Source organism: Acomys minous, assembly GCF_964271855.1.
Source record: "Acomys minous genome assembly, chromosome: 3".
Lineage (NCBI taxonomy): Eukaryota > Metazoa > Chordata > Mammalia > Rodentia > Muridae > Acomys > Acomys minous.
In genome coordinates this window covers 30917647-30989735 of record NC_140485.1, presented here as the reverse complement: position 1 = coordinate 30989735, position 72089 = coordinate 30917647, and the positions used below count along the sequence as shown (strand labels likewise).

General features: G+C 42.2%; 2 long non-coding RNA genes across 2 annotated transcripts; one reads left to right on the top strand and one right to left on the bottom strand.

Moving 5' to 3' along the window:
• The first annotated feature begins 20562 nt into the window (after nt 1-20562).
• LOC311594125 lies at nt 20563-24366 on the top strand. Its single transcript, XR_014777968.1, has 3 exons — nt 20563-20688; nt 22037-22138; nt 24102-24366. It is a non-coding gene; the product is annotated as an uncharacterized lncRNA (long non-coding RNA).
• An 8874-nt stretch (nt 24367-33240) lies between these two features.
• Nucleotides 33241-38924, bottom strand: LOC311594123. Its single transcript, XR_014777966.1, has 3 exons — nt 38800-38924; nt 38241-38343; nt 33241-33347 (listed from the first exon to the last, which is right to left on the bottom strand). It is a non-coding gene; the product is annotated as an uncharacterized lncRNA (long non-coding RNA).
• Between the last annotated feature and the right edge of the window lie 33165 nt (nt 38925-72089).

Below are 72089 nucleotides of genomic sequence, written 5' to 3'. Positions count from 1 at the left end.
AGTAGAACGTGAGTTTCACAGGGTGTAGAATCATCTCTCCCAAGGGCTCTCCTACCCAGCAGCCCCCACGCTGACTAACCAAAGATGCAGAGCACTGTGTACTCGACGAAGTGTTGGTCAGCTTCACAGCTCTCAATAAAAAATGTTAGGAGCCAGCATAAGAGGATTTAGAAGCAGGAAGCCGGCATCCAGCCCTGTTTCTGTCTGTGGCCCCTGACTCCTGTCTGGAGGGATGGTATATGTTTCTAACTGGTGTTCCGATCTCTGCTCTTCCTGGCTTCGGTGCCTTGCAGGAAAACTAACATCTGAGGGGTGCCAAGCACTAACGAAGAGCATTCCACGTGCATTCCAGGCCACCAAGAGGTTCAAGGTCACTGAGTCAGACTGAATTTGAACAGCTGATGACTTTTGCAGGGCCTGGGTGAACAAAGAGAAACTCGGAGCTATACAAAGGTGGGAAACCGGCTTTTGTTTTTTTGAGTTATTTAACATGCCTTGCTTTGATGGCTCTGAGCTGCAGGCCCTCCAGTAGGGTGAAATTAAGCTTAGCTTTGTAACTCTCCTAGAAGTGGGTGTTTGCTTAATATTTATTTATAAGGCACCAGGCCAAAAACTCAGTTTACTGGCAGGATATTTTTCTTGTTTCTATTGTGAGTAAGGGCAGGCACTTGATACTCTTTAGGAAATAGAACCACCAGTCCAATGTTTCCTGCTTGTATTTATCTTATTTTTATTCTTCTCTTTTATTTATTTATCATCCTACATACTGGTGGCGGTCCTCTCCCTCCTCTCCCACCAGTCCCACCCTCCCACCATTTTCCTCCATTCCCCTCCTCCCACTTGTCATCCTGCCCCCTCCTCTTCATATAGCACCAGGTCAAGTGCATCCTCTTCCGCTGAGGCCAGACAAGGCTGCCCAGTGAGGGGAAGTGATCCAACAGCAACTGCATCCATGCCAGTGACAGCCTCCGCTCCAGTTGCTAAGGGACCTGCTTTTAAATTAGTGTGTGTGTGTGTGTGTGTGTGTGTGTGTGTGTGTGTTGTGTGTATGTGTGTAGTGTGTGTATATGCATATATATTCATACAATGTATATATATGGTGTGTGTTTGTGATGTAAGTGTGTGGAGATAACTATGCATATTATATACATATGTGGTATATGTTTTGTGTGTGTGCGTGAGTGTGTGTGTGTGTGTGTGTGTGTGTGTGTGAATGTGTGTGCGCGGTTACATATCTATGTGTCTAGAAATATCTATAAAGGAGTGTACATTTTGTGATGGCCACGGACGGCCATCAGGTGTTTTCCTCAGTTGCTCACTACATTACCAGTACTCTTTATTGAAGATCGTGTCCTCACTGAACCTGGCACTCCTCACTTGCCCTAAGCCGGCTGGTGAGCTCTGACAAGTCTCCAATTTCTACAGCTTTAGTGGAAGTTCTGGTTTCTTTAAAAAGACCATATGTTACATAAACAGGTTTTTGTTTTATTGCAAGTGTGTGACATGGGATTGCCTGCCTTAGTTTATCCACAACTGATAGCAGCCTGAGAGGGGCATGGTCTTTGCCAGCTAAAGATAGTTTAATTCTGAGGACTCTGAGAGGGAACAAATATGAGAACACAGGGAGGAGAAAGAGGGCACTTCCTAGTACAGAGAGAGAGAGAGAGAGTGACAGAGAGAGACAGAGAGACAGAGAGAGACACAGAGACAGAGACACAGAGACAGAGACACAGAGACAGACAGACAGACAGACACACACACACACACACACACAGAGAGAGAGAGAGAGAGAGAGAGAGAGAGAGAGAGAATCACTTGGAGGAGCAGGACTGAGGAAGGAAAAGGCTGCTGGTTCTGCTGGCCTGCTGGATATCCTGACCATGAGATTGGTACTGCCCCAAAGAACTCAATGACCCTAATCAGCAGGAACTAAGTCTGAAGAGATCTACGCCCCTTTCCCTTCTAACCTTCTTTCCCTCCTACCTAGGGTGGCAGCAGGGGCTGGAGACGCATAAGATACACCAAGTTAAGAGAAATTTTTAAAGTACGTGCTACATACAGTCCTGTACTGGATTCACAAAAGCATGTAGCCATGTTGGGCTTCTTACATAGGTTCTGTGTGTACAAACTCAGGCGCTCAAGCTTGCACAGCAAGCACTCATCCATCAAGCCATTCCTCAACCCCTTACTTTAATTTGTATTCTAGCCATGGCCTAGAATTCACTAAAACACCCTCTGTGCCATGCGTTATGCCATCACTGAGAATATTAAAAATCAATGAGTCTTGGATGTGGAAGAAACTTTGACACTGAGGGAAAATTGTACCACAATTAGAAATGCTGTAGTCACCAGGGCACCTAGGAAAGGTCCAAGCAACTTACTTATAAGTGGATATTAGCCCAACATAGATGTCCTCTGAGAAACTCCACCCAGTGGAGGAACAGGACAGATGCTGAGACTTCAAACCAGACTCTGGGCGGAGTGAGAATGGTATGGAAGAGTGGGGGGCGGGGGGTGGAAGGACCCAAAGGGTTCAGGAGCCCCACAAGAAGACCATCAAGGCTGGGAGATCTGAATCCAGGGGTGACCTGTACCAACTGTTGCACCACCAAGGACCACCCATGTTCAGATCTAGCCAATGCACAGTTGTGGAGAGAGTGGGGCTGCCTCTGACATGAACTCTGGTGTCCCTGATTTGATCACTGCCTCTTGGTGCAGAGGCCTGGAGGTACATAGAGGAAGGAGATGCAGGCTATCCAGATGAGACCTGACAGGCTGTGGTCATATGGTGGGAGAGGAGGTCCCCTTCTGTCAGAGGTCTAGGGGAGGGGAATAGGGTAGTCGAGGGACAGGGAGATACAAACTAGGGGATAACAATCAGGATGTAATCTGAATAAATTATAATAAATTAATAAAAGACTTTGCAAAGATGTGGCTAGTCATAATCATAAAATAATGTGGCATATATTTTAAAATAGCTAAACACATGGTTTAAGCATCGCCACTTCCAATAAAAGATAAGCATTTAAGGTTACAGATACATTGGTTGTCCTGCTTCTATACATAGCATATGCATGTTTGAAACACCATATTGTATCCCCATAATATATGCAATTATTTATCAGATAACTTCAACAATGCATTTCTCAATTTACTGGTGAAACTTAAAGAGATTCAGTGTGCGTGAGGCATCGAGGCACCAAACATTGCCATCAACTGTTCTTTTAAATATGCTCCACCCCATCCAAGCCAAGACTTCTTACTTTTTCTACTGGACTCAACTAGAGCCCATATAGCTCCCTTCACTACTTCTCAAATCAAGGAAAAACCATGCAATGAGTAATAATACTTAATCCAGAAATGGCCATATCTTTTCGACTCAGGTTTTGGATAGTTCGTTAATGATTATATAACCCCACACACATGGGCAAAGCATCATGACAGGGGATCAATATGGTAGAAGAGAAGAAGAGGCAAGATACAACCTTCAGTGTCACAGTGAACCTCTGCCTCCAGCTAAGCCTTATCTCTCAAAGTTTCTATCACCTCCCAAAATAAGGCCACCAGCTTGGGACCAAGTGGTCAACATATGAGCCTATAAAGGACATTTCATATTCAAACCTAACAGGCATGAAACTCTAAAGGAGCTCTTTGAATTGGCATACAAAATTGAATTGGCCACTTAACCTTTTTATTTCCAAATTCTATGGAGTGAATGATGTCTCAAAACTGTATGACAAAGCTCCAATTCCTCTTGCTATGGCTACAAATTAAGACAGGCCTTTTAGGAGCTAGTAATAATTAATTAAGGTAAATATAGGAGTCTTACTCCTGAGGGATGAGTGACTTTATAAAAAAAAAAAAAGACAGTAAGGACTCAGTGAATGGGTAACTATTTTTGGAGTCAGAGTCCAGACATCCTGACTCCTTGTTCTTGGACCTGTACCCTCAAGAACCATGGGAAAATAAATTTCTATAGTTTAATCTACAGAGTCTGTGGAATATTGCTATAGAAACTCAAGCAGATTGATATGCTATATATTCTATAGACCCTGCCATATGAGATTCAAATAGGCCACTGCAGCATTCAGTGAGTAAAGTTGATTGGCTTGCTAAATCCAATGGATACCTCTAAGCACTGTGCTACACAGTCTACTTTCCCATAGAGATGCCATAGCCTATTGTACAAACGGGTTCAGAAAAATGAAGATTAAGCAAACTCAAGAGATGCCATAATCTCCTACTGGACATGGGCATGACCTCTGTGGTGGGAAAGAAACACCACCTGCTGCTGACACATCATGCTAATCCTGCTTATTCCTTGCCCCGGGAATATCCACAGATGTTTCCACAGCAGATGTGCTGCTTCCCTGCACAGCTTTCATAGACACGTTTCTTCAGTGTTCTCACTGAGTCACCTTAAGTTGAACTCAGAAAGGCACACCATTACCAGATGGTTTCCTTGGGGGTGGATGGGTGCGTACTTCACAGGGAGTGGAGAAATAGGCAAATTACCAAGCACTGGAGATATCATGTCCCTCAACCCTTTCGTGTTTGTTGAACTTGACCATTTGTTTGGTGTGTGCAGTTCTTGAGTCATAGACTCAGAAGAAAATGCTTGCTTTATTCCCACAGACAGTGCTTATTAGACTAAAGGTGGAAAGGCAAGACCACATGATGCCAATTTACATCTATTGGACCTTAAAACAAATTGTTAATTCACATATAGTACACAATTATGTTCATAACCTACCTTGCACTTCCTGCGTTACACCCAGAATTCTTAGTAACATTTTTTCTTCAGGAACCCAGTGAATTATGCTCACAATATTTCACTGTAGACTGTCATAGCTACTTTATTCTTTTTTTCATTAATTAATTTATTCATTATGAATACAGTGCTCTGTCTGCATGTACTCCCGCAAGCCAGAAGAGGGCATCAGATCACATTATAGATGGCTGTGAGCCACCATGTGGTTGCTGGGAATTGAACTCAGGACCTCTGGAAGAGCAGTCAGTGCTCTTAACCTCTGAGCCATCTCCCCAGCCCCATAGCTACTTTTCTATTGCTGTGCTAAGATACCATGACCAAGGAAACTTATAAAAAGAAGAGTTTATTGGGCTTTCATTTGAGAGGGCTAGAGTCCATGACCATTACAGTGAGGAGCATGGCAGCAGGCAGGTGGGCATTGTGCTGAGCAGTAGCCAAGGGCTTATATTATATCTGATTCATGGGGGGAGGGGGTTAAACCTCCTAGTCCATCATCAGGCCCCACCTTCACCAACTGGAGACAAGGCACCACAAATCTGGGCATTTGGGGGCCGTTCTCATTCAAATCACCATATTGACATGATTTTCATTTTCAATATGTTATTTGTCTGTGATTAATGCACAATTCAGAGGTCTTTGTCTTTTAGTTACCACACATAAAAGTACAATCTTCTATATAATCTATAAACACTGAATTTCAAATGTCCCACATGACACCACTGGGACGGCTCAGCACACAAACGCCAGTGGAAGAAGAGAACCAACTTTCACAAGTTGTCAACTAACCTCCATCCACACATTGTGGCACACACGCCCCCTTCACACAAAAATAAATATAGGCAATAAAATTTTATATTCTACATGTCCAGAACTAATTTTGAAGTGCAACATAGGATGGTAAAAGTCATATAAACTTAACAATAGGCAGGAATCCATGTAGCCATATACAAACATGGATATGCATTTTCAGAGCACCCAATATACCATGTGTGATTGGAAGAAATTGACTTTTTTCAAGGAATTGGATAGTGCTAATCAGAACAGGTGTCAATGCATAATAACAGTGCCTGAGTAGACAAATTCTGAGAGAGAAGTAAATCCAGTGGTCCTGAGAATACCAAAAGGAAAGCTAGTGAAATTGCTATGAAATTATTGAAATGGGCTTTGTGAAGGAAAAAACAAAACAAAAACAAACAAAAAACGAGATAAAAAAAACCTAGATAATTCAACAAATATAAGTCTCCTTCGCAAGGTTCCTTACCAGACAAATTTCAAAATAACAATGCAGAAACAATTGACTGTGGGGTGATACAAGCACAATATGCCTCATGCGCCTGAGCTCAGGTAACATTGGGGGAAAGGAGTGGGAAGATTATAAGACCAGAGGTCAGCTGTGAGATTGTGTCTTCTAGCTATTACAGGGAAGCTACATTCAGGAAATCTCAATAACATGGCTGTCTAAAAAAGATCTGAACTATGATAATAACTGTGATGATCCCTTGTAGGTGTGGAAATATCATGGGACCCAACCCCTAGCTAAACAGATTCTACACAAAATTCACACTGCTACAAGATGTGCAGGGATAAAGATAGAACAGAGATCAAGGGAATATACAACCAATGCCTGGCCCAACTTGAGACCACCCTATAAGAGAAAGTCAAACCCTGTTGCTACTAACTACACTCTGCTATGCATGCAGACAGGAGCCTGGAAGAGATGTCCACTGAGAGGCTCCACCCAACAGCAGACTGAAACAGATGCTGAGACTCACCGCCAGAGGTTGGGGGGAACACAGTGAGTCTTGTGGAAGAGTGTGCATGTGTTGGGGGGAATAGAAAGACCCAGGAGCACAGAAACTCCACAAGAAGTGCATGGACTGGACCTAGGAACCCTTCACAGATGTAGCCAATAGGAAGCTTGGACTTCATGTTGTAACCCCTAGTAAGGGGCAGGGCTGTCTTCAACATGGAATCAAGTGCCTACTTTTTGATCACTTCCCTTAGGATGGGGGGACTGCCTTGTCCAGGCCACAGGGGAAGAGGATGCATTCTGTCCTGATGTGACTTGATGAGCTGGGGTGGGTTAGTAGGGCATCTCCCCTTTTCTGAGGAATAGGGTAGGGGGAGGGAGGGAGGGTGGGGCAGGGAGGAGATAGGGGACTATGATTAGGATATAAAGTGAATAAATAAATATATATTTTTACAAAAGATTAACAAGTGCTGAGAGAGGAGAATTAGTCTTCCCCAAGGATGAGGCTCTGGTTGGTCATCCAATACCAAGTGGTAAACCCTGCACATTCAGGCATCACTAAGTGGATTCATCATGTTGCACATATATAGTGATTCATTTATACATATATGTACTGACAATGGTTAAAAAGGAGGAGTCCATGAATTTGGAAGGGAGTAGAGGGAAGTGGGAGGAGGAGTATGGAAGAAAGGGAAGGAAAATGATGCAATTATATTTCAATTAAAATTTTAAAATAACAATGCAGAGGAAAATACCAATATGAGAAAGAAATAAAGAAACAAACAAACAAACAAACAAACAAAGGAAAGGAAAGGAAAAAAGAAGGAAGGAAACCTTTGAAAGAAGCCAGTCAGGCCAGGGCAGCAGGGGCTTAAGCACAAAGGAAAAAGTCTGAAATGAAATGGACAGTCCTATCTCTACATCCACAGACAAGGGCTACGTACTTAGCCCCACTCAACATTTTAGAGCCTCTTGGTTCTAATATCTAATCCAAGCAAATTAGCTTCTGCTGATAGAAACACTCCGATGCCTCGGGAGAGAAGCTCTCACTCAGTGGTTGCCATGGAAGTCTCCATCCACAGTCCCTGCACTGTGGACTTCTCCTCCCTATGCCTGTGGACAGGGAGTGTGTGCTAGGTAGTGTCTGTTAGCAAATGTGCCTCCAGTCTGTTTATCTTCAATACATTCTCAGCTGAATAGAGCATTTGAAGAACACATGTTGCAAGAATGGACCGATTGTGGTCACAGTTTAGGGCCATGGATTTGACTTCTGCCCAGGACGCCCTTCCAAGCCTGTGCCATGCTGCAGTTGGATTTTTATCTTTGATGAAGGCATTGTCTTGTTCATTGCCATGTCCCCGGCACAGGCCATAGATGGCCCCTTACTGAAGGTTGTCTGCCCTGGCTTTCATTCCCATCAGTCATCTTCCATATAATTTTTTTTTTTTTGGAGAACATCTGCACTAATCTAGTGCCTGGATTGGAAATATGTACACAGTAAGCATATCCTTACTCAGAAATGTTAAAAGTTAAAATACTTCAAATTACTTAACTCTTCAGAACACTATCACTAGTACAAAGGCTCTTGTTCACCTTTCCAAATCTTTATTAAAGAGAATTTGATTAGAAATTTTCTGGATATAGGATCATTGGACTGAGAAATCTTTCCATCATGTAAGTTTTCTGACAAAACCCTTTGCTACCCACAAGTCACACACAACTCTTAATTTGTTTTCAATGATGACATTTTTATTTTTTTGCCCTCAAGCTCATCACACACTCACTCTAAAATCTGAAAACAGCCCTCACTGGTAACAAATTTTTACTTTTATTCTGTGTACCTTATATTATTTTGTTTGTCTAGGAATTGATGTGTCTGTGTTATGCTTTTCAATGACACAAGTCTGTAATAGGTTGAATTAGAAAATAAATGTCACCCTGATCTTCCTGTACAGACACTCTATGTTATAAAAATTTAAATGCAATGTGGGGGTACCATCACGTGCCCCCTCGAGAAATTATGCCATGCGAGAAATCTAGTATAACGGGGCTTTATTAGGTGAAGAGAGAGGAGTCAAGGTCTGGGAAAGGATAGAGCAGCAAATGAGCCATGAGGGCAGAAAAGAGGTAGGTACAGAGAGGGAGAGAGAGGGGCTGAGGACAGAGAGAAAGAAAACACAGGAAAAGAGAATGAGCTGGGGTGGTGGGTGGTCCTTGTAACCAGGGTTAGGGAGCCTCACCTGGTGGTGGCAGATGATGACATAAGCAATTGCTAGGTCCTTGAGGGCAGGCCAACTGAATTGCCTGCAAGCTAACAGCCTAGAGAGCATTACAGGAGTAATTAATTAATTACTGCTTCTACTTTGAACCATTTTCAAGATCCCTCCCTCTCCTGCTGCAAATCAGCATGTACAATTCCTGAACCATGCACGTTCACCCTGCCTTAACCACTTACCTTGCCTTGGGGGATACCTCCCATGAAATTAGTATGGGCTACATTCGTGACTCAATAAGGTCAACAACTGCGGTGCTGGGATGCTGGGGTGCTGGGGTGCTGGGATGCTGGGATGCTGGGATGCTGGGATGCAGGGATGCAGGGATGCTGGGGTGCTGGGATGCTGGGATGCTGGGATGCAGGGATGCTGGGATGCTGGGATGCTGGGATGCTGGGGTGCTGGGATGCTGGGATGCTGGGATGCTGGGGTGCTGGGATGCTGGGATGCTGGGATGCTGGGATGCTGGGATGCTGGGGTGCTGGGATGCTGGGATGCTGGGATGCAGGGAGATGGGATAGGAATGAAGCTGAAGTGGCATTCTGGTTACCTTTTGCCAACTTGACACAAACTAGAGACATCTGGGAAGTGGGAACCTAAGCCAAGAAATTGCTCCACTGGATTGCCCTGTAGGCATGGCTATAGGACATTTTCTTGATTAATTGGTTTGAGAGGGCCCAGACAACTGTGGGGAGCACTACCCTAGGGCAGATGGTTCTAGGCTGTATAAGAATTGAAGCTGAGCAAGCCAGTATGCAGAGTTCCTCCGTGTTCCTGCCTCTGGGCCTGCTTAAGCTACTGCCTTGATTTCCCTCAGTTGAGAGATCGAGGCCTATAAGAAAAAAACAACAACAACAACAACAAAACAAACAAATAAACAAGCAAAACAACCCTACTTCCTCCAGGTTAGTAGCAAACTAGACTAGGTGGGCTGAGCCAAAGTGGAGAGTGGGCAGCTGTCCTCAGCATCAAATCAATAGTTCCAAACAGGAGCGTGGGCAGGACTGCTGGCTCCTCAAGGCAGTTCAAGAAAAGCCCAGAATCCACCTGTTCACATGAAGATACATTCAGTTAAGAGTGTTGAAAAGTAATTAATATTTTTACAGTCCGCAAGATTAGTCCAATCAAATGTATCTGTGAACCGGGTTTCCCCTCTGGCCTTCCACTGGGAACCTCTGGGGCCAAACTGCCCCTGATAAGGGAGTTAAGACCAAGACATGAAAAGGTCCCAGTCAGATTCTGCATGAAAACAGGTTTGATTCTGTTTGGGGGCAGGAGTCCTATCAGTATTTTGTTTGTTTGTTTGTTTGTTTGTTTTTGTTCCAGAGCTAGGAAAGAGTCAGGGGCGTGATCTAAGCTTCTAGGATCACTCTGCCCACTTTAGTCAAGCAAAGGTCCAACCAAACCAGCTCACAGATACCAACATAAGCAAGAAGCAGATGCCATGCGCTGCATCTACAGGGGAAGTACTTGCCTGTGATGAAAGCAACAACAGGCTGCAGTACAGAGGGTGTGCATCTGAGGGGCGGGGGGGGGGGGGGGAGGGTGCACTCTGGTTCCTCAGGCCTAGCAGGAGACTGTTTTTCAGACAAGGGGCTTCCAGTGGAGAGGGGCCACCTACTGGCTTGGATCATGTTGAGAGGTCCCAGTGGAGCAGGGCAAACGGTGTCTGAGTGTTTCCTGCCAGATACATATAGCCTCTGTATTCATAACTGCTGGGGGCAGGGCAATCTGCTCTCCCGGGACACCCTATGACTTAGCAGTTGACAGTTATGAGAGTTTAAAGTGCTATGTAAGGACTGAATAGCCTTGTTCGCCCACAGAGCTTTTCCCCTAGTAAGACAAAGGGTAGGAGTCCCCTCTCTGCCTTCCAGGGCCTTTCCCAGCCCCTTCTCCTTTTGTCTGCTCCATCTGGGAACTATAAGGTATCTGCCCTGAGATCCTGAGATGGCCTTTCCCAGTAAGCCCCATTCCTGTCTCTCCTCTGTGAGGAGAGCTCACTGTAGGCCTGAGTCTACATGCTGTGGGAGTGTCTAATAAAACCCTGTCCAGGGAAGCACTGATCTCATTGTCTAGGGATGGGTTCCTTTAAAGAGCTGCTTTATTCACTGATGAATGTGGCAATCGGGTGGGAGGCTGCGGTTTGCATTCACTGTGGCTCTTGGTGGCTGAAACACTGAATCCTGTTTCTGCGCCAGACTCTGGCTTTTCTTCTCGAACCCAGTAGCCCCCAGGTCTGTATCCATAAGATCTCCAAAGCCAAACAATAGAGCCCTCAACTTGGAAACTGAAACTCTGGTTGCAGGGAACAAAGCAAATACCCAAGCCCTCCCTGACTTTGCCTACCCCTTAACTGCTTGTGTCATGATTTGGGCACTTGCTTATATTCAGTTTAGCCCATAATTACATTCCTGCTCTCTAATGGTTTCCTTTCATTGCTTGTGTTTGGGATTTTTTTGGTACCAATAATATTGTGAGTTTCTGAACAACAGAAATAACTGGTCACCCATTTCCAGAGATCCACATGCTTAGCCATGCTAGGCTCGGAGCAGGCAAGCAGTAAACACTGCTAACTACAGTGAACACCCAGGTTCACCTTTAACCTCATTCAGTTAACGGGAAAGAAAGGCAGAAGCCGACCAAGCTTTCCACGCTTGGTTGTATTCCTTGCTGGAATCCTGCCAAGCATCCTGTCATATTCCTTGCTGAAAAATCCTAATAAGTATCTTTTCTGGGGCTCCTGATGAGAAAGGCCTGGTACTCTGGAGGCTTTAAAGGCCCATGTCCTAAGGGACAGCCTTCTTGTGGGAAGCAAGGGTCTGGGTGGATAGCCACCATGACTCACGTCAAGTCTATGTGGGAGACTCCATGACCGTAACTCCATGTAGAAAGTATGTTCAACACATTCCACTCATTCCCACATACAACCTTCCTGGACCACAAGGTTGTCACGGCATTTGTCCCATGACTCTGACCAAGTCTCATTTCTAACTTTGATCCTTGGACCATCAGAATCAGAAAAATGGAGTATAGGCCACATCTCAGTTCTAATGAATTAGTCACAGGCACAGAGAAGTCTAAGAACCACCCTTGTCAGGTTCCTCCTAACGGAGACACTTGGTTTTCTGTACTGTCACTGGAGAGCTGCTTTGAGCTCTAAATGATGCTTTGTTCTTCTGAATAAGGAGAAGTTCCACGCACCACTGATAACATACATTATCTTTAAGCTCCACGTAGTCACGGAGCTTAAGAAGCCAAAGCAGGCATAGGGCAAGCAGAATAGTGTTAATAAAAACTTCTGTGAGGGGAGATACAGTTCTTAGAGGGTGTAGTGCTAGTCCAACACACTGGACCAGCCCCCGCAAGTTATAAGGACAATATTCTAGTGAAAGGCTAAAACCCCACAGGTCCTCAGGGCTCGAACAGTATCTCACTCCCTCAACAAATGTATGGAACTTACTGTAATGGCTCCACTTTCCTCCCATGAGTCTCAGATTTGATTCAGGCTATTGCAATCTGCTGTCGTGCAGAATTTGTGCAGCCTATCCCCAACACACAGACATACTCTGCCCAAGCCTCAAGCGTAGTTTCACTTCCACCACAGCACCTCCCACGTCACAACAAACTGTACCTATTACTATTTCCTGGAGACTCTTACTGAACAACACTATACATCTCTGGAATGAAAGAAAGAAAGTACCTTCCACTCCATTCCACATCTACTCTATTGCCCAGATTATTTCGGACACACATCATGCAGCACAGGATGAATACCTTCACACACTTCAACTGGTGTGACCCATCTTTTCAGGACATACTCTCTGATGAGCCTGTTAGCTCAAGAGCCTGCTCTTCCATCCTAAAAGCTCAGCCTCTTCCATGCCTAATCAATCCCTTCAATGGTTCTTACAGAGAACTCTAAGAATAACCCAGATTTTATTACTGTATGGGCTGGGCTAAGAAAGGATTCTCAATATGGCAGCAGTAAGAAATATTTGCACTAGGAGATCAAAGTGATTCCATCTATATTTTTCCTTTGAGAATCCAACAATTTTCTTGAGAATTCTGAGCTGTTAAGCCACAATGAAAATGACAGCAAAAATTGGAAGAAAACTACATGATAAATAATTGTACTAAAAAACCTATGCTGTAATCAAACTATAGTTCCAACTTCTACGGCTAAAATGTATTTCATAAATGACCTGGCTGTCTTCTTGTGACTAGAAGAGAATGCCTTGAGAAAGTGACCAGAGGTCAGAGCTGGACTTTGCTTTTAGTAGTATTTCACTGTGAAGGGAAAGGATGCACGCTACCAGAGCATCTTTCTAACCAGTGCAGCAACTATTATACTATTCCTCCCACGTGGTTCAGATTAAAAAATAAACTGATTACTACATTAAAACCCTAGTCACCTAGGATTATGGGCAAGTGACACAGAAGGCAGAGCCAACGAAGTGAGATTGCCCAAGCCCTTTAGAACCCAGACCGTCACGAGTGAGTCTGAGCTACTGGACACTGGTGAGAAATTGTTGGATTTGGTTTTGCTTTGATCTGATTATAACAGTGCCCTGGTTCTTCCCTTTTAGAACAACAACATGTGAGGCTTATTTTCGATTTTGCAGGAACCCACAGCCAAAGAAACTATATTTTAAAGGAGAATTTTTATTTTTAAAGTGTTAGACTTTTTAAGGAATGTGGAACTTTTAAAGTTGTACTGTTTTATATTGTGAATTTAACATGATATTTGGGAGATAAATAAACATAAAAATATGGCTTAATAGAGATGTGTTTGTGGGTCAAGTTGATAAGGGGTCAATTGATCTGGTTAGTTTTTGTCAACTTGACATAAGCTGTAGATGCCTGAGAAGGAAGAACCTCAGTCAAGGAATTGGCTCCATCAGATTGGCCTGTAGGCATGTCTGTGGAGCACAAGTCTTAATTGATCATCGATGTAGGAGGGCCCTGCCCACTATGGGTAGTGCTACCCTTGGGCAAGTGGTCCTGGGTTGTATAAGAAAGCTGACTGTGTAGAAACAGAGGAAGAGAGCCAGGAAACAGCATTGCTCAGTTCAATGCCTGCCTAGAGGTTCTTTTTTTAGAGTTCCTGCCTTGGCTTCCCTTGGTGATGGACTATAACCTTGTAGGTCTTTAGTCCCTGGGTTTCTTTTGGTCATGGTGTTTATCAAAGTACTAAAGAAGCAGGAATGGGCAGTACCAACCGTGGTTCATCACTACTACAAGTGGCCCAGGAAAGGTCCAGTCTTCATCTCTGTGATTCATGGTACTTCAGGGCAAAGCCTGCTTGATGTGCCCAGCTGGCCAAAGCCCCCTATTTCAAACAATCTGTTATTCCTTCTAAGAGTATGGAAGTGTACCTGAAGTTCTTGTATATTATGAGCAAGCTTCAAACAAGCAAAGTTGAGTACCATTCTTTTAAGTGAGTCTAAAGTTACTATTGCAAAGAAGTGCACATTAGATAGGAATTTTTCAGGAGTCATTATATCATAACAGAATAGGATGTTGCACGTCCTGAAATAGCTATGAATCTTTTCCTTAAAAAGCAAGCAATAGCTCTCCAGATGAAAAAAAAATAAGAATTCTAAAAAGGAATTGCTAAAATTCCACGGAATGACACACTCTCCTCGAAATCGCTTCCTGGAAGATAACTCCCTGACACCACCCTCTGAAAAAGCCAGAGGGAAGCATTATCTTCTGAGCATACTTAAAAATACATTTTGCCAAACAGGGAAAAAAATGCTTGTTCCAGGAGGCAAATAATATCTACAAAAACAAACAAACAAACAAACAAACAAAAAACCTTAAGGGAATCTTCCTTCAAATCATTGGTCAGGGGGGCCCAAGAGTCTCCAAAATAACGTAAGCTATTGCTGCTACTGCTCTTCGTTCCTTCCAAAGATGCCACACACTCTGGACACGAGACTAGAAGGAATCAAGTTGGAACTGTCCTGGAAGCTCCTTTCTGAGCCCTAGCCTCACAGAATCAGAGGGTGAGATGCAAGGTACCAAGAGAGAGAAGTAACCAATGGTCCTATCACCTGTAAAGCCTACAAACCACGATGACCATCCTAGAAAGATATCCCTAACTGTACAATAGTGGTGCTTATATTGTAGGGGTAACTAACAGCTGTCTAATTGGACTCAATTACTGATCAATAGGAAGAAACTCATGCATGCTTCTGTAAATCTAGCCAACTGCCCATGGTGAGAGAAGCCATAGCGCCTAAAGGAGAACCTACTGCCTCTCATTTACCTAAATCAGTATAGCTTCTAACTGTATTCTAAAATCTCGTCCTTATACACACACCCTGTTGGCTCTGTTTCTTAACAATTAAAATTTATTATGCAACCCAACTATCCTCTACAGGAGAGAAAAAAAAAGGTTAAAGGGAAACAATAAACCTTCCGGTATCTGTTCCACAGGATGGATCCCTAGGTGTCTCCGGCCTGCACAGTGGTCCGGCCTGCAAGCTGGTCCTCTCTCTAATCCACGTGCACTCCTGCTCCGAACCTACAGCCTTCTCCTCTCCACCTGCGTATATAGATTCCCCGGCCTCAATCTCTCTCCTCCTCCAGGGAAGAATCAGTCTTCGTCCAGGAACAATCCTCCTGGGCTATCCAGTCGCCCGTGGTCATCCCTAAACACATGTGCATATGGCCAAAACTAGATGGATTCAATAGGTTTTATATATGTGTGTGTATGAAGAAGAGGTCATGAGCCTTAGAGGAAGGGGGCAAGAGAGGAGCTGGGACAAAGTCAGGAGTGGAAATAATATATAAACACAGCGTACTATATAAAATTTGAAAAAATATTTTAAAATAAATTAGTTAGAGTATGAATTAAAACAAAACAAGGACGAGGGCTGGAGGGTTTGCCAGTGGTTGTGAGCACTCACTGCTTCTGCTGAAGACCCGACTTTAGTTCCCAGCACCCATCTCAAATGGCTCACAGCCACTTGAGTCTAGTCAGGAAACACCAAAGTCTCAGCAAGCATCCACCCTCCTCAGATTTCTCAGCAGCAGCTCACTGAGCACAAGGTCCTTAAATTTTTCTCCCCCTTTGTCATTTCTTACTAAAGTGAGAAAGTTCAAGTTGAGTTTCCCAGGTTGGGGATTTAGCAAATGTTTCCGGTGTGTGTTTGCTAGCTTTTCATCAGCTTTCTGAGCATGGCCAAAGGGAGCTCGTCTGTCATCCCAAAGAGCGGGGAAATAGGAAATTTGTCTCCAAATGTGAGTTATTTAAAAGGCAGTGAAAGATTTACCGCTTTCCTTTTTCCCTTAGAAGTCAAAGGCTGTCCCTTGTTTGAGTGAGAACAAAGGCCCTGGGGGACCAAGGAGAAGGTAAATATTTGAAATAATGTGTCATTGTATTTCCCATAATGGCCTGCGGTCTTTGAAATCTGACAACTTTCCTGTCTACAGGTTAGTATGGTTTTTTTTTCTTATTTGCTCTCTTAGCCTGTCAGCCACCAATGTGGCTCATAAACACAAGGGCACTGAAAGGCATCCAGCCAACATGACCTCAGAAGTATTTACATACCACAATGGAGATCATGATATAATTCAGTTTCTCTATTACTGTACTTTCTGCCAATTGCTCTCCCGGCATGCCCCTCGGGGATGTGGTAAGTATTGGTTTAAGATAAAAGGCAAAGACAAACATTAGTGTGTGACATGAGGTGTGAGTTTCCATGAGCCCATTGTTTCTTAGCACTAGCCGCCTGAGCCTGTCACCTGCAGCTCTAAGCACCCGGGTCTGAAGTGCATCCTGAGCTGCGTGCGTGCGTGCGTGTTCAGTGTCTCAGAAGGGCAGTTAGAGTTGAGAGACGCTGCACTTGGAAATGGCGGGGCCGCTGTGTGCTCTGTAGGGTACACAGTGAAGACCAACATGACATGAGACGCTAAAGCTAGACCTGAGGAGAAATTCAGACCTGGGGTAGAAACAGTGGAGTAAGAAATACCACAGCACCCCAGGCTGAAAGCTGGTCGAGTGGATAAAAATACATGAGTGTGAAAATAAGAGGAATACTACAGTGAAGGAGACACTGAAATGGACTCTCCAATGGAGTTCAGAGGCCACTAAAGAATTAGTATTTGTGCTGCATAGAAGGAGAACTTTGGTCACTTGGCCCTTTGATCAGGAGAACCCAACTAATTAGATAATCCCCTTGTAGGCAGAGGCTCCTAGTACATATCAAGAAGCTATCAACTGTTGTTTTCTGGGCATTTCCATTCGGTTTCCACATGGTTTTATTAGTAGTGCACCACTGTTCCTTCTCTATGAGTCACATGATCTCAGTTTCCTCCCAGTGCATAAAGCTCTCACTTTCTCTGTCTCCTTGGAAAAAGTCATTCAAACCAACTGAACTTATTTTCCCAAACTACAGTCACTAAGACCCAAGTACAATCCTTTTGTTTTTAGTTTCTAAGTTCGAATTGAATGATACCCATAAAAAAAAACTAAAAAAGAACAAGTGAAGAATACTATGTTTCTTCTATGCAGGGGGAAATGTTCTATGCATAGCTGTTTAGTCTACAGTTCTAGCGGCTCTATGCAACTGGCAAACCCCTCCCCCCACTGCCCCTCCCTTTAACCCTCCCCCTCCCCAGCCCTGAGATGGTGGGTGCTGTCTTCCAGCATGTCTGATCTCCACTGGGATTCCAGCTGTGGGGATTTCCACATGGCCCGGAGCCCTTTGGCAAGGCATCTTGTTACCAGCTAGCCGAGGAGGGAGATAGGACTGTGAATAACTAACTGTAAGGAAGGATACCAGAGGAGTCCCTGAGGAGCTGGTCAGCTTTCAGATGCTCCGAAGCACCCTTTCCACTCTGTCGGCTCAAGGCCAGGCTCTCCAAGGGTACCTTAAACTCTCCCCATACAAGTCAGGCAGGTGCACTCCAATCACGGGGGGGGGGGGGGGGAATAGGTTCGAAAGTGATCTCCCTGGAGGTTAGGCCTCTATCACAGCTTCTTCTCTTAATTCTTCTCTCAGATATTACATCCACGCTGCATTTTCCCTTCCCCTCTCCTCCCAGTGCCCCACCCTCACCTCCCCACTCCCCATCCATTCAGAAAAAAAGGAAGGCCTCCTCGGGATAGCAACCAAACATAGCACATCAAGTTATAATAAAGCTAGTCACATCCCCTCATATTAAGGCTGGATAACATACCCTGACGGGAGGGAAAGGGTGTCAAAAGCAGGCAAAAGAGTCAGAGACAGCCCCTGCTCCTGTTGTTAGGGGTCTCACAAGAACACCAAGCCATGCAACATGCACAGTCACACATTAGGCCGAGTTCAGGGAATCCTGCGGAAGAGGGTGAAGAAGTGGAGGAGCCAGAAGGGTCAAGCACACCACAAGAAAACATCTCACAGAATCAGCCGTCACAGCGTCCTATTGAAAGAAAGGGCTTTGTCTGGAGTGAAGGGGACATGACCTTCGGGAGAGCAGGCTACAGAGCTTCAGCAGAAGTGAGCAGGAGCCCTTCCCTAGGTCTCGCTTCCTCTCCGGCTATGACCAGTGAGTGTCTTTGCCTTCCCTGTCCTCTGTCAAATGGCATCTGCTAAGACAAGCCTTCTCAACATCAGAAAAAAATATCTGCAAATCTCTCCAATTGTTTAATATAAGAGAAAGTCGGCAAACGTAATCCTTTCAGGCTCTGGAAATAAAACAGAGAAAAAGAGAGGAGGGAAGTGTGTATCCACAAACAACTGATACCCTGATAAGCGAGCCCCATGACGTCACGGCCTGGGCTGTTCCCACTATCCTCCAGCTCAGGGACACTGGTGAATCTACTGGGGCAGACCATCAACTGCTGGCCTACTGCTAGAGGTGCTCGCCTAGCCAGTTGGTCTGCCAATAAAAATATTAAGACTGGCAGGGGGAAAATGGATATTTTCTATGTGTTATAGCCTGAGGATGTAGCCACAACCAGCGTGTACAGCAGGCAGACAGGCTACTGGGATATTATTATACAGAGAAATTCTAGGAATAAGATGACTATAAGGCTCAAATGAGGCCCCATGATGGCTATGACACTTCATACTCTCACTGGGGAGACCCAGGAGAGCCCAATAGAACATAAAACCCAGAATGCATTTGAAACCTGCTTGAACTTTGAACTTGTTCCTGGTGCACGGCCAGACGTGGAAGCTGCACTGGAGACTGGAGACGTGTGAGCACCACTTCTGCTCACCCCCTGGCTCACTGCCCAGCTATGCAGACCCAGGGCAGCCCCGTAGAGGGTGGGGTGTAAAGAGGAAAATAAGAATGAAAACAAAGCAGAACAAAAATCCTCTGTATCACACGGCCACGAGTTGTGCAGACAGACTCTTGAGCAGTTATCCAAAACAACAGTAACAGAAACAACAGCAAAGCACCAACTGGGAGCCCCGATGTTGAATGAGGAAATTACCCAAAACAGAGAGAAAAATGATTGAAAGAAGTCTCTGGGAAAACAACACCCAGTCGTTATGTATGCACTTGGAGCCTTGGAAAAAGACAAGGAGAGAAAATTTTGAGGGAAGCGCTTAAGAACCAAACATCATGTGTGCTGCTAAGTTCCAAAACTCCTGAGAAAGTGAGTATCCAGAAAACAGATTAGTGGCTGGTTTCACAGAATGCAACAGACTCCTCCTTGAGAAGCAAAGCCCTCCAGTCTAGAATTTTACAGATCCAGTGACGGTCTATGCATTAAGTAGGTTGGGCCCCTCTGACATCAATTAACCAACAACACAGCTCTCCCCATGCCCGCCGGCCAATCTGATCCAGGCAGTTCTTCAACTGATGATCTTCTCTCAGACGATTCTAGGCTGCGTCAAATCAAACAGCAGCACATGATGTGAAAGTAACAAGCGGACAGGGAAGGGGAGCGGCACCACGCTGCGGTGAGTGGCAGAGTGCCTTGGTGAGCCTCTTGCGTTCCATATGGAGAGGCTCTGTGTTCAAGTAAGTGTGTACTAGTCTCCAGAGCAATTACTGAAGGGCAAAGTGGAAGAGTAAACATAGAAGGCAAAAGGATTTTTTAAAAAGACACTAAATGCATATGTTCGGCAAAGGATATGCATTCAACTTATATTTTAAAAAGCCTTCTATGGGCCTAGAGGAATGCTCAGGAATACTTCCAAAGGATCTGAGTTCAGTTCCCAGTACCCGTATGACAGCTCACAATAGCTTTAACTCCAGTTCCATGGACCTTGATGCTCTTTTCTGATTTCTGCAGGTACCAGGCAGTCATATGGTACACATACATACATGTAGGCTAGTATAAGTGTTCCCTTGATTTAGTTGTTCTCAATTTATACATCAAAAACGTCAGTTTACCTCATAAGTACATCTAATTTTGTGTCAATCAAAACATCAATAAATTGAGAATGTTTTAAAACGCAAATGAGCCTGTGAGAATGGGCAGAAATCTTAGCTATTTCACAGAAGAAGATGTAAAGATTCTTGGTGTTATTACTCATCAGGGGTGTACAAAGGAAAACCTCAAACAGACACTGCAAAACACCCCCTAGAGTGGTTAAAATTAAAACGACAAATGTTGCTCACAGTCTTGCCATTCCTCTCCTCAGTGTTCACCCCAAAGAAATGAAAACACATGTCCGCCAAGCATCTTGCACAGGAATGCTCATTACAGCTTTATTCATAACAGCCCCAACTAAAAGCAGCGTGATGGCTCTCAGGGAAATGGACAAACAAACCGCAGCATCTTTCTGCAAGGCAATATGATTCGACAAAAGAGAGACGATGAAGTGCTGAAACAAGCAAGAAGCATGTCAGATGGGTAGGACCGTAAGAAACTAGGGGCCATGCTGCAGAACCCCGCTGTGTGAGCTTCAACAACAGGAAAATGAGCAAAGCTAATGCAGGTGGAGGTAAGCCAAGAAGGAGCTTGACTTTCAGGGGTGGTATTGGCTATGTCTTAATCAAAATGCACGTAGCTTTACAATGTAAGATTTATAAATTTTACTACAATTTCATTTAGGTACGTCAATTTTATATACACTAGTAACACACTCTCTCTCTCTCTCTCTCTCTCTCTCTCTCTCTCTCTCTCTCTCTCTCCATACACCTTCTTTTCTATCTCATTGACTGTGACTGTCCTCCAAAGCTACCAAAGACAGGGCAATACACACTGGGTGCCATAAAGTCAGCTCAGGTCCTGTCTCTGAACAAGACTTTTAGTTGTAGGTGGTGGTTATGCCCGAACCAATGAAAAAGGATTTCCCAAGTGAAAAAGAGTAACTGGCTTTGTGGTCAGCCCACCACCAGCTGCCATGTTGACAGGTGTCTGGCCAAGCCCAAGAGAGAAAAGACAGCCATTATTCAGCCAATCTACTTGCTGATTTGATACATCACTTAATATAGGATATATCACTTTCATAACACAAGCAGAGACATCTAAAATTATGAATCAACAAAGTGTTTATTGGGGGGGTGGATAAGAATCACATTTTGAGGTGACACACTCTGAGTTGAGAGGGTTTGGCTCACCAGTTTCTTCTCTAACCTTCTTAAAAGTGGTCCCTATACCCCGTGCACCAATTTCCTCTCATCAGATCGGGTACTTAGGTTCCTGTGGGATTCAGAAACTAGCAATAACTGAAATGACACATATTGTAATGCCTAAAAAATTATTATTCATCTAAAATGCAAAGCTTTTGGAAAGAATCAAAACAACCTTTGCTGACATGGTGAAAGACTCAGGCATCAGCACAGAGTATGGCAGGGACACATGTATATGATAAAGTGGATATATTCCTGCAGTTTTCAGAGAACAGTCATAGGACTGGGTAAAAAAAATAATATGAAACCTGATTATAAGGTAATACATATGTGTATGTAATATACATATAACATAAACTATATAATGTCTTCTCATAAATCCAATCCCTATGGCAGGCATTGTCTCAGTAATAGTTTTGTTTTGTTGTTCATTTTTTAAAGATAGGGTCTCTCGCTAACAGATCCCTGGCTGGCCTGGAATTCATTATGTAGACCGGGCTGGCCTCCCAAGTGCTGGAATGAAAGAGTGCGCCACCACACCTGGCAGAACAGCTTTTAAATGTAATGTTTAAAAACCTTGGTTTAATGAATAAAATAATTCCATCTTTAAAATAAGAGGATTATGAATGAGTAGGAAATATTAAATTCAAGCTAAGAACATAGGCCAAGAGGCTGCAGACATGGCTCAGCATTTAATGGCACGCAATGCTCTTGCAGAGGACCTAAGTTGGGTTTCCAGCACCCATACCAGTCAGCTCACAACTTCCTGTAACTCCAGCTCCAGGAGATCTGATGCCCTCCCTCTTTCAGCCACGCCAGGTATGTATACTCACCTCCGCGCACCCTCCCAGAGACATACAAGTATACACTTTAAAAACATTTTTAATTAATTTATTCAGATTACATCTCAATTGTTATCCCATCACTTGTATCCTCCTGTTCAAGCATACACGTTTTGAAAAAGAGCGTGAGCTAAATGTCTGACACATCTAGGTTCAAAGTGTAGCTCTGCCCTGAAGCTGTGTCAGTGATACGCATTTGTAGGGAGTAGCCCAGCTTCTCTGTATTCATGTCTTGATCTGAAAAGTGATAGAATTGGGAAATCTCACAAGGCTATTGTCAACATTCAACTCAAAAATATATATATATTACTAGCTGCAAGAAAATAATAATTTTTCAGTAAACGATTGCTCTTAGGGCATCCCATTTCAATCCTCAAAGACAAACGCCAAAGCACAATTTAATTAATGTGCAGGTTTGATCCAAAAGACAGCTTCTAAGTGACTGTACTTTTTACATCACACACACAGTAGGTTTCTAAGAGAAGACAGTCATTCTTTAGCCATATTATAAAAGTATCCAAGTTCTAGTTTTTTGTTGTTGTTGTTGTTCTTCGTTGCTGTGATAAAACACTTAGACCAAAATTAGCTTCGGAGTGGAAAGGGACCTAGATGCAAGAGAGGACACAAAATGGGAGGAGAAATGCTGCTTACTGGCTTGCTTCGGCTGCCTTTCTTATAGAGCCCTCACCCACCTCCAGAGCATCACCCGCAGTGGATGGAGTCCTGAAAATGCCCCACAGGATAGAGAGACTTCAACTGAAGTTCTCCCTTCCCAAGTGTGACAAGTTAGCAAGCAAGGGCAGCCATCAGACATTCTTTGTAACTTTTATAATTATCATTCCGTGGACATTAATGGAGTGTTTCTGATGCACTAAAAAGCCCCATTGATCACAGGATCTCCTCCATTTGAAGGAAGAGGCAAAGGCAGGTGGGAAGTGACTCATCCTGCCTGTGTCCCTTCTGAGGAAACACACATTCATGGGTCGTCTGGACTCCTGATGAGGTTGCTTGGTTTTCTTTCATAAACTACGGAGAAGAGCTGGGGCAGATGGCCAGAAGCTCTTTAAAAGTCCTGACACATTTCAATTGTTTTTGGAATAGTCCAGTTGTTGATCAGGTGACCCAGAGAACAGACTGAGACTCTGAGGTTGCAGACAGAGCTGTATAGGGAACAGCTTTCAGGACCGCGGAAGAGGGAGATGACATCATAATGCATGCCCTGCAGGACCGCCAGCTTTCCTGAGGGGAGCTCTGGGGCTGGGATGACTCTGAGGGCAGTCCTCCCCTGAAGCACGTGGGTCCAGTTCTGGGTATGGTGCTCCTGGGAAGGGGGCATGCTCTCCAGAAAGTCAGTGCTGACGGGATCAGCTGGGGGTAGTCCGATGCCTCAACACAACAGTCCTGAAGTGAGGAATTCCAGGTGGCTCAACACTGACCCCACCTCAGTCTCAGAAACCCTGACCCTCTGATGACTGCATTGCCACAGCTGTCTATTTACATAAAACCGCCTGTTTACATAAACACCAAGCTTCCCTAAAACACCATTTGCTTCTGGTTCTGTGAAGGTTTTTACTCTTTTGTCATCTCTGGAAGACCTGAGTTTCTATTCTCTAGTTTCAACTGCATTTTCCATGAACTAGTGCTCTTTAGAATGTATCTGAGACACAGTCCCGTATCTGAGGGGGGAAATGTTTCTATATCTGGGCAGAACCCTGGCCTTCCTCTGTCTGGATCAATATCTCTTCATTTGAGAGAGGGCTTCCTGAAGCTGAGAACCCATGATCTCAGACCTAGGATTTTAAACTAAAGCACTGTTTGTTGATACAGCTGAGAGTGATTTTGTATGGAGGGTGTGGAATTTACTGCCACTGTGGGCAAAATACACTGGTTTCTGCACTTGAGCTGAAATGTAACAAACCCATCTTTCCATATTCCTGAAGCCGGAGCCTGATGTGTGGCTTATGGAATGACTCCTCTGACAGTGGTTTCCTGGATTCTTGAGCAGAAGAAGGTCAGAACAGCCTGTCCATCGCTGGTATGCAAGGGTGGTGCCCAAGCTGGAAGGTACACAGTTGCTTTGTCCCAAAAAACAGCTCCTTTGGAATGACTGTGGTCAGATATTTGGGGGTATAGGGATAAAGCGAGGAAAACACACAGGATAAAGTGAGAGGGACAAGAGGGTTATTTATGAGAGAGAAAAAGAGACTATGGAGTTGTATTTGTTAGGTTTTGGCTAGGGGCTACCCAGACAGGCCTTCCTGCAGTAGCCTCCCCCTCCCCCCCCTCCACCCTCATCGCTAACTCTGTAATTTCCACAGTTATAGGGAAATGACAGGCACTCCACGAAGAGAGTCTATCTGTGAGTGGGTAACTTTTACTTCCCCCAAGGAAGTTTACTATAAACGATCAGGGCCTGTGGGGACCACATCCCATAGGATGGATGGACACCAGCCAAAGGGCCAAAGCTTTACTTCTTCCATTGCTGCCTAGGAATCAGAGGCAACCCAGATACGTTCTTCTTCTATGGGCTACTCATCAATGGTATGTCATGGCCCTCCCCTTCTCTCTGAAACTTGCAAGACAGAAGGCCACCGCCACCACCACCAGCACCAGCACCAGCACCACCAGCACCACCACCACCTTGCCTTGTGGGTCTGAGCTTTCCTTAAAACTCCTGACATGCTGCCTGCCATTTGTGGCATTAATAACTCTTCTGGGAAATCTCTTACCCCAAAGACTATCTGCTCCAGTGTCCCCCCGCCCCCCCGCCTTGAGTCCCAAACCTGCTACTTTTCAGTTTCTTTCTTCTTCTTTTGGCCAATAATAGCTAGATAAATTTTTAATTAAAATGAAAAGAAGTGTCATGGGCTGATTGCTTGCTTGTCACCAAAGATTCTGCTCCAGGTATAAGCTGTTCGGTGATGTAAGTGCTGGAGATGATATGGTACAGTTATGATGATGGTGGTGGTGATGATGATGATAATGTCAACAACCAAAACCACAACCAAGATAATAAATAGATCATGATTGCAGTGGCCATTTCAGGAATCTGGGAACTTTTCAAAATACTTCTCCAAAAGAAAAGTGACTATAAGTTTTTAATCTTTCCTGATAAGCTTTGAATAAATGAAAACTTGATGCTGAAGCAGCAGGTCTTATACCAAAAAAAAAAAAAAAACATAGTTGGAGTGACAAAATATTTCAAGTTACAGTTCAAGCTCCCTAAGAGCTATTGAATTTTGGTGCCACTGTTCATCTCAAAACTTTTCTGGTAAATGGGACACAGAGAGTGACATAAAAATCAGTCAATAAGGGGCTGAAGAGATGGCTCAGCAGTTAAGCCGGCATACTGCTTTTGTAGAGGACCCAATTTCAGGTCATCACCCATGTCTGGCAGCTCGCAACTGCCTGTAACCAAGGATCCAGTGCCCTCCTCAGGCCTCCATAGGCACCTGCACTCATGTGTACATACCCACACTTGGACACGCGCATATACGTGTAATTAAAAGTAAAATAAAATAAATATATACATACATATAAGCGGTTATGGTTTGTACTCTATAAGATGCAACACAAATTTAATGCCACACGTTGTACAGGGTGATGGATGTCTGTAGTTAGTTCTCTGAACCAAGACATACACCACTCAGATGCTTCTGTTCCCACTAACCTTTAGTGCATACCAGCTTTCTCGTCTAAATTCCAAGAGGAGATAGAAACATTAAATTTTATAGAAGTCTGGCATATAGTAAATTCAAGTTGCCTCTGTATTTTATGACCTTAAAACTTAACTTCCTTTGGATATCTCCATCAAAAATACATATTCGTTTTTAAAAATGTAACATTAATTTTTCTTATGGTGACTCTGGCAATATGTGATTTTATCGGACACCTGAACCATCTTTGAATTACCAAAGAATGGAGAGGGGCAGTATTTGTTGTTGTGACATACTTATTGACTTCACCTCTTTCCAATGTGGTCATCAATAGATATACTTGGTTTTTCTGTTATTTCATAGGTCCTACTGCTCGCTGCACAAGATAGGCAGGATTTCCCTGTAGCCACAGATCTCTTGGAAAAGGTAAATCCAAAGATGTAGGCAGGTGCTCCTTTAATTTCATCTTTCAGAAGGATCTTTCCTCTGCAGACTCTGACCATCACCTTTATCAGATTCATGGCTACATCTTCATTCACTGGTGGGTATGTGCCTTTTCCCACACTCTACATTGTTTCTCTGATTTATATATTCAATATTTCTCTCAGAATGAGTACTTACATGTTGACACAATTGAATGGATAATGCGGAAAGCTTCTCTCCCTTCTCCCTTCCCTATTTCCTTTGATTTGGAACTTTGAGAATCCTATTCTTTTTTAAGAATATTTTTATGTGTATGAGTATTTATCCTGCATGTATGTATGTGCACTGTGTGCATACCTGGTGCCTGCAGAGATCAGAAAATGGTGCTGGATCCCCCGGAACAGAAGTTACAGATGGTTGCAAGTCGCTGTGTGTATGCTGGACTGGACATGGGTTCTCATAAAACGCTCTTAACCCCCTTTTGGAAGACTCTTAGGGAGATCACAGTCCACACTGATGACGAATATGACAAAAAGACAAAGAGAAAAGTCTTCTCGCATGGATCCATCTAACACTAAACATCTAAATAGCAACATAAGGTAGATTATTTTTCTTCTGCTGGTAAAATGTCTCCCAGGCTTTCTCTTCCAAAAAAAATTGTCAAGTCAAAAGTGGGGTTTAATCCCAATCACACCTCTAGGTCTCACCTGTATTTTAAGTGAAATTGTGACAATAAGGGACAGTGTGGCTCCTCCAAACTGCTAAAAATTCAGACTAGTAATAAGTTATTACAAAAGGGTGTGTCCTCCCATATGGAATAGATTCCATAATAATTACATCTTTTCATTTTCAATACTTTCCTCAGAGAGAAAGAAAGATTATGGGATTCTGAAGTAATCTGAAAAATCCATTTATGTGACAGGATAATAAGTGACTGATCTTTCCGTCCCAGAGCTCTGCTCATTTTTGGTCGATGCCCTTGTCTTGTGTCTGAAGACTCCAGGGTGTCATCTGGAGACAGCCATCTGCATCTGATTTCTCGCTTAAGAAGAACTAGTCAGATCCAATGAGGGCATCATTGGAGACATTCCAGTTCTACATAATGTCCACGGAAAATGAGCATTGTGGAACTGCAAGCCTTTTCCTGCCTACGTGAAAGGCTCCCCTCCCTCCAGCTTTCCACCTTTTGAGATAGATCGGCTTCTATTCCCTTCTTCAGCACTCCCCCTGACTCCTGACGGTTAGAGTGAATGGGTCTGGCCTCTGCGGTCTCCTTTCCTGCATCTATAGGTCCTTCCTCTATGACTTTTGATCTTATATCTTTGTTTCTCCTTCTCCAGCAAACATTCCGAAAGATTTCTGAACCTCCAAATACACAGGGTACATGGAAAAACTGAAGCATATCAGTTTGATTCTCATACCCAAGTGCTTTGATATTCAAGAGCCCTAACAGATCTTCGTGGTCATTATATTAATGTCTGATTTTATTTTGTACCCATGCTGTAATGCAAGGCATTGAAGAAACCCAACATGGAAATTTGTGGTTTTGAGGGTTGTGAGTAGCTCAGAAGATTTTTCTATACACCTCTGGAAGCTAACACAAAGCTTCAGTCCCAAAGGAAAGCAATCTATAGCAGCTTGTTACAGTCCTATTCCAGGCTACAACAGAGCAGAGCTCATCTTCCTGTATTTCCTACAATGAAATCGCCCTGTATACGTTGAGCACATTCTTTCCACCAAGTCAATGCTTCAAGAATGAAGCAGACTCGAGTACAGCTAGGAGAATTCGCATGAAAGAAAAGTGTACCAGGAAAGATATTTGAAAAATTTATCAGAACATGAGTTCTAAAGAAACAGACACACACACACACACACACACACACACACACACACACACACACACTAAACAAACAAACTAACTAACTAAAAAGAACAAAAAAGCAACAACATCCAAAACACAGTATTGGAAGAGAAGCAGAGACGAGCCTGCCTCCACTTGCTCCAACATTCATGGGCCAATGACTTTTTTCCCCCCATAGAACTTTTCTCATACTAAATGGTTTGTATGCCTAAAACAAATAAAACAAAGCTTCTGTGCAATTGAGTTATGACAACTGTTAGCCCTGTGTGTGGCTGGCCCTATAATAATCCTCCAGATGTGACTCCTGAGTATACCAGAGCAGTTCACGCTCAAGCTACGTGAGCAGATCATGCACTCCTCTAGAGTTAGGATACCCTGGTTTCTCCTGTAACCGATCATGTTAGTGATGGAACATGCCTCACACAGCTTTAATTCTGCTCTCCAACTTCCATTGTTCAGTCCTTTGCATAAGAGTGACCAGGGAGATAAGTTAGTAGCAGAAAAGCTATTTGAAGACTCTTTTTCTCAATCATGTGTATCTACACTACTTTTCTAGGAAGGCTAAAGGGTGAAAGCTAAAGAATGGATCTATTCATTTAAAAAAAACAAAACAAAACTCTGTTTTGAAGTATTGATAATACTTTCATTAGGCAGCCCCAAGCAAAGACCCATGGCAAAAGTAGAAGAGATGTGAGATCATTTGTCACGCCCCAGCAGGGACTGCTTCTACACACACACACACAAAGAAATATAGCCATATTTCAGAGTCTGATGGGACCATGTGCAGAATTCCCCAGAGGAGGGCACTCCTATATTCAGGGCCGTGGGACAGTACTATCACTCTGAGGGAGATAGGTGTGACCTATCAGGTTCACAACCAGAAAGACCCCATCTCCTCAGCCCTCTCCTCCAACTTCATGTGCTCCCCAGCGCACTGGTCCCTGCCTTCACACCATATGCCTCGGCCAACACACTGTCAGATGGAACCCACAATGTAGGGCCATCTTCAACAACATCTTGTTCAGAGGGAAATGTAATATCCAATCACTATGATAAGGTTCTTATATTTTTCTGAAGTCCTAGAGAAGAAATGAAGACGATGCTTCACTTTGTTATTGATTATTTTTGTTACAATTATTTGCACTTCTAAAAGGAGAAATAGCCCTTCCACCTTATGAAACCTGGGCATAAAATAATGGTTGCAGCTTCCATCCAGGCAAATCTGTCTCTCAGGGAAGTAGAGAACACACAAGTCACCTTATGAATAGACCCATTGGAGAGCCTGTCCATGTCTGAAGAAATGAAATGAAGTGTCCCCAAAATGGGGGACTGCAGATGGACAACGGGATGAGTAACAGGAAAGGTCCTGACTGCTTTAGAATGCACTGACACAGACCACACAGACCCTCAGGGGGAAGTCAGGAGTTACGTCTAAGGGATAAAAACTTTACTTTTACTTTTCCAGTCACAAGACAATCTTCCTACTACGACGTAGCACAGGCTGTCTGCCACCTCGTGACAGGCCTTTTACCTCTTTCTCCTCAGTGCTGAATTACAAGCACGCTCCACCACAGCAGAAATCTGCTGCTGTTTGTTACTTCTGGGGGTTTTTTGATCATTTTTCTTTTTTTCACTTTTAATTAACTACAATAGAATAGGCTTCCCTGTGGAATTTCCATGCCTGTTTCACTTTGTGACAGATTCATCTCCCTCTCGTGGCTCCCCCATTCATTCCTCTACCTCTCTCCCCTTCTCCCCCCTTCTATCACGAGCACTCTCTACTTCCATGTGGCTCTTCTGTCTTCTCCACATTCTTTTCTCCAGTCACACACATACACACACACACACACACACACACACACACACACACACACACGGAGGGGGTAGAAAGAGGGAGAGAGTGGGAGAGAGATGGAGAGATAGAGAGAGAGACAGAAAGACCAGTGGCACTAAAAGAAGTAAGGTCTTTAAGTATTTCAAGAGCTTCAAGATCATACCAAAAGCTATCGAAGACCCTAAAATATGCTCAGTATAAACAGGCAATGACAATAGACTAAATAAACAAATAGCAAATTAGTCCTCATCCTTTCTAATGAAAGATATAAATTTAAACAATAAAATACTTCTTTTTCTCACAAAAGTTGGTAGTGACAGAGATAAAGAATACTGCCTTCGCCAGGCATGGGGGGTGCATCCCTTTAATCCCAGCACTCTGGGAGGAGGCAGAGGCAAGCGGAGTACTATGAGTTCAAGGCCAGCATGGTCTATAAATCGAGTCCAGGACAGCCAAGGTAACACAGAGAAAGCCTGTGTTGGGAAGGAAAAAATAAAAGAATACTGCCTTGCTGCAGGAAGATAGCAACTTTTTACTTCACTCCTGGTAAAAAACAAATATCATTATGGATTTCTGAGAGGTTAGAGTATGTACCCAATGCCTTTAAAAGATGCACATTTTTCATCAAATACTCCTCCAAGAAAGTTAGTGTGGCATAGTTTTCTAATATTTGTCACATGTTAATGTTAACAAAAACATTTATGTTGCAGAAATGGTAAAGCAAACAATTACCTAGATAGCAGAAAGGCACTAAAATAGAATAATAGCTATGTAGTAAACATGTCCATATTCTATGGCTGAGTAAACAAAAGGCACATTTTTTTGTTTTGTTTTTGTTGCTTTTCAAGACAGGGTTTCTCTGTGTAGCCTTGGCTGTACTGGACTCTCTTTGTAGACCAGGCTGGCCTTAAACTCAGAGCGATCTGCCTGCCTCTGCCTCCCAAGTGCTGCAATTAAAGGCGTGTGCTACCACACCCAGCCAAAGGCACATTTTAAAACATTTTCTTGATCTTGTGAAATCACCACACACACATACATACACACACACACACACACACACACACACACACACACACCCCTAACTAGACGGGCAAACTCTAAAATACTATCAATACTTGCCTTCAAGCAATGTAATTTCCAATTACTTTTAGTCTCTTAAGTTTTTATGTGTTATAAAAGCTAAATCTTTTATGTAGATTTAAAGTGACTCGATTCCTCTGAAGAAAATAAAATTAAAATAGGAAAAAAAATAAAGTAATTAAAAGGAAGCAAAACATTGTATCTATGTCTCTAAAAATATATGCCTCATAAAATTCTTACGTTTTTCTGCCCACATATTCGTGTTGGAAAGAGTTGCTGGCAACCTTTGATTTTAATTTAGTTCCTGGAAATCTGCACTGGACCAGCTGGGAAATGGACAAGTGTGTTTTAATGGATATTTGCTTTGTCTTATGAACCTCTGCCTAAATTGCTCATATTTAGCTATTGGAACGTTGCTGAGACGCACAGAGGGAGGTTTAGAATTTAACAATGTCAACAATATTTTTTAAAATCTCAAGTTTATTTTTCCCCAAGGAGATGACACATAAAAACTAAACTTTGGCAGCCCTGGGACATTTTCTATAACTAGACACATGTTACTGTCCTGAATGAAATAGATACTTAATTCATATTCCTTCCCAAACTGTAATAGCATCCAACCATTAAAGTACTTACAGCTAGCTTTCAGCCTTGGAAGTACCATAGACAAGTTAGAAAGGGCTATGGGGAGGTGATGCAGAGGCCCATAATGCCCACACACCCTCCCACTTGGAGATAAGCAAGGAGCATTCCCAAGAACAAAGTTCATAGAAAGCCATAAAATCTGGATGCACCACTTTATTTCTCAAAGTATCAACTCTGTATCTGAAAAAATAATTTTAAAAAACAGTCATGTCATCCCCAGGACCTGGTGTCACCAGCATCCTCCATTGGTTTCCTGAATCTCACGGTGACTCCTTCTATCTAACATGTACAGCTGCTGACAAAGGGAAAGGACACAAATGTTCCTTATGAAAGCCAAGATGTAGTGTAAATGACAGATGGGGGCATTTAAATTTCTCTTCTCTCAGAGGCCTGCCAGGCATCATCCTTCCAAAACATAACAGCTGTCAGAAAACTAACCATTCTCCCCCTCCACAGTGGTCACTGACAGCAGGTGAAGCACAAGCCATCTGATTTATTCAAATATGTACCAGGGGGAAATTCCATGCACCTTCCAGCATTCTCTTGGGGACTCTGGTCCTCCAGCTGTGGGTGAGTCCCCAGTGTCTTTCCTGCTCAACCCTCTCCACTCAGTATGCTTTCTCCCCTGCAGGCAATTTGCACTTCTGCAGAACAAACTGCAGGTTCTTTTGAAATGAAACTAAGAGCTTTTAAACTAAGAGTTTAATCTACCTCCACCCCAGAGTTGAGCTTTTGGTGAAAAAAAAAAAAAGTTCCTGGAGAGACAGTTTGGAGAGTTTCCTGTGTTGGAATGGTGCTGGCATCTACCCATGGCTAAGCAGCATCAAGATCCCTGCCCCCCCCCACAAAAAAAAAACCCATATCTCTATCACTTCAGGGAGTTTAACAAAACCTTCCTTGATCAATGAGTCTGAAACAAAATCCATTGGATTCTTACACGGGCTGAGGGAAAAATTGAAGAGACAGAGGAAAAGCATGCCCACACATTCCAAATGGCTACCATCAAAAATGACAGCCACCTTCTCTCAAGACCTGTACAAGATCAGATCAAGCATCTAAAATTCTGGCAGAAATGAGGGAGCAACAAATAATGCCCCTCCCCTAACTGAGAAGATATTGGCTGGTGGGAGAATTGTTCCTCTTTGGGGGGCATGGCCACCAGGGGGCTATTCATGCCCAAGTGGACGGTCCCACAATTATGCATATATGGTCAGCATTAAATGGACTTAGCTGGTTACTATGGTTACTACAAGTGAACAAGGGGAAGAGGAGGAGTATGAAATATGATGGTATAAAGCTGGGAGCTGGAGTGGAAAAGTGTGGGTGGCTGTGATCGTTTTCCATTGCACACATGTGTGAGATGCTTGAAGAACAAAATAAACCTACAGTCATTCTTATTCTATGTGCATCTTTCACCAACATTCTTCCAAAGACCTGAAGAGAATCAAAGTTTATCCATCTGGGTTCTTGCACCTGAATTTACATCTGGCAATATTTGAGCCCGGGGCACTGAAGGATGAACATGTGGAGAAAGCATGGGCCTCTGTGTTGTGTTTCTAGCGCTTGTGCGGGGGTGCCATCACTTACCAGCTGTGGTTTTTTCCTGGGGTTGCTCTAACACATTGTCACACACCAGGTGGCACAAGGCAGCTTAAGTTATTTTCTCATCATCCTGGAGGCCAGCTGTCTGAAATCAAGGTGTTGGTAGTGTTAGATTTTCTAATGTTCCCACCTCTCTTACAGTGTCTGTTAGTGGGCTGTTGCCTTTGGGCATTTCTTTTTTCTTTTATATGGTGTGTGTGTGTGTGTGTGTGTGTGTGTGTGTGTGTGTGTGTGTATTGTGTGTGTCCATTCATGCATGTGCTCACACACAGGTATGTATTTATGAATGTACATATGTGTGAATGTATGTATGAACGTACGTATGTATGCATGTATGTGGTATGTATGTATGTGGTATATATGTACATAAGCTACAAGGCACATGTGGAGATAAAAGGACAACTTCTAGAAGTTGTTTCTTTCCTTCTACTCTGTGAGTCTCAATGATAAAACTCAGGTCATCAGGTTTGGTGACATGAACCTTTATCTGCTGAGCTGTCTCATTAGCCTACCTTTGGCATGTCTGATCTCCCATCTCTCTGCTTCCATCTTCATGCCATATTAAAAGTGTGCATTAAATATTTCTCATGCTAGGAGACTTATCTATCACTTTTAAGACCCACCCTAACCACAGAAAGACCTCAAGATCTGAAGCTGAATCATGTCTACCAAAAGGCTATGCCTAAATAAGGTCACATTCCCAAGTGTCATAGAGCAGAGCTGGACCAGGTCTCCTAGGAACCACTGCTTAGCCCACTATATTCCAACTATGTGTCCTTGAGCAAGTTTATACCTTTATGTCTTAATTCTCTTTTATATAAAATGCAAATAATAGTATCCATTAAATAACATCATGTTTCAGGTAAATGTATAAAATGCTCAGCATAGACTTGGTAACAGTCAATATGGTTAGCGCTGATGTTATCAGTACTTTCGTTATTTCACTATTAAAAATCTACATTAAAGTCTACAACATGTAAATCCCTGCTCCCCTCAGTATCTTATACTCTAAAAACAAAACGGATGCCTGCTGACTTAAGAACTAAGTTTTGTAACTCGCAAAAATACTGTATGTTACTAAGAACATCTTTTCTTCTTTTTCTCCTTCTTATGTTTTATTGGCACATCTTAATTATACATAATAATAATCATTTTGTGGTATTTTAGTACATGTATACAGTCTATTTTGATCAGATTCACAAAATCCTGAGTATCATTAAGGACATATTTTCTGAGCCCTATTACATCATAGGGGACAGGCTACAAATTGATTCCTGGGGTTCTGGCGTGAGTACTGACTCCTCCTTCTCGTCAGAGCGGATCTGCTTCACCAGCAGTCTCTTCTAGAGCTTGCTCAAGAATGGAGGAAATAAAGTAAGATGCTGCTGGCCTGAGGGCACGTTCATCCTGAAGCCATCTGTGCTGACCAAATGAGGTAGCACTTTAATTTCTGCCTACGGCTTGAAAGTGGAATGTGGACTTGATAGGGAGAGTGGGTGGGGATAGGGAGGGTAAGAGAGAGCGGGAAGATGAGTGTGACCAGAATGTGTTTAATGTATTATGAAATAGTCAAAGTATAAATTAATTACTTGGTTTCTGGGGCCAGCTTATGAGACAGCTGAGGCACAGAGAGGCCAAACCATGTGTTTTCCTAGTCTTCCTGTTGGCTCTTGCTTTTCTACACTGACACATTGAAACATACAAAAACACAAATCAAAAGCCATATGTAAGATCCATTCACCCCATAAAGTTTGATACCACCAGTATAAGCCAGCAAATGTCACAGAAATGAGCCTGGACATCCAAAGAATCAAATACTAAGTTTTAATGAATAAACAGAGTTGACTAGAGGAGTGTGTTAGGAGCTCTGAAGGAAAGACACAGCAATAAAACCCGAGCACAGCAGAGCATCTTTCCAGTGTCCTGCTCCTGCTTCCTAACCATAGAGATAAAATCAGGAACTATTCTCTGTTGAATCCTTCTTAGTCCTTTATCTGCATATTTATCTACATCTCTCCACATCCAGGAGAAAGCAAAGATTTCACCGAGCCATTAAAAGGTATTCATCTCCAAATAATTTCCTTCTCATTTATAAGTGATTTCATATATTTAGTTAAAACAATCAGCTTTCACAGAGATGCGACCCTTAACAGGCATCAGTACACAGTTAATTTTATCCCAAACTTAAAAGATAAGTGTAAATGATCTAGAACTAAAAAAACAAAAACAAAAACAAAAGAACAAAACCAGCAATGATGGTCTCACGCTTAACAAAATAAGTAGCTTGGGCTGAGTAGAAGATATTTTGCTTTTATTCTTAAATAAACAAAAAAGAAACATACAAGACAACTACTTGGATTTTGAAAATTGGAAGTGAAAATATGTTAGGAAGTCTGATTTTAAATAAAAAAAAACAAACAAACAAAAAAGGATTTAAACACCTTAGATCCAGAGATGTAAAGAAAAGAGAAAACATAAGTCATTTCTTCAGATCTTTTATTTAAAAAGGTGTGGGGAGCATTTAGGGTGGATGGGTGAACAAGTGAGTTCAAGAGTCTAGGGTTTCGTGACTGTGTACAGAACGCAGGTGGCAAGAGAAGCCATTCCATGTGTGGACCAGTTTGGCTCCCCCTGTCGTCACTGCAGAAAGGGAACAACACTGTGACTACACTATTTGCTGAAATTATCCCAAAGCCAGAAAAATGGCTTTAGTGGTGAGATGGGACTCAGGAGATCATACAAATGGGTTTGTATTTTCTTCAGTGGAGAAAAAAATAATAGTGGAACTCAAATATGCCCACTAAGGAGAATGAAGCTTAAGCTAGTGACAGAGTAAGCAAAGGCACCGTGAAATGCAAGGGGAATGGCCTGCCAATACAAGTCACAGTCAGGAGGGAGCTTGTCGTGGCTGGTTTGTAGGCGGCAGAACCTTACGATATGTTCCCTTCCAAAAAGTTATTCTAGCTCTGCTGTCCAGTTGTCCAGTACTAATCATCTAGGAAATAAGAGAGAAACTTAGGCACCATTACAGCCCTCTACTTTGTATTCTCAGTCTCACTAGGGTCTTTCATTTCCGTCACTGGTACCAATATGTGTAGTGTATAGACAATTGTTCCTTGATGTTGGAGGAGGATAATTATAAATGACTTAACATTTTAGCATGTCCTCACAAAGGGTGAAAGCACATGAAATCATTAAATGCTTCACTATCAAAGATTTTAAATGTTCCAGAGCTCAGTAAAATTCCCGCATAAAACATAAGGCCCAGACTACTTGACAATGCCATGTAGGAAATGTGACGACAGCTTGCCTCTTTGTTCACACTGGGCACAGGCCTTTCAGTTTCAAGGACTCTTTTTTGGAAGAAAAGAGTGACAGAAAAGGCAACTTGGATAATGAATGGAAATAGCGTTAGACACTTTGAACAACCAAGCTGGGAAGATGCCAGGGTCTGACACTAACTAATCCCGTGATATAAGTCTTCCAAACATGATCCATGTACTGGCAAATTTCCCTAGTGTCCCAGACAAGCTTAAAAGTAAATCAGTGGTTGGCACCAGTATCTCTAAATGGCTTTCAGAGAGAGAGAGAGAGAGAGAGAGAGAGAGAGAGAGAGAGAGAGAGAGAGAGAGAGAGGAGAATATGTCCATTTGGGCATTTGGGCATCTTTTTTTTTTTTTTTAAAGAAAACATATTGTCCCTTAATTATTTCATTTGAAAATAAAATGGAAATAATGAGTTAAATGCTTGGGATTAGGGTAGAAATTCTGACTCCTGTAAACGTCCCATGTGTAGCTCATTTAATTCTGGAACATCTGCAGGGCAGCTGTTGCCCAGGTTCACAGTAACCTTTCATTACAAAGCACCACAGAATGAGGACCAGACACCCGGGGAAGGATGCTGTGCATGTGCGTGTGTGCAGTTCGCAGGAAATCTAACTGATAAAGCTTCATGGCAGATGACTTGAACCCACTAAAGTAATATGATTAGGAACACTCACCAGGGATACATTGGGAAACAGTTGAATTAATGAGTCAGAAGATAATTTTTGTCATATAGTTTGGGAAATAGAAATCTCATCACCCATCTTCAAAGACAGACAAAAATAAGTGATGCGATTCAAATATGCAGCCCCAGCCCGTGGAAAAGCCTGGACTCCCTGGAGACGCGCTCTGCTCCCCATGACGCAGGATTTCGGCTTCTGCTGTCTTTAGTCTTATCCTTTTTCTGGTGAAGATTTACCTCTTAAACCATACCATGTTTTCACTGCTGTGTTTCAAATGTGTTACCTCAGGGGGCCTAGGCTTTTAGAAAAGTCAGAGTTGCTCTTCAGCTATTTTCTAGGGACATTTTCTATGAGTTGTTATTTTATGATAACAGAATCTTACAGTTCGATAAATGTGAGAAATACCAAATCAGGCAGAGTTTCTTTGTATAAAACTCATCAGTGCCTTTAATTTTCCAATGCACAGTATGGTTCTAGAAGGATTATGTTTGCTCTGGTTGGGTGTTCCACAGGTTTAGAACAGGTTGTTTTCTTGTTTTGTTTTGTTTTGTTTTGTATTAATAACATGGAATTACCCAGCGTGCGCTCTTTGTCCCTACTACTCAAAATACTTGGCAGGTTTGAGCCAGCCTTCAATAGTAATAGGCCAACACATCATAGTGACTTCAGCAAGCATCCTTCCTCTTCAATCTACAGGACACTGATAACAAGATGAGGAGAAAAATTTCTCTCTTTTGAGGAATCCAATGTATTAACACCCAAGTTATTGCTGCCAATTGGAAACTTGTTCCTATTTTATTCCTGTGGGTATGGTTTTGAAATTACTATTTAACTTTTATTGAACTGCTACCACTTGGTATTATTAAAAAGTCAGAAAATGTCTTTATTATCAGCTGCGTCATGAAAGCCAGAGCATTTCTAAGCAAACGTCACCAAAATGAAAAGGAAAGTCGCGGATCTTCTACTACATACCTAGACTGTGAGTCAATGGTCTGTGCAGTGCCCCGAGTTTAACCAGGCAGAGGTGGAAATGCGTGAGACAAAGGGCAGCCAGACTACAGGCAGGAGCTTTCAGCTGGAAAGAAACAATCTTAAGTTAAAAGTTGTAAACCTTTCTTTGGCAGGGGGAAGTTACACACGTGAAAGGGTAACTGGGTCTGCTACTCTTAGCAAGGCAGAGATCTGGAAGTAAGGTCTTGAATGGCTAAAGAAACAATGAAGTTGGGGAAAATGTAGTCAAATAAATGGAAAGCAGAGACTATATTAAGGTGGAAAAAATAAAAAAAATTAAAAAACAACCTATAAGACCCAAAGGCCTATAAAAGGATTATTCTATAACTGGGGAACATGCCTAAGGCATGCATAATTTTATTACCATGTAGGCTGCTGTCCAATACCCAATACTCCTTATGTGTCTTAATAAATGTGCCCAAAGACAACATTTTAAGATACACAGAAAATACCAAAGCCCAGACATATGTCAATGCCAGTCCCTGTGCAGGCCAGCCTAAGGCAAGATGTGCTGGAACACCTGGTTGGTTGGCAGACATTCTTTGTCGGCAGCAGCTTGGGACCCAACAGGCATTTATTTCGGCCTCTCTGGTGCTTTCACACAGTGAAGAAGCAATCAAATTATACTGGCTTCATTTTCTGAAGCTTTGGTTTTGATCCACCTAAGAGGAAATGGTTGAGGGGAGAGATGGATGAGAGAAGTGAATAGGGATAATGTGTTTCGCAGCTTAAAATCAAATGTCATTGGAAAAACATCCAGAAAGCAATTCAGAGTAAAAGTATTTGCCTTCTGGCTACATAGGCAGTACCTTTTTTTATTGCAAAATGGAAATAAACAGTCCATCTCTTTCATACCATAAAAGGGCAGTCCACAAATAATCCAAATCCCAAAATAAAGGCATTGCCCAACACACTAACACATGATTCAGGAAGGTCTTGACTTCAGAGTTTCCTCAATGATCATGGCAATCGAGTGGGCAGGAGTTATGATTAAGTAGAATGTCGCAAGTAACCCAGAGCCTACACCAGAGAACATTTACAACTCTGCTCAGCTTCCATTCACTACGTTTATTCAGCCAACGTCCCCATCCCTCACAGTACTGAGATATTAAAACTCACATCCAGATTCAACGTTGTGGCAAAAAAAAAAAAAAAGTATTAACAGTAGGCAGTCAAACTAAAATTAAATGAAAAGCATCTCTGTGAAAGTGTTCCAATTAATACACAATATTGTACCAAGGAGAAAAATAAACCCAAAGCGAGCAACACTTTACAATAAGCAGATGAAGAGTTGCCAGCAGAAAGGAAGAAATGGCAACAGCATCTATCTAATCCATGGCTTCACTTTAGCACTGAGCACTCAGTACACTCGGCCCTACAGATACAGAAAAGAATGAAGAGTGGTCACTTAGAAAGGATTGAACAGAGGCTTCACTCTTCTGTGGAAACTGAGGTATTTCACACCTCAGTACAGGAGGCGTCTCAGCCACTTTGTATCACTTGACCCTAAAATGTTACCTGAGGCAGACAGCCATGGGAAAACACAAAGTCGGAAAGACCAGGTTTGGTCAAAGGCTTTTTCTAGAAAAGGTGAGTGTAACAAACATTTGTTAGACGGCTACTTACACCACTGTGCAATGAATAAAGTAAAGGTAATTGATAAGAAGTGCTTGCGTGGTTACCCGGCCTCCACACTTCTGTATCTCTATGCCCCACACCCTATAAGTGGCCTTTCTTTAAGCCAAGCCACAGTGAGCGGAATGCTCTCTTACTACCTTAGATGCACATCATTAGAACTAATAGCACTGCATTCAACGCTGTTCTGGTTAACGTAGAAAAATACCAAGCAGAAGGAGCCTAAGGAAGCAAAGAGTGGTGTGGGCTTCCCCTCCTGAAGGCTCCAACAACCCCCAAATCTCATCACCCCCTGGCAGCAAGCCATTCAGTGGGGAACTTTTCAAAGCCAAAGCATAAGAAGTATACCGGGCTTCCAAGTCATGGCCACGGCTTTTAAATGCTCAGGAGAAAAGTGTAAATCCAACTTGTGGCTGTTGCCCTTGAATGTACATGCTAGGTCATATTTAGTAAGAACCTACGGTGCTCAGATGCTCTTCTGGCATAAGATCTCCACGTGTGACGAGGACAGCGCGATGCTCTACTCGCATGAGGAGACAATGATCACGGAGAGCCGATGAGCAAAGTAACTGACATCCCTACAATCTCTTTGCAGAGCAGTAAACTGAGCAATAGGATGGGGAGGGCCTACAGCCTTAGATCAGGTGGCCGGGAAAGGCCTGTGAGCAAGGGGCAGTTGAGCTGAGAAACGGAGATGTGAAGCAGAGCTCTTAAGCCAGGAAGAGAATCATATTAAGGGCAGAGGCTAAGGGTGGGAGCACACAAAGAAAAGCAGTCCTGGCCAGAAGAGGTTAGATGCCACATGTAGTTCAAAAAAAAAAATGGGGGAGCAAAATAGGATCTTAAGGCTAAGTGCTAAGGAATCCAGTGGAAGATTTTAGTTAAGAAATTAAAGTCATCTCATTTCAGTAAACGGTTCTTGAAGCAGTTCCCAGAGCCTGCTCTCTAAGGCAGCTGACTCAGCTCAGTATCTGATGAATAAATGTGAATCAAGTGTCAAAGCAAGGTGGGCTTTTCACAGGGGCCTCTCTGAATGCAAAGACTTGCTATTTCCTGGAGATCATCAGCATCTTTGATGTGAGAGTGAGGGTGGCTAGCTCCCAAGTTCAGGGTGGCATCTACCACAGCCACCATTACAGATGCAAGTTTCTGAGACAGGCTTAAGACACAGCAGGAGCATCAGATCGTCCTCTGTGTTGTCTCCTGGAAACAGACTCGGGGATCCAATCTTTTTCTCCATTTCTAGTTGCTGCCCTCAATGGCTAGGGGTTACGTTCCATGTACTGAGGATAAAATAGCAGGCTGAAAGCATTTTTTTAATGCATTTTACATTGCATATAATAATTATCTCACTTATCCAGTCCATCATTTGGAACCATTAAACAGTTTCACATGTATTGGATTATATTTGAGATGTAGGACTGTTCAGCTATATCTTCCATTTAGTAACAGTGAACACATGTTGGTTTTTTGTGGGGGGGGGGTTGCCTTTGATTTTATGTATTTAATTTTATGTAAATGTGTGTTTTGTCTGCTTTGTAAGTCTATGAAGCACATGTATGCAGGCCAGAAGAAGGTGCCTAGTTTGGGAGGACTTAGGTTACATGTTCTTGTGAGTCATCATGTGGGTGCTGCGAACTAAACCTAGATCCTGGAGAAAGAGCAGCCAGTGCTCTTAACCACAGAGCCATCTCTCAAGTCCCAGGCACATGGTTCAAGCACATTTAATGTTACTGATGTATACCACCTTGTCGCTGAGCATTCCTTCCTACGAGTAAAATGCTCTTTGTGACTACCATCTCATTAATCCTGGGAGAGGCATCAACAGTCACTCTCCACATGTTCTGCCGATACTGACATGGACACTGAACCAAGATGGTGTGCAGCTGGTTAAGAGCAGATCATGGGTGGATCCCTGGTCCAACTTGAGTTGAGTGGGTTGTATCCTGCCCCATCTGCCTTAAACCTTATGGATGCCTTGAACTTTCATCAGTCTCTGAATGGGCCAGGGAGGTTGATTTAGCCCAAGTATACATTTTAACATATTGAAACAGACATTTCAACTTAGAAATAGTTCATAAGTTGGGATGCTTTAATTAATGCTATGTTCTGCATTAGCAGGGCATACTAATCAGTACACCAATCAATAACGAATAAGCAACCCAACATTGATCTTTGGCCTCTGCAATTTACCATCACTTTGGCTACTGCCATGCTAGGAGCTGTTTGTGGTACTTTTTAAGCTTCTAGTCCCTTGATATCTGAGTTCTGTTTTCCAACCACATTCACAAACAGTAGAAAACAGTCATGGAGACTCTCAATTCAGAGTTGTGGCCTCTTTTCAGAATTTTTGTGGTTGCCTTGAACTTTCTTCAGTCTCTGAATGGGCCAGGCACATTGATTTCGGCCAAGTATCTATTTTTAAATTATTAAAACAGACATTTTAACTTAGAAATATTTCATGAGTTGGGTTGTTTTAATTAATGTTATGTTCTACATTAGCCAAATAATATCTGTGGTATTTCTCAGCCCACTAAACTATCTGAACTCTGGACCAAAATATTCATTTTTGTCATGTACGACAAAAGTCCATAGTCCCCAAATAATCTTAACTTATTGATTTATTTTAATTAAAAAATTTTTAAATGTGCATATTTCTGCTGGGCAATGTTTTAAAATGTGTATATATTGTAAAATGCTATGTAAAACTGATGGATATTACTTTTTATTTTAATATTAATATTACTTTTTTGTTTTGAGAGAATTTAAAGTCTATTTTTAGTGATTTTCAAACATAGGCTACTCAACAGGTTTCTTGTTCTCATGCTCGCAACTGAAATTTTATAACCTTTGACATCTCTTTATATTTCTCACTAAACTTCAGCCTTGATGATCACCATTCTAGATTCTGTTTAGTGTTTTAGTTTTCATGTAAAAGTAAGATCATGCAGTATTTATTTTTACTTGACTTGTTTCACTTAACATAATGCCCTCCTGTTTTATCTTACTGTAAATAAGTCTCTTTTCCTTTTAAACTCTGAATAGTATTCCATGTCTTCATGCATATATACCAAATATTCTTCATCTCTTCACCCACTTGTGGATAGATGGCTACTGTATATAGTGCTACAATGAACACAGGAATGCAAATATCTCATATGCTGGCCTTATTTCCTCGGATTATGACCTAATTATCATGACTAGTCAATCTGAACATCCTAGAGTCATCTGAAGGGAAAGCCTCACTTAATTAAGGAGTTGCCTACACCACATTAGCCTATGTAAATGTTTGTGGCAGATCATCTTAATAGTTAACTGATGGAGGAGGACCCAGTCCACTATGGGCAGCACAATCTCTAGGCAGATGATCCTGGGCTGCATAAGAAACCTAGATGACCATGAGCCTGAGAAGAATCCCAAGAGAGAAAAGACTAGAAAACCGAGTTCCTCCATGGCCTCTGCTTCAGTTGCTGCTCTCAGGTTCCTGCCTTGGGTTCCTGCCTTGACTCCCCTCAGTTATAGATTGTGACGTGAAAGTGTAAGTCAAATAAACCTTTCCTTACCTACTTGATTTTTATCAGAGTGTTTTACTACAAAACCAAAATAAAACTAGTACAGAATATCTACTGCTTAGGAACATTCATGGATAACACAATAATCTGATTTTTTTGATGAGCCTCCTCTGGTCTACAATCTCACTGATAGTGCACAATAGCTCTCTGTCTTGATGTTGTCAACACTCATATCATTATCTTTTTGATAAGAGCCATTGTAGCAGGCAGAAGGTGCTAGACTGTTGTGGCTTTCATTTGCATTTTCCTGATGATTAATGATGTTGAGCAATGTTTAATATCTCCTTTGGCCCTGTGTCGACCTTTAAGAAATATCCCTACTTTTACATCATCACTTGCTTTTTGCTACCAATTGGGTTCCTGATATGTTTTCCAATAGTCTGATTTTTTTAGTTATTATCTCCCCTTCTCTGTTAGTTTTCTCACTCTGTTGAGGGTATCCTTCACTGTGCAGCTTTTCCATACCACTTGATATGATCTCGTTCCACATTTGCTGTTATGTGAGTAAGGTCTAGTTCCATTCTGCACACAAATATCCAGTTCACTCAGCACCATTATGAAAGAAGTGGTCCTTTCTTCCATGGTATGTTCTTGGCAGCTTTTACCAAAAAATACTTCATCATTAAGTTCTTGTTATCCATTTTATTCCATTAGTCAACACCAAAACCTTGCTGTTTTTATCACTACAAATGTGTAGCACATTTTAAAATCAGGTAACAAGGTATCTTCATCTTTGTTCTTTTCTTCTCCCATATTTCTTTGGTTATTCAGAGTTATCTGTGGTTTCAAACAAATTTTAGAAGTCTTTTTTTTCTATGTCCATGAAGAATGTCTTTGGATTCCTGATGGGAAATACATTGAGTCTATATATAACTTTGAGTAATACAAATGTCTTTAAAGCATGAATTCTTCAAATCCATGAAGATAAGAACAAATTTCTATATCCTCTTTCATTTCTTTCAATAATGCTTTATAACTTTCGATATGTTAGGGTTTTTACTCATTTGCCTGACTTTAGCCATAAGGATTTCATTTATTTTGTAATTATTATAATAACTTTATTTTCTAAATTTCTTCTTAAATTTGCTCTTTCCTAGTGCATAAGAGGCTGATGATTTTGTGAAGTGATTCTATACTCTGAAACTTGCCTGAATCCATTAACAAGTTGAAACATGGTTTTTTTTTGGGGGGGGGGGAGGCTTTAAGGTTTCCTATATGCAAGAGCACAGCTTCTGCCTATAGGGATGTGGAAACTCCTTTCTTTCCAAATTGGAAGGAACCATTTAGCCTAGAGATACTTACTAAAATATCAGTATTTTTCTTCTAAGAAGTCACTGCAATACCATGATAAATAAAGCAACCTACCAATATTGAGGAAGCATGAGGAAAATAGGCCAATAGAGACCATTGTGATAGTGGATGGCTGTGACTGTGAACGATTTTCCTTACCATATCCAGCCACTTGATTTAGTGAACTTTTACATGGTGCTTTGGATCAAAAGAAAGGTCTAGTACAGTGCATGCAAGCCAGCTGTTCTGCCCCTCAGGCTACAGCCCTAGCCCCTAGATCCCTTTTCTTTCTCTCTCTGGAATAATTGTTCTGACTATAACTTCTAGTTCTTTGGTGAACAGAAATAGCAAGAGTAGGCATGCTTGTTTTGTTCCTGGATCTAAAAGGAAACCTTTCAAATTTTCCACCATTGACTTGGATGTTAGCCCTGGGCTTGTACTGTGTAGTCTTTATCATTGCTAATTTGCTGAGACTTCTTAATCATAAGATGAAAGAATGTTGAATTTTGTCCAATGCTCTCTCTGTAGTCCCTGATATAACCAAATGTTTTGGTCCTTCATTCTGCTGATGCAATATCTTGTGTTAATTGATTGGCATGTGTTGAATCTTCCCCATATGCCAGGGATAAATCGCACTTGACCATGAAGGATAATGTTTTTAATGTGCTGTCCAATTTGATTTGCTATTTTTTTGAGGATTTTTCTATCCATGTTCCATGTCTATATTGACTTGTATTTTCTTTTATTGTTTTCTTGTCAGGTTTTGGTGTCAAGGTAATACTGGCCTCATACACTGATTCTGGAAGTATCTCCTGCTCTTCAGACTTCTGAAAGAATTTGTATTCTTAACTGCTTGATAATACTGAGCAGTGAAGCTATCAAGTCATGGCCGATTCTCACTGGAGTATTTCATCTTTAAGATATTATTCATTTGGTTACAGAAGAACCACTTGATGTAATACCAAGACACCAGCACTTAAATACTATGCAGAGATTCTCCCTGAGTTCTCTGTGTATATTAAGGACACTCTTAAGTTGGGGAGGCAATGAATAGAATTAAGTGATCTTGACAGAGTGTGTAAAAAAGAAATAATGATGATTCAACCTGGTCTTATACTGGGGTTTTCCTCTCTAAAAACCGTTGAATTTATGAGTCTCGTGTTGTTTAGAATCCTGAGTGTCCATGGTCACCCTGTGTGGACCTTATTAAAAGTCCCCTCAGGGAGTTCATCTGTGATGAAGAGAGGGGTTTACTTGATCTCCCATTTCACTTTACCTTCCACAAAATATTGATGAGTTTCCAGGTCTGAATGTTGGCCATGGTCATATTCAAGCCTTGTTGAGTTCTCAGAAAAGAGAAAGAATTCCAGAATCTAGTCTCACCACATTCCTGAAACAAACAGTTCATGAAATCGGGCAACATCATGTATTCAAAATGTAGAATGAGTCTTAAAATATGAGGTCTTGTAAAAAAAAAATACATGATTCAAAAGCAAAGTAAATTATAAATATCTAATATTAGAGATAATGAGAGATAAGGTTAAAAAACTGGATTCAGATCTAAATTGTGCCACATCAACTTAGACAGTTTATACATTCTGACTCTCAAGTTCTTCATTTGAAAAGAAATTAAAAAATTAAATGTATCCTCACAGAGATTGTATAAGAATTAAAGGAAGAATGAGATTACTGCTCTAAACTAACCAAGTCCATAATTGCTAAATCTACCAAGTAACTACTCATCTTAAGCTCACACCTATCAGCAACATTCTACTTCATTGCCCCTTCCCTCATTCCTAAAATACTTTCTTCACTTGAACTCTTGGATATCACATTCATTGGATTTTTGTGTTCCTATTTTAAGTAGAATGTCTTGGTTTTCTCTGCTGTTTTCTCTTTATCTTTGTGGCATCTTAACATCTGAGTGTTGTCTGGAGGAAGGGATGCCCAACATAAAAAGTTTCAAATACAAATTTCTCAAGCATTCAAAACTGAGAGCATCAAAGTTAGCTCGCAGGAAGAAGAACCAGCCATCACATAGGGGAAATGACTCTGCTCATAGATGGTTGCACACCATGCTCTAGGAGTGGATGGAGTAGAATGTGACCGTATAGTAGGGATTGTCTGGAACAATCCTTACTTCAGTCTGAATGTATCAGTGCATGTTCTTGCAGAGCTCCAAGGACTTGACCTAACCAGGACAGTGAGAAAATGGAGAACAGACAGACATACAAGTGAAGATAATACTTGGGAATCATGCAGAGCAGACACTTTGTTGGAGAAACCACAGCACCCAGGAAGCTTAATGTGTTTATTATATAGAGTTAAATAAGGGTAACTGCATATACTAAACAATACACTGTCAATATTCACACATGGACCAGAAGGAAAGGCTTTGCCATGGCCTTGATATGGCCATGCTAATGTCAACAATACACATTCACTCTGAGCCTCATGAGGTCAAGGCTTCCTACACATCAAGTATGTTAAATATGACTCACACCTACTTGAGGTCAAAAATCCATCCTGAAGCCAACAACTGAATCTCAAAAATATCGGGTAACAAAAAGACTTATGTCAGGTTTTGTGTCGGGTGTGTGTGTCAGGGGGTTGTTTTGCTTTGTTTGGATGAATTTGAAATTAGGCTGCGGTTATGGACAAAAGGGTAAAACAACTCAGTTTTAGAGCACCTAGATGTCCCAGGGGTTCAAGGCAAAAGAAGAAGAAGAAGAAGAAGAAGAAGAAGAAGAAGAAGAAGAAGAAGAAGAAGAAGAAGAAGAAGAAGAAGAAGAAATCTACGTATGTGCTAGGCAACAGAAACAGAGAAGGTCATCTCCAGTTGGAATCCTTGGGTCCTAACGGAGGCATGCTGATTTCTTCAAAATGACTTAATTTTGCTAAATAGATACAAAAGAGCACTGAAGGTCATCAAGAATAGACCTCTCCCATAGTTGGATTTTGACCCCTTTTTTTTCCATTTCCTTCGTAAAACTAAAAAGGGAAATATCATGACTGCCTTTCTTTTTTTTTTTCCTTATTAACTTTTTTTCATTTTTTTCTCCTTTATTAATTTATTCTTGTTACATCTCAATGGTTATCCCATCCCTGTATCCTCCCATTCTTCCCTCCCTCCCATTTTCCCCTTATTCCCCTCCCCTATGACTGTTCCTGAGGGGGATTACCTCCCCCTGTATATGTTCATAGGGTATCAAGTCTCTTCTTGGTAACCTGCTGTCCTTCCTCTGAGTGCCACCAGGTCTCCCCCTCCAGGGGACATGGTCAAAGGTGAGGCACCAGAGTATGTGAGAAAGTCATATACCACTCTCCGCTCAACTGTGGAGAGTGTTCTGTCCATTGTCTAGATCTGGGTAGGGGTTTAAGGTTTACCACCTGTATTGTCCTTGGCTGGTGCCTTAGTTTGAGCGGGACCCCTGTGCCCAAATCTGCCTATCATAATGTTCTACTTGTAGGCTTCTAGGACCCTCTGGATCCTTCTACTTTACCGTTCTCCTATGCTTCTCTCATCTAGAGTCCCACTAGAATGTCCTCCCCTCTGTCTCAGTTTCCTGGTAAGTGAAGGCTTTCGTGGGACATGCCCCTTGGGCTAATATGCAGATATAAGTGAGTATATACCATTTGAGTCTTTCTGCTTCTGGGTTAACTCACTCATTATGATCATTTCTAGCTCAATCCATTTATCCACAAATTTCGGGAATTCTTTGTTTTTAATAGCTGAATAGTATTCCATAGTGTATATGTACCACAGTTTCTTTTTTTCCCATTTCCTTCATAAAACTAAAAAGGAAAATATCATGACTGCCTTTCTTTAGTCATAGGCATACCAGTCAAAACAAGAAAATACCTTTGACTCTGTGATTGCTTTGAAGATTGGAAAATTATAGACTTTTTTCTCCTTCCATAAGAGTTTACCCATTTGGGTCTGTCAATCACCTGGTTTCTTCCTCGTCTTTTCCTCTTTCAGATACTGACCAAAACCTAAGCATTTTTGACCCTATGTTTGTGCTTTCTCGCCATTATCTCCCTTCCTCTCATGGAGATGCTTCCTAACCTGCATTACTGAATGTGTCTGATTTCTTGGAACCTGGCTCAATAGGTATGGCTTGTTATTCTCCCTTTTCTTGGCAACTTCCAAGATTATAGCTTGCCTACTTTTTTTCCCTTCTAAATTCCCCTTTGCCCATTTTTAATTGTTTTATTAATGAAACTAATAACCTAAAAGGTAATCTCCATTTCTCTGGTAATATTTTTACCCTATCTTCCAAGAAGAATTCAGCTCTATTAAGTATTAAAATTCCTGGGTAAGGTTATCTCCCTTTTAAATTCTGGTATATGTGGAGTCTAAGTTCAGCAGTGATATGGAAACAGATAGCCATTGCACTCTTTATCCCCAGCTCTAGTGTGAGGCTCCAAAGATGAATTAATCAACAAAGAGTGGCTAGCAAACAAGGAGACAAGATTAAAAGAGCAGCCTGCATCCTTGGCTTCCCTGCGCCTGGGCGTAGTGCTCTAAGCTCCACCAACCTGCTGACTGAGGCACAGCTGCAATGTGATCCTTGACAGCAACGATGATTTGTGTCCCTCCTTCAAATATGTATGAACATTGAGAAAGAACAAACACATTATTATGTTAAATGTGTGTCTGCTCAGATGCAATAAGTCACCATTTTAGTACTTTCATTGCCACAAATCATACATTATATAACAACTTCCAAGCTAATCAACTCCAAAACTATTACTGTCTTAAAGTTCTTGTGTTCCCTCAGTAAAACACATTTTCTTCACTTGCTTGAAGGTTGGATTTAACATCTGTACTTATTGGGAAAGAACGCTCTGAAAATTGTACTTAAACCCCTTAAGAATATAGCCCTATTAAGAGGTCCCGGGCCATCTGTTTTAGTTAGGATTTCTATTTCTGTGATGAAACACCATGACCAAACACAAGTTGGAGAAGAAAATGTTTACATTTCCATATTATGTCAATGTTTATCATTGAAAGAAGTCAGGAAAGGACAGGAGCCTGGAACCTGGAAGCAGCAGCTGAATCAGAGGCCATGTTGCTTCCTGGCTTTTTCCTCGTGACTTGCTCACCCTGTTTTCTTATTGAACTTAGGACCATCAGCCCAGGGTTGATCCCTTCCACAGTGAGCTGGGCCCTCCCCCATCAATTATCAATCAAGAAAATGTACTCTAGGCCAATCTGATGGGGGCATGCTCTCAATTGATGTTCCCTCTTCCAAAATGTCTTTAGTTTGTGTCAAGTTGACAGAAACAGTTTATGTTTCCTCCAGATAATGAATTTTAGCAACCCAACAAGAGGATCAATATTTCTGTCTGCATCTGCTGAAAACTGAAGAGAGGTCCAGTGGGCCTGCATTCATCTGCTTTTCCTTCCCACACACTGGTACACCCCTTAGGTTTTTTTATAGACTGTGCTCCCTGCTTCCCATAACCATGGCAACAAGCCATCTAGAATCAAGTGGCATGGACAAAGCTCTTCATTCACATACATCAGCCTACCATGTTGATCACTGTGAGAACAGACCTACTGTGGGACAGTAGGGGGCACTATGCCTTCAACCCTGCAGCACTTCCAATAACCACACCCACAGGAAAGAGGAAGTGTTAATAATTCCGTCCTCTGGAGTCTTCTTGTCTTCACATAGTCTTGCCTAGTCCATTTCTATTGCTGCAACTACTTCCCCCTTAGGCCTTGTTTTTCTTAAGTAAGCCAAAGCTTTTAAAAAGCCAGCACCAACTGTTGTGCCTAAGATGAAATGACCAAAAAAAACCCTAAATGTTGTCTTAACACATCAGTCTCCAAAACTAGAACTCAGGGAGAAATCTTAAGTCTACAGTTTTAACTGGTCACCGAGTTTCAAAGACTATCATCCCATATTGTTGCATTAACTTTTCTTGGGGGATAGGAACAAACATCTGACATGAACAACACACAGAACTGGCCATTCCATGAAGTTCAATGACTTCTTGGGCTTGTTCACAGAGGAAGAGTTATGGGTTACTTACAGGATCCTGGGTGACTCCTTACAACAGCTCCATTACCATAAAGTCCCACCCCATCATAGCTATGGCTACTAGACCAAGGTAATCTCTACTTCAAACTAGAGGTGGGATGATCATGTTATGTCAAGAGGGGAAAGTCATATACATGTTAGCTCTTAAGCCATCCCCATGCACTCGAGATGGGAGCATAACAAGAACATGAGTGTCCATGTGAGGGGTTGAGTAACACTAAAATCCACCCAATCATTGTTAGTAGGGCCCTAGGTTGTACCTGCCCAAGAAAAGGAAAGTGCTCTCTAGAGTGCTAAAAGACTGATATGGACCAGTGCCAACCTGCTAATCACAATAATGGCAGCTACCTTATCATTTTCATGTTGACTACTATACCAGTCTCCTATTGCTCTTAGAATTGGTCTAAATTATGTACACACATACACATGCTCATGTATTAACAAGACAATGTTCTTCACAGGCTTGATTATTACATGCTTCAGAAGGAGTGAAGTTGGAAAAACACTGTTTTTCACCCATAGAGCTTTAGACCTCCCACTAAGTACATACAGACATAGACACATTCTCAAAGGGAAACTCATCAGTGGGCTGTATTTCCTATTAAGAAATATCAAATGCTATGTGAACAGAAACTCAGCTTAGTGTTGCTGTTGAGGTAACCTTACAGGAAGATCAGCAGCCTGGGGACACAACCCAATCTATGCCTTATTTTTGGTACTTCCAGAGTGCTAAGGATGATTTTTATATTAACCATTTGTTAAAATAACTATGAGTTGTTGGGCTCAGACAGTGTTGTTATCTAAGGTACTCCATCCTGTGTGAAACAATGGCTTCTCAGATTGTGTCTTTATGTAAGAGACGCCATTTTACAAGCATTATTTGACTCCATTTTGAAGATGAAAGCTGACTCTGTGCCTAGGTAGTCACGTGAAGACACTGCCTGTCCAACATCATCCATGCAGCACAAACTGATACATGGCTTTTCCTGAGAGGAGGAAACATCCTACCCTATAAATGTATCAGGGTGAATTGGAACTGTGGGACATATGAATATTAAAAACGCATCAGGAAAGGCAGGCCCAAGAATGTATTAGACACACTAGACCCAAGAAAGGATGGAAGCTCCTCACGTGGACCCCACAAAGACGAAGATGCAATTATTGTGCTGGTAATGACTCCACTGACCTGTCATGTGACCCAAGGGCCCATATGTAGAGAACTCTTAACTATTCCAGGAACATCAGCTCTGCTCAGCCGCTGCTATTGACACATCCTAGCCTAATTGCCATCTTGTTGCATTCTTGTTCATTTGTCTAAACAGGCTGTCCATCCGTCTCCCAGTTCACTTGTGTGGACTCACTACTACCCTTTGCTTCACTTCACTCCTGCAGCTCAGTTTTGACCCTAGAGGCTGACTCTGAAGTCAGCACCTGCGCTAGCTTCTTCTGCAACCAGATAGATTCCTTATCTTATTAATACAGACTCTATTTGCATTTCTATCGGCCTCCATGCTCCTCAACTTTTTAAACCTCTTAAACTCATCATGGCCTCTTAACACTTCATAGTTGCCTGAAACCTATACAAATACTTATGTAGAGACAGAATTACTGTGTAATGTGTAATGTGTAATCTGAAAGTTAATATTAGTAATAAAGATTGGAATAAAATGAACCCTTTGTTTGCTTCAGCCCGGGTTATTGAGCAAAGTGGAAATATCTAGTAAATTGCTGTATTTAAAACCACCATACCCAGTATATTAATTGTTAATCAATAAATGAAGACCCTGTGCAAAGATACAAATGTGTTCATCTATGTTTCTGATAATAATAATATATTAAACAGCATTGGAACTCATAAAGCCTAAATATATATATATTACTGTCAATTTTTCCAACCCATGAACCACAAAATATACAATGAAGAATATCATTGAATAAATTATATACAAAAGTTCTCCATTATTTGTCAGCCCATTATCACAAAGTACTTAGTAGGAATAAGATGGAAAGATTTGAGCATCTGTATTAGCTACTATCTGATGCTGTGATAAAACACCATGAGCAAAAATGGAGTTACAAAAGGAGGGGTTTTTGGACATATGGTTCCAGAAGGTTAAGAATCCATCATAGTGGACAGCAATCAGCAGGCATAGTGATCAGAGCAGGAAGCTGAAAGCTCATGTCTTGTACCACAAGCAAAAGAAGCAAGCAGACTAGTAGTAGGTAAGGCTTCAAGTGCTGAAAGCCCACCTCCAATGATGTACTTATTTCAGCAAAACCACGCCTCCACATTCTCCAACAGCAAGACCACCTAGGGACCATGTCTTCAAATATCAGACTGATGGAGGATGTTTCTCATCCAAACCACCACAAGTACCCATAGATATTTTATTTCTTGGACCTCTGTTTATTGAGGGTTGGTCAATGAATGTCCATATGAAGTAGTTTGTGTTGAAGCTAGCCAATATTTGAGAAAGCCAACCCTTTCATGTGCTCCCAGCATCTACCCTACCCAAATTCCATTACCTAGCCCCGTTATTCAACACCAGTGCTACCAAGACCCCACTCTGTACCTGTTGCAGCATCAACTTGTTGATACATCGCCTGTTCAACACCACTGTTCTGGCTCTGGTCTCACAGCTTAGATTTCAACTTAGATTTTTCCAATCTTCTTCTGATTTGAAATAAGCTGGGAAGAGTATCTCTGTGACTAATCTGTTTTAATGTGACAGTGATTCTACCTTACAAAGGAGTTGGTAAATGACCACAGCTGAATGAAGTTGGGCATCCTGTCACCTGGAGAAATGGAAACTGGACACTTGGTGACTATGCCAGGCTAGGAGCATAGCCAAACCAGCTCAGTCAGAACAAATGCTTCTTTACTTTGTGTTTGTGATTCATTCCAGTTTGACTAATTCATTGGACAGGAGACATAGGGTTCTTTTTAGCCAGAAACTGAGAAGGATCACATTAAGCTGAGGTGTGTTTTCAGGGACATTGGGATTCTAAGGTAACATGCCTTGCCCAGGATTTGATGACACCTGTAACAAGGTTTCTCAGTGTTTTGTCCCAGCTCAGTTGCTAAAGAATTACTGTTGGTCACTTTTTATAGATTCTGAATCCTGGTACCACTATGTGAGGAATAAGGATTCCTTAAGAGGAGCCCTTGGCTTATTCCTATGAATACTAGATTTTCAGAGCTGCTGACTTTAAAAAAAGTCTATTATAACCTTTAAGGTTTTATTTTGAATTCGATGAAGTTATTTGCAAAAGAGTGTGATAACTCAAAGACAATAAAATTATATTAGCCATCATCAAAAAGCTAAAGTAGTTCTTGGAGTAAAATTAAGAATCAATTAAAGAGAAAGATTAATTATAGACACAAAGCTAAACTTCTCAGACCCCTTTTCTAGATGACTAAGTTTGCCTTCCTGTAGGCTCAATTTTCTTAACAAATATATTTTATTATGAACTTATTAACCGAGAGTACCTCACTTATAACCTGACTAACCTAAAAATAGGAAAAGAAGATTAAAGAATACAATAATGGAACCTTAAGGATATCAGTTCTGAGGAATGATTCTCCTGGTGTAATCAGTAGGATTTCTTCTGCTGGAACCTGGAGCAACCAGAACCCGGAACATCAACTTTTCCTTGATCGGTCTCTAAGTAGAGCAATGAACAGCCAAAGGCCCTGCCTCTTGTTTTTGCCTCACATTTATATCTCCTCTCAGAATTTGTTCAAGGATGTTTTTCAGTTGGTTAACAACCAATCTACCCCACACAGTGGTTCGACTTCTAAAGGGATAAACATCACCTACTCTCTCACAAGTCTTTTTTTCATCCCCCACTTGTGATCTAAACAAAAAAAAAACATGTTTCTCTCTCCCTCACCTTCTCTGGGAAGCCATTTTTCCTCCTTGTCCATGGAGCGCAAAGATCCATGCAGGTATAAGCACACCAGACCTCCCACAATTCCCATTTCACCCAGAGAAGCAGTTTTGGTACTGCTCACTTATCAGAGCTCCTCTGGATGCAGCTGAGTGGTTGCCTCATCTGTGATCTGGAGTCATTGCATCCCATGGGCAGTTATCGCTGGCTGGAGACATTGGGCACTCCCCACAGGCCACAAATGACCCACCAGCTTCTGACACGTCTGTGGGGAGCCCAGCTGGGTGAGGACAGTGTTGGTTCCTCGGGGTCTCATCTTTATTCAGGCCACTCACCTCACCTCTGTGATCTTCAGCAAAGCAGGACTGTTCTTAGGCATCTGACTCCATTTACCAACCAGAGTTTATAAAAATAAATAGAAGAACTTTAGCCTGAAGAAGGAGAATTTCAGGTTACTATCTTAACCCTTTATCAAGAAAGGCAGCAAGGATCAGAGAGTTTAAGAAACCTTTGTAAAATGTTTAACTTGATTAAAAAAAAAAAAGAAATGAAAAAACCTTTCCATTATCTTCTATGTCTTATCTGTCACTTGCCGTATCTTATTTGTCCCCTTGAAGTCTCCAGGGAGACACATGCTGCCAGATTGAGGAGGTCATTGGCTTTTGCTCCAATGTTCCTTTTACTTTATTAATATACTCAATAAAGAGAACTAAGCGTGAAATTTCTTTTGAATTTGGAGAGATTGCCCAGTGGACATAAGTGAGTACATACAGTCTAACCCCCAACTTCGTATGTCTGAACATGCCTGTAATCCCAGTCTTGAGGGATGGAGACAGGCAGGCTCAGAGAACTTGCTGGCCATCCACCCTAGCCTCAGGTTCCATGAGAGATCATGCCTCAAGGAAGGCATCTAAAATCCTCCTCCTCCTGTGCTCTGCAAATGAGCACATATACCCACCCACCCACCCACTCACATGTATGCATCATACACACACACACACACACACACACACACACACACATGAATATAATTAAAATTCAGTATTATGACCATAATCTCACCTTGACTCTGAACATAGATTTTAGTTTCCAAATAGAAGCAAAGATTCACCTGCCGTACCGTACAAAAAACAGAACAAGATGCCAGGTTAGCCTCAAGGAGAGCTGACCAACAGATGGCCATTTCCCTGTGGGAAGGATGGCTCCTAAGCAGGTTTCCTAGCAATAATCAATTCAATTCTTTCATTTATGCATCTCCACGCAATTATCTGACCTTTTTGAAACTCGACTTCTCATAACCAGCCTTCCTAACTATAAATATTGCCTCAACCTTTTATGATATTTGCTTAAGAAAATACCAGACTTCCTTTCCACACTGGATGCTCTTTGACTGGCCAGAAGGTTGAGGGAACAACGAGGCTAAGGTGGAGAGTGAAATAAAACAAACAAACAAACAAAAACACAAAAATGTAAACAAAATCTAGTTGTATACACTCTGCAAAAACTCATTGATTAACATCTGATGAGTCTATATTCTTGTTTTAGCTTCTCTGTAACTCAGAGAAGCCGTCCATTAAAGCCAAACAAGGCTAGGAAAGTTAGGAAAACCTGTGACAAAATCCTTGGCAAATTGTAAAACCTGAATCAATCAAAAGAGGACACCCATTCATTAGTCACGTGAGAAGCATTGAGTACATCTCTACTCCTGTATCTTCCCCTGAGCCTTTCCCACTTGTTGACTAGGAGTGTACACAGAAAGGAAGAAAGCACAGAAAATGTTAGTAGCCTCATTATATATTACATAATAAATATTTAATAAAATAGTAATAGTATAATCTCCAAGAAATTCCCAGCTAGAAGAGAGTGTGTCAATAGAGAAGGTGATTATGAAAATCAAGTTGAATAGCTGAGTGGTTGAAAAGACTCACTCTATATGCCATTAAGATTCAAGACAGTATACCCAAGGATGCTCCATCCTACCACAAGGACACTTGCTCAACTACAGCAATTTTATTCTTAATATCAAGGAACTGGAAACAACCTAGATGTCCCTCAACAGAAGAATGGAGTTTCTAACTGTGGTATATTTACCATTGGAGTATTACTCAGATGGGAAAAAAAGATTCAAAGAAACAGGGCATCCGTGCCAAATGAGCCTTTTACAAAAGCCCTGGTGACTGCTGCTGGAAAAATGGTTACACCTGTACTAGGAAGCTGTAGCCTAGAAATTTTGTAATGTCAAGTCTATCCCTGGTCATTTAAACACGGTGAGCAGAACTCAGTCCCGCTCTCTTCTTTTCCTCTCCTCAGGTACTGATCTTGTTAGAATATGCTTCATCTAAAAGGAAAAAAATTTAAAAGGCATTTGACAGATTTACATTCTTCTCCTCAGGGTAATTGACACATCACTGAATAAAATATAACACTATGAAAACCCAAAGCTGGTGATATATCTGTGTTGAGCATATGTTTTAAGGTCATAAATCAAGCGTATGACTCCCTTGCCATCCAAATCTAACTCCTTGAATGTGTACAAACAGATTTATATAGCAGCCCATTAGCCACAGTCATAAACACTTTGTAGGAAGACTCTTGCTTCCCAAGACGACGTGACAGGAATTCTCTTCAATTACAATGTAGGTAAGGGGAATTGGCATTTCATCCTTACTTCAAACATAAAAATAATGAAAATTCATCAAAGTTTAGAAACTTGCCTAGCCTTACACGAGCTCATCTGAGAGATCAGACTATGGTGCTCACCTTCAACTTATTCCACCAAGACAAGAAAAGTCTCCCCAGGGTGTCTATACAAACCAAAAGTCGTGAGGTGTGGCTTCTGCCTTTGCTCTATTCAGTAGGACAGTGATGAACTGTTGGTGTCCCTTATCTTCTGTTCAGGAATCTGCCCACAGTAGGCTTTGTCCTGACCTCAACTGGCCCTCAATTTTACAAGATCGATTCAACAGTAAGAGTTGGATAAACAGGAACAGTCAGAGAAAAGATGAAATTTGCCTTAGCATTCTCCACTAACCTTAATTAATGCCTCAATGTTATCAAAGAGAAAACAATTTTCTTATTTCAAAAACAGAACATAAAATAAGCTGACGCCTGTGAAAAAGTTGTTTTGTTCTGCTTTAGTTGATTTTATTGTGCTATAGTCCTGAGGCTTTCACGTCCCCTCCAGATTAGGGATGGTGCACAAAGCGGACCCAGATGCACCTTCCGTCTTTTCTTCCTTGAAAGCCAGTGATACTAAGCAGCGGTGGAAACCACAACAATGAGCACATGACTTGCCCAGGTAGAACCCACAGTGGCCACCCACAGCTGAGAATATGGAGTTTGTGCTTTAAAGTCCAGGCACAGAAATGCTGCAATGCAGACCATAATGATTTTTTTCAGTGTCTCCTCCATCATCCCTCTGATGCCCTCTTGCTGTCAGTGTCCTCTGAGTACTCGATGTCCCTATTGGATAACCTGTGCCCTTCTGCTTGCTTTCTCTATGCCCAGGAGCTCCCTCATCGCTTACGTATCTGTCAAGGCACTAGTTATATCTAAAGCTCATGTTTTGTGCTTTCTAAAGTTTTCTTCCCCAATGATCAATCTCTATTTCCATCAAATCCTTCTATTTCGTGATTTGTCTGTCTGTGCTCTGGCTATTCATTGATATATTCATTCCTGTGTCTCATCTAACTGTCCCTCCTAATGTAGACGGTGATCTCTAAGAAAGGGGGGGGGTCATGGCTTACTCACTTTTTTAAGAACCTCAAATCCAGAAAGGAGTTTTGCCATTTTTTCCCTAAGTGCAGTGAACCTAATGTTCCTTTTATTTTACGTTCAGTTCCTTCCATAACTGTTTTTAAGAAGAAATCCCAATGGGATCTGCAATTGTGGATTTTAATATTTTGGTATAATAAATTTGTCATTAACCAGAGGATAATAAAATGAAAGTCAAAATAATGGAAAGTCTGAGTCAATCTGGGAACAGCCAACTCCTGCCTCATATAACCCCACTCAGAGTAAAGAGCTAGATAACCTTGGTCAACTGGGTGAAAAGTCAAGTCTTCCTGGGCACTTTGAATACAGATAATGATGTTTGAGATTGACCTCTACCCTGATATGAACATTTGTGATTGAACACAATGTGTGCCTACTGAAAGAGAACCCAGAAGGTTCTGTTCTATAGGTATGTAGAGTCAAATGTTTACTCCTGTTTTGCTGGAGATCACAGACTGATCACAGGAGTGACTGGTTTGAGTAAAGATGAGATCCCGAGCAACCAACACTGTCCTCACTCAGCTGGGCTTCCCATAGCTGGGTCAGAAGCTGGTGGGCCAGCTGCGACCCATGAGGAGCTCCCCAGGATCCCCAACAAGAGATAATTGCTTATGGAATGCAAAGGACTTCAGACCACACAGCAGGAAACTCAGCTGCACCCAGTGGAGCTCTGATAAGTGAGCAGTTACTAAAACTGCTTCTCTGGGTGAAATGGGAATTGTGGGAGGTCTGGTGTGCTTATACCTGCATGGAGCTTTGCATTCTATGGACAAGGAGGAAAAATGGCTATAAGATGTAAACAAATACAGTAGCCCTGGTTGCCAGGACAACCTCTGATGATCATGCCAGAGATACCCAAACCCTGCAGCACAGCAACTCATCAGGGGTCCAGATGACCCAAGGGCATATAAAGGGATGAATTGTGCATGCAAATGCTTCTGTCAGGCCATTTCCCACATGCTTTGTGAAGTGTTTCCTCTGCTTATTTTTGTCCAGTGTGACAGGAACTTAGCAAAGAGCCCACTGAAGTCCCATCATAGACCAGTGATTTGGAATATGCCTTCACAAGGACAGACACCCTTGTGAAGTTTCCTAAACAGTCAGAATCCCCAGCAGCGGAAACACATTCTCACTGACTCACTCATCCTAAATGTTGCTCTCAGGGTTTCCCTTAGGACACAGCTCCCACGCTGCAGTGTAAGGACACTCGCTGAGGTCTGCTCGGGCTCTGACCCCAAGCCTTCCCTCATGCAGAGAACTAAGCCAGCTGGGTATTGACTCTCCCTGAGAACTGTTGCCATTTGCTCCCTTGTCTAGCCTTGTAGAAGATGCTAAAAGGGCCCCAACCTTTGCCCTCAGTGAAAAACATTTGTATAATTATGAAGCAAGCAGTTAAGCAAGCCGAGTTTCCAGGACCTTGGGCATACATAAAGAGGTAAACAGAAGGTGGAGGGTCTAGTCATCTACGCTCAGAAAGGTTGGGCTTCTTAAGTGAATTTTGTCTTTGTAGATGGGCATAATCCTCTCCAGGGGAACAAAAGAGAAAGTCTCTCTCCCCGTCAGTGACATTTTCCATGGGTTAACTGCAACTTCTTAGAAGCCATTCTGTCCTGCCTGGATTTGCAGTGGGAAAGAGAGCTTTGCTGCTTTGGAGAGCATTGTGTTGGTCACAGTGATCTGTGTGTGACCTCTGAGTGCTCAGAGAGAAGGAATGCTCTTGAAGGCTCTCCTGATGCCCCACCCCCTTTCAGAATGAGTTGGTATGAGCATATCTAGAATTCTATTATATTTTGATAAAAAAAATAAATTTTGATAAAAAATTTTCAAGGGGATATTGCAAACTCATTGAGGATTCTTCATACTACTTTCCATACCAACTTTACCAACTTACATTTCCATAAACAGTATTTAAGTTTCTCTATATCTTCCCAGCATCTGTTATTTTTTTCTTTTAAAAGATATTTTAACATATTCAGTCTCCTTTCCCCAGTTCCTCCCATAACTGCCCCCCTCTTCCCTCCTATCCCTTCCTACCCCCCGCAATGTTTTGAGTTTATTTTGTTTTTCCCAGCTACCTCTGAGAGTAGGTCCTGCCCTGGCATGTGGTCCACCCACCCACAGGTCACATCATCAAAGAAAACTGACTCTTCTTCTCCCAGCATCTATTAGATGCCGATAAATTGGGATCCCCTGCATCTGTATTAGGGAGCTGCAACTATACTATGCCTTGTTTTCCTTCCCAGTTCAGCAGCCTAGGTCGCTCAGTTCTGATATGGCAGTTTTCCATGTACTATATTGCTGCAGATAAAACAGTTCCTTATAACCCAATTGTTGTTCTGCATAGACCCAAGACTCAGGTCTAGTAACATAGAAACACATAGGATATGCCATAGACACATGAAATGGAAACATGGCTTGAGTATGTGTAGAGTGAGAGCATGCATGTGTCCATTTGAAACAATCAACAGAAGTACCCATTGGTACCAGTGGCCTTAGACTTTAGAAATGTCTTGGAGGTAGATTTTTTTAATTTCTGCTTTCTGATACATAATGATACACACTATCTTCCAGGAACTGTGTCAAATTAAAAGCTATAGCATATAAAATATAGGGAACTCAGGAAGAATTAAGCTATTGGATCCTTTTAATCTTTACTTTAACTCTTAATTCTAAAACCTATTTTTTTTACACAATCTGGCCCTCTCCCCCTAAAGTATATATGTCCAGAAACACCCCTTAAAATCATTCCTGGCTTCAGATTCTGATCAAGGACTCAAGGAAACTAAGGGGTCTTTGGACCATTTATTGGCCAATTAGAGTTACAATTAGAGTCTCGAGACAGCCAAGGCTGCCAATGCCTGTCCTTAAAAGCCACACTGTTTTCTTACCGGCTTAAACTAAATGGAAAAAGTGGCTCCTTGCAGGAGGCTCTGCTGCTCACCGAGTTTCAACTTCATGGCAAACCAGTGCCTTACCAGAGTTCCCAGGCTTTAGCAACTCCACCATGATGCTCTGATTATGAATAAACAGGAGAGTCCTGAGAATCCACACTACACATTGTGTCTGCATTTTATTTCACCAAGCATTCCTCCTTCTCTAAGCCCTTTCCTCATCCTTACACTGGCCACCTTATGTTGGTACAAAGAACTGCCTTCACTTCAAACATATGTGATGCCCAAGTGTTGCTGAGTCTAATCTGAATCTATCCCAGCCCCATCCTCACGGGCCTGAGGCCAAGTCATTGAGGCCTCTCTATGGTACTTTCCATACTGGCTTTGGCAATTCTCGTTCTCATCAACAGAGTACGCATCTCTTGCTCTCTACATCTGTATTTAACCAGCCTGCGTGTCCATCTTCCTCTCACCTCAGAGCTGTAGCTGCTTACACATCTAAGGATATGTTCCTTTTGAAGAATGCCTTAGAAAACAACAGATTAAATGGCCTTCTGAGAATTACTTGCCCATCCAACCCACACACCTGAGCTTAGCATCTGAAATCCCTCCCTCCCATGGGCCGTTCTTACATAGCCCAATGAACGGCAACAATGGTTGCGTTCTAAGGACAGTATTAGAACGGTTTCTGAGCTTCATAATAGAAAAATATCTGCCAATGGATGAATGGCATGAATGCCTTTCAATTGTCTATTCCTTCCCTCTTTACTCTCCCCCCCCACTCTTTCCTCTGGTTAATTCTACCTATAATAATTTCAATGTCTCCAATCCAAAGATAATATTATAAAACAATACTTCATAAAAACTTTCATAAGTAACCCTTTGCAAATCTGTTCAGTCTTGTTTCAGAAGCTCTGCCTGCTCTCTCTCTCTCTCTCTCTCTCTCTCTCTCTCTCTCTCTCTCTCTCTCTCTCTCTCTCTCTCTCATGTGTGTGTCCCTTAGGTTTCACCCTTCAAAAGCTGGCTTCTTTTCTTTGGTGGGGTGTATGTATATGTGCATGTATGTGGAGGCTACAGGATGACTGTCAGGGTCTTCTTCAGTCACTCGCCACTGTTTTTTGAGGCTGTCTCTCACTGAAACTGCAGCTCACTGATAAGCACTTTACCAGCAGCCCCCTCCCCAGCTCCAAAGTCACCTTCTTACTCACCTCCCTCCCAAGAGAATAAGCCTTTCTTCTCCAGAATGCACATTCAACTTCCCTTATGATCTCTTGAAAGACAGATAAACATGTTTTTGTTTAGATCCCCAGTGTGGGATGAGGAACAGACTTGTGAGAGAGCAGGTGATATTTATCCCCTTAAAAGCCAAACCACTTTGTAGGAGAGCTTGTCTGTACCAGCTGAAAAACATCCTTGAACAAATTCTGAGAGGAGATATAAATGTGAGCCAAAAACAGGAGAGGGGGGCATCTTTGCAGACTTGGCATTGCGTGCCTGTTCATTGTGGGCTTTTGAGACCCTCCTTGAGAGAACCACTCCAGTGAAGGCTTTGGGACTCTGGGCTTTGGCTGCTGCTCTGGGCTCCAACTGAGGTTCAGGTTCCACTTGCTCCAGGTTCCAGCAGAAGAAAGCCTGCTGACGGCACTAGGAAAGTCGTTCCTGGGAACTAATAGCCAGAAGGTTTCATTTTTATGTTCTTTAATCTTCTTTTCCTTAGGTTTATGATAGTTGGGTTATAAGGGAGGTATGCTCATTTGATAAGGTCATAATAAAATATAATTTGTTAAGAAAATTGAGCCTACAATCTCTGATAAATAATTAGATCAACTTCACAAAAATGTGACCAAAAGTTCCTTTGAGCAAATTGTTTGATGGATTTATACCATCTGCCTCCCCTAAATTCTTTCCCAAGGTCTGTCTGTGTCCTAATGGACTGATTTCTCTCAAGAGAGATCTGCTAATGCTCTTTCCAACCCATACTGTTTAAAAAGAAGCCATGAATTTCAAAAGGAGAAAAGGGTATACTGGTGGATTGGTTTCGAGTAAACCACAATTATGTGTTAATCATCTTCACTCAAGCCTCTTGAACCATTGAGTTACCCTTCCTTTTAGACTTAGTTCATCCTTTATGGCTGTCAGATACTATGATACCCAGCCCCAGGATAGCAGGCTGTAATGGAAAAAGCTTTGCCAAGAGGTACAGAAAAGTCAGAACTAGGCATGCAAAGTCCTGTTTGATGAAGGAAAGTATATTTAGGGGTCTAGAGTAACTATGAACGAAGTAGGCCAAAGGAGTTACATGTGACCATTAAGATGACAAAAACATACGCTTCATGATGGGGCTAACACATATATTGTGTTTCTGTGATGGGATTAAGAAAGGAGATGAGAAAAAAACATTTTTTAGTATAACTATGAGACATGTCCAGGGATGCAAAATGACCAAAAAGTAAAATATATGATAATTGCTCTATGCTGACAGAAGACAGCTAGAGGACCTTTCCCAGGAAATGCACATTCTATATAGGAGCCAAAGGCATCCTGCTTTTCCACCGTGATTCATTCTCCCTCATGTTCTTGCTGTCTTCATCCCCATCATCAGAGCTTGTACACAACCCCACTGCCCTTGACCTGAGGACTCCCGTGCGCTGTTACCTGGACAACAGAGGTGTGGAAAGCTGAGTTGCAGTTCAGATAAAGTTCCAGCACAAGTTCTCATTGTTCCCTTCTTCAGTGTCCACCACAGCTACGGGGTAGTTCAGATTACAATAGATTTCCATTCTAAATAAGCCCCTAATTAAAAATAAAACCCTTTCTCCATCTGCTCACAATTCCCACAACCTTTTCTGCCTTTGGGCTCAGTTTCTCTCTCGGGCTCGGGCTCTACCCCGGAAAGTCTGAAGTGCTTTGCCAGGAGGTAGGGTGGGAGAATTAATTTTCCTCTTTTCAAATCAACCTTTGAAAGTAAATTAGGTGAAAATCACTATAGATGTCTATCTGCATACTTTGGATGTTACCAGCTCAAAAGAACAGCTCTTTGTCCAAAGACTGGACCAAACAGGAAGGCTCAAAACAGATGCTGACGCAGATGTTACCTATTAAATTTCTAATTTCAAAACGGCTAGTATGACTTAAAGTGTGAAAAGGTCATTGCCCAATGGTGCCGTGCTTCAGCTTGTGCGTGACAGGGGAGAGGAGGATGTGTGTGGTGCAACTCAGAAGGTGCAAGAGTGGCCACTTTTGCTTCATACCCACGACTGACCTTCTGTGTATCTCCATGACACTGAAGAAACTCAACTTTGCTCAATGTGACAATGACACAGCTTGGGCACAAAGAGATGTCCTCTCTTCTTCTATGCAACTTGTTAACTTTCTAAGCATTTTGTAATGTGGAAACTAGTCCCACTAATAACATATGAGTCCTAAGAAGCTCCTGCTTGGCTCCTGTCTCTCCCTCCTACCCACCATCATCCTCTGACAGAACAGGTAAAAGACAAGCATTCACAGGACAGACAAATTTTTAGAGCAACTGGCCACTGGAAATGTTTGCACAGGATTGCACAGACCCACTTCTCTATGCACCTCCCCCCAAGATCAACCATATTTACATTTTCAGGTACCCACCCCCCCAGAGGGAAGTTCTAAGTACTCTGAGGACCTGGCAGGCACCCTTTGGAAACGTGATGCTCCCAGTGAGCTCCAACAGCAGCCTTTCTGGCAAAGTGATGGGCTGTGGTTCCCTCACTCACCTGTGCAGATGTCAGGGGCCAGGGTTGTCCTTGGCATTGAATTGAGATCTCAGAAGTAAGTCAACCATGCATGACAGTTAAGATTGTGTCATTTCCAGGCCTCCCCACTGTGTGACACTGGTTAAGCCTCTCTGACAATGGAGGCACACTCTGTCCTTTTGGGAGCATGTCAGGATTTGGAGAAGCAGTGACAAGTGATACAGTAGGCTAAAAATCAGCTTGATCTGGGCCTTAGCCAGATCTGAAAAGATCTGTCCTTCATATCTGACAGCTCAGAACTTCTGTTTCCTTTATTTGATCCCATCTCCGGCATTCTCAGATAACAAATGAATCACTGTGCACTTAAAAGACTAAGACACTGACACACACAGCACCGTCAGGAAACACAAACAATGCATTTATCTCTCCTCTTTGAATTCTCAAGTCAAAGCTTTGCTGGGAGAAGTTGGCAGTGTTATACTGTGAAGTGCGGCTTTCTCAAACCAAGCTCTGACACAGTGTTTCGTTTAGTCCTCCTCACCATAGACCTGCCGCTCCTCAAAGGGCACAAGGTCTTTCTTAAATATTGTCAGTGCCGCAGTGGGGGAGGGGGGGTTAATGCAACAACCAGCACTTTCTAGAATGTGCCTACATTTGAATGACAGTCCAAAAATAGTAAACACAGTATAGAACTATACATGTTTGAAATCAGAAGACCCTTCATCACCTATCGCTGGACACCTGTAGCATGCTTGTTTCAGTGCTAGGTTTCTAACACCCAGGAAAAGAGCCCTTCCATCCCACTTTCTGCTGCTACAGTCTGCCATACTGTAATAGTCCACTAACACAAAATCCCAGGAAATACACACACACACCTACACACACGCGCGTGCACACGTGTTTCTGAGCAATAGAAAGGTCTAAGTATTAACGCAATTCTTCTATTCTTGTGACTCTGTCACATTCAATAATAAGATTTTAAGGTTGATGATAGACTGTAACCTGTAAGCCGAATAAGCCCTTTCTTATTCAAGTTGGTTTTGGTTAGTGTTTTATTACAGTGGCAGAAAAGCAAGCCAGAAAATATGTATGTTTCCATATACATATATGTATGCTAGAGACATAAGATCTTGTTTGCTTTCCCTTGACTCACTTAACCATTTGTTTCCTTTAGTGTATAATGAATTATGAAAAAAGCAAGGTTTGGAATACTTGTCCCATTGTAGGTGCTAAGTGAAAGGTATCATGTTAGCTGAGATGATTTTTGGTCAATAGGCCAGAGTCCCTACCAAATGTCCATATGCAGAGCTGTAGGTGTGTGTTGGGAGGTTGACACTCCTGAGTTATCAGTGCACATCCTTTCATAGAAGACTGTCAGGGTTGGGGGAGTCAGCTATAGATGCCAAAGAGAGAGAAAGAGGAGGGGGAAGTGATGAAGAAAAGATTTAAGAGCTTTTTGGCTCAGATGCCCTTGCTTGTGTTCTTGTCTTTTTAAAGTAGCCACTGTTGAAGCTGTGAGTAAACAAACCACCCAACATTGCTCTACTGGAGAGCTGTGCAGAGTCACCACAGCCAAACCCAGTGCCACCTACTGACGGCAAGCCCTCAAGGGGTTTAGTGAGCCCTCCTTTTGACCATACTATCTACAGTGTATGAGTTTAAAAAGTGTGGGATTGGGTACAATGGAACTGCTAAGGCCTTAAGTTAGCATTAGTGAGAGCTACCTTGGGCAGCAAGGATCCTGGCCTTCCTCGAGCTGGATGCTTAGGATCTGGCACCGTGAGCTATCAAAATCAAGCAAGCATATAAACAAGTCTCCTGGGGATGATTAATCCTTGCTGAGAAGGTGCCAGGGGATAAATGATGTGTCAATAATTTTATAATCAGCTCTCACAGGCCAAGCCGAGTGGGAAGTGTTGGCAAAGTACTGGGACAGCCAGGCATGTCTTGACACAACACAAAGGTGTTAGCTTAGCCTACTAATAATTGTTCTTGGATAATAATGAAAATCTTACTGCAATGATCTTCTATTCCCTCTTGTGCTGATGCCTATCCACCCATAGGTTGACAAGGGGAAGAGAATCAAAGCTGCTTACTCCCTTTTAGGGGGAAAAAATGTTCATTTTCAAATTCTGATTCACTCTTTTATACAAGAAGGCTACCAACTACGGGCTCGGGGCCAGATGTAAAGCAAAGGGCAAGAAAGACAGAACATTGGTTCCCATGAGATTTGCTGTATTTGGGAAGAAAGACAGAAATCTAATGGGCACGGGCGATAACGTACTGTGGTAGGCACTCTATAGAGAACCCATGGAGCCGCCAAGTCAGGGATAGGCTTTCAAAACTCTCCTGCAGTCTGATGAAAGGAAAAACCCAGCTATGAGAAGAGGGGCTGGAAGTGTGTGCTAAGCAAAGGGAAGGACATATGATCTTTGTAGATCTCTATGAGTCCAAGGAGAGAAGATGAGCAGAAGTTGAGCCCAAGCTAGACCTGCAGACATGCGGGGCTCAGTCTGCCCAGAGGCTACCTGAAAAGAAGAGGAGAGTGAAATGCATTTGAGGTACTTTTTTGCTTTCGTATTTAGGATTCACATGAGTTCTCATGACATTTGGGAATCCCATACGGTGAATGAAACGGAGCACACCTGTAGCTATAGAAGACGCTGAAGGCTACTGTGCTTACCAAGCAGAATGCACTGAGCCTTGTCTGCCATCGAAAGGTGAAACGTGGGATGGAACCGGGCCTGCTGGGGACTTTGTCTCTCTGTTCCTTGCCATTCTTACCAGTTAGTCACAAGTGTTCAAACTAGAGCTAAAGAGTCCTTACCACAGAGCATAACAAAGGGAGGTTGCAAGATCCAATGGCCCGCAGAGACAACACTACCCACAGCTGGCCTGGGGAAAGGCTTGGGCCAGGAAATCAGCTTAGCAGCCAGGTCGTTTATCATTGGGTTATAAGTTCATGTAAGATAAATATATGGTTCCTAATAAAAACAGACATCCAGACAAGGAGGTTCTTTAACAATGAACAAGACTGAAGCTTCCTCTGCTCTGGCAGGCATCACAGGCATTGTTCCAGGCCATTTCCGTTATAGCCCAAAGATGATAAAAGGAGGAATTCATTTTCTTCACAGAGTGTCTCCTACATAATTGCCCCCAGGTGCTGGGGCCATTTTCAGTCTTGTTTTGTTACAAGTAAATACATTCTAAGTAAATACATTTTCTAAGGGTAATATGGCATGGCCAAAGAACCACCTGTGTGGTCACTTCCAACCGATAAGTCCAGACTGTTTAAAGAAGCAGCTTAAAAGGTCTTTGTGAGGCAAGAATGTCACGACAAAGCCCACATCATGAGCTTGTTTGGCTTGGCGTTTGCTGAAACAGCACTCATTCCTCTGGCATAATTTGGACACAAATCCAATGTAATTCATGTATAGCCTAAGCCTAGTCATTAAAAGTCAGGCCAGAGTTTTCCATTCTTCCTGGGTCAGGTTTTACTGCAGGGATGAAGAAAGCTCGTTGCATTGACGTATCTACCCCATGTTATCACAAATGTGGACCAGAGGCAGCTAGAGTCAAACAGAAGCTTGATCCAGCTTATCACTTTGCAATGATGTACATTCATTGGTTATTTATAAATTGGAATACATCTTTGTAATATCTCTTGACCTCTATTTTGTTTTCATTTCTATCATCTGTATATTTGAGGTTGTGTGTATGTTTACAGGTTGGTGAATATATGTGCATATATGAGTGTGTGTGTGTGTGTGTGTGTGTGTGTGTGTGCTGAAAAACCAGCACCTCCCCACACAGACCAAGCAGGGATGAGACTATATTGCTTGCATCTTTCATCCATCAAAAGCTTCCAAACAGACTTAGGCAGAAATCTTCCATATGTTTGCCTTGGGCCCCCTGAGGTGGTGAAAACATGACTTTTCATGAACTTAAAAGCAGTACAAAACTTTCCAGAGAGTGATAACCTAATCCTGAACATGTCAGCATATGCAGCTTTTCATGTCCCAACAGCTATTCTCTGCAGCTGTAGAGGGAGCAAGAGAGGCACAGGGACCAACCCTACAGGAGACAGGGGATGGCGGACTTTGAATGTCTGTCCATGGCAAGCAGTGGTGGGCAGGCCAGGAATTCATCAACAGCCACATTTACTGGACCTGCTGGCTCTGTACAGATGTGGTTGTCAATCTTTGAAAGACCTTCCAAGCCATATTTGATGCAGGAGACCAAGGAGTGTGAGGGAGAGGGGGTGATGAGTCACCAAAACGCCTGGAAGATTGGGCTGACAATTTTATCCGAGATTTGTCTTGATAAGAACTTCTGAGGAAAGGGAACGTCTGTTATGCATTCCTTTTCCTTTAAGAAACAGCCTTTTATCAACTCCCATGTGACCTTTCATTGGCTCAGCAAACAGGTAGCAGATACTGAGCAGGAAGAGGCCGCAACGGTGAGAAGAGGGAGGGTGGAAGGAATAGAGTTCGAGCAACTTCTTGAGTCACAACTTTTCAGAGTTTACTTATCTCCGAAATTTCTCCATGTTAACTATGGTAGACCAACCTAAGAGTTGGGACATCGACCTACAGGAAGGAACAGGGCCATCTGTCAAGGTAGGCACATTCAGTAAAGGACACAGCGTGAAGGACAGGCAGTACGTCATCACCATGCACAAAACTCCCCAGAGCACGCATTCCCTACCGCTTTCCTGCACAGCCTGCTCACAGACCCACACAGCTGAGCTGTCTCCTGCCGCTCATCTTCAGTATCCAATCCTGTTTCCAGGCAGTTCTGTAGAAAGGGACATATTCATGGCATTTCTCTTTTTCTGAAAACACACACACACACACACACACACACACACACACACACACACACACACACGCACACACACGCACACATACACTGAGAGAGAGAGAGTGATTGTGACATGCCCTAGCAAGGTTTGCTTCACCACAAAAGTGCCACAATCTGGGGCCCCACGAGGAAATGAGTAGTGGATTGCTTTTTAAGGTGTTAACCCCTAAAGAATCCAACACAAGTGCAAGAAGAACAGTCACTTTCTAAATATTAAGTCCCACAAAAACATTGGTCAGACTGATCCCCGTGTCCTTCGGTTTGCAGAATTCATCCGATAAAGGCATCAAACTAACAGGATGAAGAATAAAATTTATTACATCTGACTTGACCATAGTTGGAAAGAAAGCAGTTTGTAGGGAAATTCCCCAGCGCCTCTGCCTTGGCAAATGTAAGAGGGAGGGAGAAAAACATAATAAAGACAGCAGAGGCATGTTCCTTATCTTTTACCTGATACTGTAATTCTCCAAGCTTATCTCTATCCAATGGCACACACTATGTGGAAGCTTGGAAGTTGAGCAAGGGACAAACATGAGCTACTTTCATCCATCCGGGAATGACTGCAGGGGAGGGAAGCAAGCTGACACTTCTCATTCTTCATGAGTTAAGTGAACTCGAGGGTCCTGCTCCTTATAGCACATTTTAGATTCTTTTACGTTACCCTTATTAGCTCACATGTGGCTACCTATTCCTTATAGGTGTTTTGGGGTTTTTTTTTTCCTCTGAAGCAAGAATTTAGGGCTTTGTTATTATATGTTTGTAAAACGTGGGTTTGCTTTTGCTTCTACTCTTCACTGCTTAGACTGGAGCCAAAAATGATTGGAAGTTCTACAGATATCATCACTGACAGTCTTGCAAGCCTGCTCCTGGGAGTCCCTGCTTAGAGAGGAGAATCTGCAGCTTCTCTGCATTAAAGGAAACAATCTTTACAAACCCGTGCATGGGCAATGGGCCACCAGCTCTCTGCTTTCTATCAAGGTGAAGATCTGAATCACACGTCAAGCCTGGCACTCCTCTACTGTTCACTTACCTCTCTTATATCACCCAGCCGTACTCCAAAGCCCCAACTTACAAGCGTGTAGCAAGAGAGAATGAAGAATAATGAGAAAAAAAAAACCACAGAGTTCATTCTTCTCGGGTAATTGCTTTGAACTTTCAAACCAGAATTTTTTTTTTCAATCAAAGCTGGAACCCACTTTGCTACTTTGAGGTAGAAACTTTAGCCTCCTCTTCTCAGCCTCCTTCCTCTTTCCTCCTTTTTCCTCCTTCCTCCTTCCTCCTTCCCAGTCTGCTTCCCCCTAGGCCTTCTTATGCTTCAGAGCCCATGATAAAGAATGCATCCTCTGGTCCTTCAGTCCCTTTGCCCCAAGTCATATAAATGTGTCTCTCGGCCCCTGAATTCTATTACCTCCCGTTCTGGACTAATGCACCCTATTGCTGTCACTGTTCTGGTCGGATTTGCCCCTCTGCTAAATACTTGTCACAAGCAACCTTTCCTCTGTCTCCATAAGCCCAAGTTCTTCACACAGTGGGAGCCCAAGTGGTGCCTTCAGGAAATAACGCTGTCTGCTCCTATAGAAAGTCATCTTTGTAGCCAACGTCATTAATTTCTTATTACTCTCCTGCCCTACATGAGGTCATACTTATTTTTATATGCCTTTATCTTCTCCTCTAGGCTAGAATGTCCTCAAGAGAAAGAATTGTATGAGATTTCCCTTTTTATCCCCTCTTTAAATAATTAACAGCCAAATAAAATTCAAATCAAGTCTGACTGGATGGTCTTTCGAATGTTTTATATTTTGTTTGACTTCTAGACTCTTCTTCCATAACCTCAATGTTTCCCACATGATTCTCTTCAGGATTTTCAGTCACTAAAAAAAAAAAAATTCTAAAAGCTTGGGGCAGCAAGTCCCCCTGCCTGAATGCCATCCATATCACTCTAAGATTCCAACATGCCATTAGAGGCCAGCAAGGCCCAGGTAAAAGTACTTTGCCCCCATGAAATTGAGAGATGGAAATTCCTTTGAGGTATACCCTGCATTCCTTTCGTGCCCTCTGTCTGCACCTTCATAATTAGCACAGCGTTCCAATGGAGGCCAGCATCACGCTTGAG